Here is a 72,089-nt window from a genome sequence, read left to right on the forward strand (position 1 = left end):
TTGTTGATAGGTGTTTTAGTGTTTAAGTTTGGGGGACGCCTTAGCCTTGTTCACACTCAGATTTCCTTACTTTCGATAATATATTTCTATACTACACATTAAGGGCAATGTGTAATTCAAGTTTGGCGGTATGGAAAAACACTTTGCCTGTTTATTTTTGTTCTTATTGTTTATCTTTGTTCTTATTTGTTTATTTTTATTTGTCATTTTGTGTTAAAAAAATTGAAAAAATAAATTGTGCTATGTTGTTATCAAGTTTGAGTTAAACTGTAACTGTGATTTGCATTTCATTAGCTTGCTTAAAGGGTTGAACACATCATTATGTCATTTGAAGTCTGAGTCCTTTGACTTATTTTTGGGTAAAAGAGATTTCACTTGTTTTGAGATAAATTTTTATGAGCACATTAGCATGTTTTTTGTGAAGATGTTTGAGCTTAAGCTTATTCTCTTTGAGATTTGTGGGATGACCTATTAATGAATAACCATTGGCTTGCAAGAAATAAATAAAAAAGAGAAACAAAAAAAAAATGATCAAGTTGAATTTTCCGCTGAGCAACCGGACATCTTACCTCATTAAGCATTGAGTGTTCACGTCAAAAGGTGTGAAGTTCAGTGTTGATTTATAATATGGCTGATCTGACTTCATAGCCTTTTTGACTTAAGTTACTAAGTCTTTAGGGATATTCTACATCTAATGCCCTAAGCGACCTATCTTGGGAGTCATTGGCCTAACACATGTTATATAGGTCAATTAGAAAGCTTAAGGGAGTTAAACATTGCAGAGCTTATATATATATATATATACATATCTTGCCTTGTTTGTTTCATTTGATAGAGATTCTTACAAATTTTATGGAACTTGTCTTGAGTTTAAACTGAAAGCTTCATGATTGTATGCTAATTACACTTTACACTTTTCAGAACATATGAAGTCTCAATTGTCCAATTATGAGTGATTTGATTTTGGATTTTCTTTCGACTGTGATGATGGCGTTTGTCTTTTTAAGTTTGCTCATGAATAAGAACCATGGTTTATGTGAAACTTCTTTCTTGTTAACAACATAGTGCTACAATGTTTGTGGGTATCATTTCTGTTAAGCCCTCATGGAACTTCACTCTTCCACTAAGGATGCCTAGGGGTTTAAAAGGCTTGTTGCATATGCTAAATGCAATCATCTCTCCCACGAAAGAGGATTTATGTTTCTTGCTTTCAGTTTATTTTTCATTTTGTTTTGCTAAGCGACTAGTAAAATGTAAGTTTTTGGGTGTTTGATAAGTGCCAAATATTCCATATTTGGACCCCTTTATTTACATTAGTTAATCCTTTAGCTGTGTCATTATTTAATATTTTGTATTAGTTTTGTGTTTTTAGTATTTTGTAGGTCATTGAAAAAAAAACTACAGCTTTAAAGGGAAAAATGCAAAGTTTGGAAGAAAGCATACTTTGAGAAGACCTAGATGAGGGTATGGAGGCTCCGGTGACTTAGTTTGTAGTGAGTTTTTTTAGATGTGATACCCATCGTAGGGCGGGTCGATGGCGGGGTCTACCGCGATCTGGTTGTGAAGCGGTGACTGGCCGGGCTGGGTTCTGCAGGGTCGGTGATGACAGTGACTGATTGGAGACGTGGATCTCCGAATGGCAGTGAATCTCTAGTTCTAGTGGTTCTACAATCAGCGTGGATCTCTGTTATGCCAAATACTACCTAAATTAATAGATAATATTTTATACGTTTTACTTGCAAGTGCTCAAGATCAAACGATAGTATAGTGCAACAAGTACGAGATCGATCCCACAAGGATTGTTGATTTTGGTTTAGAATTGATAAAAATATCAAATTGTCACTCAATTGATATTGTGAAAAAGAAATAAAAAGATATAAAGATAAATGAAAAGCTAAAGATAGGGCTTTGATATCCACCACTAATCATACTTAGATAATATAATCAATATGCCAATGATCCAATCATATTATGAATACTTAATGTTTATCAACCTAAGGGTATGGGTGTCTACTCCTTAAGCTATTAATTTCCCTAAGCAACGAATTAGGCATGGGTGTTTACTCTAATTCTTTTATTTCTTAAAGGATTTAGCATTGGTGTCTACTAAGTTGTTCTTTAAGAAAACATAAATCTATGGAAATCGACAAACACATGAGGCCTAGGGCATGGGTGTCTACTCCCGGTTCCCCATGTTGATTAACCCAAAAACCCAGTGTGGATTTCGTTTGTTACTCTTATTAAACCCAGCACTCGATCATCCAAATTGATTTAATTAACTAGTCCATACCACATGCATATAATGGCCAATCACATACATATGAGGAATTCAAGAAATTGAATTAATCAAGTTAAGCAACACAATATGATTATCACAAAGGCACCAATATTGAAATATTAAATAATCATAATTAGGGCTTCAATCTAACCCTTCTAAAGAGTTAGTTATACATAATTAAAATAAAAGAAAGGAAAATGGAAAGAAAGAACCAAAAACAACTCCTTGAAGTAGCTTCCAATTCCTCTCCAAAAAGTTGTCTCCTTGAAATTGTGTATTGAATTGTGAGGCTTAGAGGTCTACTTATAGGGCTTAGGAGAGTCCTAGAAGCCCTAATAATCCTAGGAAATTCAGAGATTTAAGTCCTAGTCCAATTAGGATAAAGAAAACCTAGGTCCAAATCGGAATAGGATTCGTCCAGAATTGCATTCCTATCTTATGGGGTGATTTTGGCATAGCGGCGCTCCAAATTAAGAAAATGCTATTTCACAATGATTTGTAGCATTTTGAGTTAGCTTTCCAATGCTGCTTGAATCACCTCAATCGTATATATATTTGAACTAAAAGTTGTGGTCAAAATATCAAGACGTGTGCAGAATCCAAATTTGAATCCAATTCGATTTTGACTCCAATTTGAGAAATTCCGATTTAATCCTTTCCTTTATTTGATTAAACTTAACCATGATTGGTTAAGCATAACCATATCTTCTAGGTCTTCCCAATTTGCCCTTTAAGCTTGGAACTTTTCTGGAAACGCTTTCTTTTCTTCCAAAAACCTATAAAACATAGAAAATACAAAAAGAAAATAAAATAGCATAAACTAACAATACTAAGGAATTAACACATATAAGTTTAAGGGCTAAAATATGAATATTTTGGCATTTAACACACCTCCAAACTTACATATTGCTACTCCCTTAGCAATACGAAACTAAAAACAAAATAGAAAAATAGAAAACAAAAAGATAAATCCATCTTTCGTGGGATGTACGATTGCATTTAGCATATGCAATAAGCCATTTAAACCCCTAGGAATTCCCTAGAGGATGAGTGAAGTCTCGTGAGGGTTTTCCAAGAATGTTACCCACAAACATTTTGCAAGAGTTCATGTTATCCAAAAATTAAGGTATCACTTAAAACCATTATTCTCATTCTTTAGCAAGTTTAAAAAGATAAACTCCATCTTCACAATGAATTGGAATTTTAAAATTTAATCACTTACAAAAGACATGCTAAGGCATCACAAGTTCGAAATAGTATAAAGTGAACTTGCACATAAATATGAAACTTTCAATTATTTTCAATGTGCAATGCCTCAATATCTCAAAGTTCACTAAAATCCCTATTAAAATGAACAACAATGGCATATTTTCCTTTGTTTTTTTTTTTTTTTGTCAGGTTGTGCAATGTTTGGTTCCCTTAAGCTTTCTAATTGACCCATGTAACGAGTGTTAAGTCAATGACTCCCAAACCAGATAGTTTTAAGGCTTTAGGTGTAAAGACACCCCTAAGGACTTACTAACTCGAGTCAAAAAGGTTACGAAACAAAACTAACCATGACATTAATCAAATCAAAATTCTTCACCTTTTGACGTGAACACTCAATGCTTTGAGGCAAGAGGTCCAGTTACTTAGTGAAAAGCTTATCAATGGTCATATATTTTTTCTTTTTCTTTTTATCACAGATATATATATATATATGCCAAAGTATTCATCTAATAAATCATCCAATTTCACCCAAAACATAGAAACACACACATCAGATTTCATGTCATACCCCACAAATTATGTGCTAATATGCTTGTGTAAGATCAGATCAAACATGTGAATTCTCAACTGTCCTAAGCAAGTAACCAAACTAAAAAGAAAACTCAATTATTAGATGTGTTCAAAATGTTAGGCTCACCATTGAAATCAAATCGCAATTCTTAAGATCAACCAAAATTTTTAGACAAACATGATTATGCATTTTTTATATTTATTTATTTATTTTGTTTTTAACAAACAACAAAAATTAGAACAAAATGAAATTGTGACAAAGTGTGTGTGTAAAGTGTTCCTATACCCCCAAACTTAAATTACACATTGTCCCTAATGTGTCTATAACATGGAAATAATTTACCCAGAATGTGGACGAAACTGTCTGGAATAGCATAGCTCATAGCACACCCCCAAACTTGGACTGAAGCACACTTGTCCCTACAAAACAAATGACTAAAATAACAATGGAAACCAAAAGGAAAATAATAATAAAAATAAAATAAAAACAACCAAACAAGGAAATAAAAAGGATATGTTGTGGGGTGCCTCCCATGAGCGCTAAGTTTAATGTCTTCAGCCAGACTGAGGCACTCTAAACTTGAAGCACCAGTCTTTTCTTCTCTTGCACCAAAGGGAATGAATTCTTCCTACTACAAGGTGCTTCCGAATGTTTACAGATCAGGAAGGACCACTCTGAGTTTTTTCAAACAGTTTCTCATCCGGTGGAGAATCATGAACTGGAATGAAGTAAGAAGAAAACTCAGGGAGCTTTTCTATCTTGATGTCCTCAATTTGCTCATGTGGTAGCTCTAACAGACTTCTCTCCTGGCCTCTTGGTGTTTCAGGAATAAGAGCTAATGTTGAAAAAATCTTAGTGCTCTTCTCTTTTTCCTGGCGTGGCTCCTGTGGAACTTCGGGTTGCTTTTCCTTCCCCTCTTCCACTTGATTTTCAACCACCTCTACACTCCTCAATGTGACAACTTGCTCATGATAGTAGGTGCATTCTTCCTCCATGTAGTACTCATTAGGATTGGCGACCAACTGACCTTGACACTCTTCTTCTTTGAGGATATCTGATATTTGCTTAAGATGAGCCTCCATCCTTTCAAATGATTGCATGCGGGAGTTCTCCCTCCTTTCAAATGATCGATTTCTTTCCTCCATTTGGCTAAGAGAAGCTGATATTATTTCTTCAAACTAGCATGCGCTTTTTCTAACTCAGAATTCTTTGAAGGAAGTATCTCTTCTTGGTATTGTTGAGGTGGAGAGGAATATGAATAGTCAGATATGGAAGATGGTTCCTCTTCATGAGCTATTATCTTGAAAATGGATTGCCTCAGACTAGGACTAAGAAATGAATATGATTGACCATAGAACTGTGGAGATGGCTCCTCTTCTTGCTGGCAATTACTCTCGTCCTCCATATAATGTCCATGAAGAGTGGCAACTGACTGACTTTGGGGCTCTTTCTTTTTGAGAAAATCTGTTCCTTGTGTACTATGGGCCTCCGTCTTTTTAACTGATTTCAAATGAGAGTTCTTCATCTCCTCAACTGTTGAACTGATCATAGCTAATGTATTTTTAGAAAACTCAAGAGGAGGTGGTTCAGCTTGATATTGCTGTTGTGGAGATGATTGAGAGGAGTATGCATGATCATAGAATTGTTGATATGAGTGATGTTGTAGTCCATGAGATTGTGGAGCATGAATTCCGGGAGCTTGAGCTTGCCATGGGAGATTGGACTGTTGGCTCCATGATGGGTTGCAGGAATCAAAATAGCGATCGTTCCCTAGTCTAGAGAACAATGTGCTCATGTGCCCATAAAATTTGTTAGAAGTTTGTCTCATTGTAGGACATTCTCTAACATGGTGATAAGAGTCATGGCAACATGAACATGGTCTACGGGGTGTCGGAATGCCGCCCCACATGTGTGAAAACATGAATAAAATAACAAAAAGAAGTTAAAATTAGAAGGGAAAATAAAAAACAAAATTAAAAATAAAACTTACGAAGATGCAGACTCAACTGACCTTGCATGAAATAAAAGGGAAAGAAAAAAAAATGAGATCTATAATTAGTGCAGTAACTATACTGCTATCTAAATGTGCGATCGATTGAACCGTGAGGTGCACTCAATCGCCCTAGTTGGGCGCTTGAGCGCACCTCCAAAGGCAGAACAGGAACTGCGGAAAGAAACTAGAAAAATAGAAAAATTTAAAATAAAAATAAATTAAAGGAAAAAAAAATTCCAAACAAAATCAAACAATCCCCGGCAACGGTGCCAAAAACTTGTTGTGCCAAATACTACCTAAATTAATAGATAATATTTAATACGTTTTACTCACAAGTGCACAAGATCAAACGATAGTATAGTGCAACAAGTATGAGATCGATCCCACGAGGATTGTTGATTTTGTTTTAGAATTGATAAAAATATCAAATTGTCACTAAATTGATATTGTGAAAAAAGAAATAAAAAGATATAAAGATAAACGAAAAGGTAAAGGTAGGGCTTTCATATCCACCACTAATCATACTTAGATAATACAATCAATATGCCAATGATCCAATCATATTATGAATACTTAATGTTTGCCAACCTAAGGGTATGGGTGTCTACTCCTTAAGCTATTGATTTTCCTAAGCAACAAATTAGTTATGGGTGTCTACTTTAATTCTTTTCTTTCTTAAAGGATTTAGCATGGGTGTCTACTAAGTTGTTCTTTAAGAAAACATAAATCTATGAAAATCGACAAACACATGAGGCTTATGGTATGGGTGTCTACTCCCGGTTCCCCATGTTGATTAACCCAAGAACCCGGTGTGGATTTCTTTTGTTACTCTTATTAAACCTAGAACTCGATCATCCAAATTGATTTAATTAACTAGTTCATACCACATGCATATAATGGCCAATCACATACATATGAGGAATTCAAGAAATTGAATTAATCAAGTTAAGCAACACAATATGATTATCACAAAGGCACCAATATTGAAATATTAAATAATCATAATTAGGGCTTCAATCTAACCCTTCTAAAGAGATAGTTATACATAATTAAAATAAAAGAAAGGAAAAGGGAAAGAAATCATTGTGAATTAGTATTTTCCAATGCCGCTTGAATTACCTCAATCGGATATATATTTGAGCTGAAAGTTATGGTCAAAATACCGAGACATGTGCAGAGTTCAAATTTTAATCCAATTCGATTTTGACTCCAATTTGAGAAATTCCGATTTAATCATTTCCTTTATTTGATTAAACTTAACCATGATTGGTTAAGCTTAACCATATCTTCTAGGTCTTCCCAATTTGCCCTTTAAGCTTGGAACTTTTCCGGAAACGCTTTCTTTTCTTCCAAAAACCTATAAAAGAAATTAAATACAAAAAGAAAATAAAATAGCATAAACTAACATTACTAAGGAATTAACACATATAAGTTTAAGGGCTAAAATATGAATATTTTGGTACTTAACAATCTCCGGTTCCGATGGTTCTGCGGGCTTCCGGCAACAACGGATTTGAACAGCAGCAAACGGATTTGAATTGTGTGTCTTGGGTCTTTGGTAACATCCAGGTATGTGGGTCCGGCAAGGAACAGTGGTGGGGCAGATCGGTGATCTGGTCGTGAAGCAGCAGTGATGCGATCTAGACTCTAGCAGTATTGAGTCAAGTCTGTCGTGGGTCACGACTGTGCGGGTTGTAGGGTGCAGACTGGCAACAACAATGATGTGTGCAGATTGGCGACCCACAGTGATGGGTGGAGATTCCGCACACCGTCATTTTTTTTTATTATTACAAACGAACTAGTCGTTACCACAGATGGCACCAAACTGTTAGAACAGTTTTCTTCACGATGGATGCGCATTCTTTGAGATCTTCAATTTGATGTTGTGTGCACTCCAAATTGCTGCAAAAGAATAAAAAAGCGTCAAAGGGTCCGACGGTGTAGGTGCCGTGGACACTCCGATGCCAAAGTTAGAACCTAAGGGAAATACTGTGCTTCGGCGCACAATGATTTAATATGCCTAATAATTTCTTATCTGAGAGAGAGCGTATTTTGTACCTTGTGTAGGGGCCTATTTATTGGCTTGAAGGTTGAAATTGATTCGAACTGGTTTTCCTTGTTTGAATTGGTTTAAGAGTCCAAAGTTGAGATAATCTTGAACGATTATCTTGTAAAGATAATCTTTTACGTAGAGATAATATTGAGCTTCTTCTTGGAGAGATAATCATGAATAACCATCTTGTAGAGATAAATAGGATTTCTTTATTTCAATATAATCCTAATTGGAATATATTATCTATTGATTAGTTAAATAGCCCTTACTATTTAATTAAAATTTTTATGGCCTATTCTTGACCATTGGGCCCAGAATTTGGTGGGTTATAGTCCCTTGGAAACTGAAAACACTTAAAATCACGCATAGTCTGACTCTAATAGATCACCAAAATGCTGCAATTGATCATTGGGCTGCCTGGGACCCTGGTGATCGATCAGAATTGATCACCCATGCCAAAAACTGGCCAGGGTGTCATTTCAGGTCCATCTTTCCATTCTTTCCCAATCTTAATTCTTGTAAACCATATGGTCAAAATTATGGATATCTTAACCCTAATTTAGGCTGGGGCGTTACATGCATTCCCCACATGATAAAAGAGGATCAAATAAAAGAACCCAATAACAGAAAATAAGAACCACAAGAAATGGCACCATGTCGTTGCTCACTCACCCATCATCAACCTCCATATCCAAGTTCATCTCAGGCCAACCTTACCTCACCATCATGAAAATAATAATCATAAAACTAGGTAATTTGAACAATTCCCCTAAGTTCCATATCACCATAAACCCCTAAACCATATAAGTTATAACACATTCAAAATTATAATAAAAAAAAAAAAAAAAAATTATGCTATGCTTAGTGGGCTTTTGTTCTGTTTTATTATACTAACTCGGGTCCAACCAATTGGACTTGCACAACCTAAACCCATCACCTTGGACGTAAATATGGACTAAACTAGGGCCAAGGTAGGGAATGTTATATTGTGGGGGTGGTTCCACAATGGGTGGATGAATCACATCTAAAGCCTTTATGGGTGGTTCGCCCACCCCAGTTATGTTTTAAAAAATAATATTTTAAGAGATAATTTCAACCAAGCAACTTTAAAAAAATGGAGCATTTTGGACAATTTTATACCAAAAGTCGTGTAACATCGCCTAGCTAGCTAACACCTTCTTCTTTTTTGGTCTAATTTGATGAAAATTGCAAATAAAAATATTAAGTATAACAGGATGATAGTTAAAGGGGTCAAATATAACTCTCTCTTTTTTTTAAATAAAAAAAAAATAAAAATAAAAAAAAAAAAAAGGTATTTCTCATGTGTCCTATTCTTTATCTGTCCACACTGGGATCATTTTTTCTCAACAACATTTCCGAAAAGTTGCGAATCATGCTTCTCCCTTCGTCAACGTATACACATCATCATCTGTTTGAAGTGCAAAATCAGGCTCAGCTCACCTACTCCTCCAGCGAATCCACATCTTGCCTGCACTAATCAAATGGGTTTTTTAGGCATTATAAAAAATTAAGTTAATAGAATACACGAAAAAAAAAAAGATTAAAAAAAACAAAACGATATCTCACCAACCACATGCAGAGAAGTGTGCCCCCACCACCGGATGTCCGCCAACTTTTGGTCACCAACTTTCTTTGCTTCATAAATTTTTGATGTGGCTCTTAGAAAATTACCTCAAAGCTTTACCTAAATCTGGACATTTTACTAACAAAACAAAAATCTCGACCATTTTTGGGCTCGGTGCAAGCCGCAAGGGCTTCTGGGGCGCGTGGGAACACGCGGCAATAGCCAGCTAGGGAATTCCGCGCACACTAAATTTTAACTAAATTTTAGTTTAATGCTCCGCTCATTATTTTAGTTATTTATATTTATTTTTTATTTAAAATATAATTTATTATTATTTTTTTTTTTTCTTATTAATATAGTTAAAGATTTGTTGGGTTAAAGCGCTCAAAATATTTGTTGAGCATGATAGTATATTCAAATCTTTAGATATTTTGTTGAGGGGGAAGTATAGTCTTTTTGAGAAATTTTTTCTATAAAGCTAATCAAAAAATTTGGCTATTTTGTTTATTCGAATGTAAATGCAATAATATGCCTATACTATCTACTGCACCACCAAAAATCCTCATGGGTTTTGATTTAGAGCATGTTATGCATTTTAGCTAATAAAAAATAATTTATTTATTTATTTTATATAGTATTTTTGAATAATAATTTCAACAGATATTTTATTTTTATTTTAAATATTTTTTTATTGTTTCTTAAACCATCAAGAGAGAAGAGATAAAAATGACTGTAAAAAGAAAATTGAGAGATAAATAATTTTTAAAAAAAATACGTAAGTTATACTGTTTGCCTAGGGAGAAAAAAAAAATCAAAAGGTTAGAATGGCTATCAGTATCATTAGAGCTGACTAGCAGTATTTAAAGCTTTGCAAACTTTGGTCTTACATCAAGTTGTGAAGTGAAGTTGATATAATTGCTTGGGAGGTTGCTTCCCTGTTGCATCATAATAAAGGATGGGATGAATTCTAAAGTTGAGGCCTAGACGTGACTATAAAATTGCTTACCTCTTTTAAATGCTATTAATATATTCATATTGCTCACAAGGTCATGATACCAACCAATTCAAGATTGTTTTCTGAGTAAATAAATGAGGTTGTCTGTGAAGGACTAAATATCAAACAACTTTGTGCTTTGATTAGGAGCATTGTAAGATCCATTTCCATTTTCCAAATGTTAAAAATGAAACCCAATTATATGATTTTTTTTTTTTTTTTTTTTTGTTAGAGAAGCTCTTTCTTCTCTCTAGGTAGAGAAAACTTACCTCCTTTGTGAGGCTTTTTACCACCAGTTGTGTGGTTGTTTGGGGAGGAGGGAAGGTTCTTTTTCTCTCCCTCCTCCCCTCTCCTTTTTTTCTCTTCGGTTTTCGTGTTTTTCCCATTACATTTCCACCCTCCAACACAGTGTTTCTTCACCACCTTTTTCCCGTAACGCTACCTTGTGCCGCTCGCCTCCTTCTCCGTTTAGCTCCCCGCCAGTCGCCGTTTGCCGTCCTCCACTCTTCAACCCGAATCTGCCATGGTTCATAGATGAATTTTCTTTAAAACCAAATCTCTACTTTCCTCCAGTCTACCCAAGTCTTCACACGCCAATCCATCCTCCTCACCAACCTCCTAGCTCCCCCACCTTCACCTTCTGCTCCGTCTCCAGCAATTCATGTGCCGGCATGTGTTCCTCATGCCCCGGTCAATAGGTATCTCCTGCTGCTCCTCCGCCTTCTCCACCGCCATCACTACTGTTTGTGGGTTTTTTTGTTGTTTTTTCACTTCTTGTATTTTTTTTTCTTTTCTTTTTTCCATGCCTTTCGTGATGTTTTGTTTGGGTTTTGTGCGTTTTAGTCTCTCTTTGTTCTTAATTATGGTTATTCTTTGTTGTGGAGATTAGTGCTGCTGGAGATAATACTCTCTTCTCTTCAGTTCCAGATTCAATTCTTGACAATGCTTTTCTCGTGTTAACTTTCTTTCAGTAGTTGACGGTGTTCTGTTGGCGGTAATGCATTATTCTTGAGGTTCATTATTCTTCTTGTGCCTATCTTGCTTTAGTAATGTGCAGTCCTCGGAGAGGATTGGGTTATTTGTTTGGCGCATTTTCTACTTTAATTTGTTTTCTTGCACTATTGATTTTCTCTCTAATTTGGGTCAAATGTAGGAGAACCCACCCCGTTTTGATATTTTTATCCCTTTCCCTATTTGATTTATTAAAAAAAAAAAAAATCTGTGCATAGCCAAGAAGCCTGTAATTTCTCGAGAAAATTCTTCTAAATCTGACTTAAGTTTTGTAAAAAACTACGGCATATGTATTGTAATTGTTTCTATAATTTAGATTTAATTTCATTCTCTTTTTTATAAAATAACTTAAACTTAAATCTGAACCATTTTGCAGTAATATTTTTTTACGGCACCAAGCCTTCTTGAAAATGGGGTTTCTGTTATTCTATATATTAATACTTTTTGTATAACACGAAACATGACACTCGTAATCGTTGGTGACCACCATATTTTACATTGAAAAGAACCAACGAATCTCACGAGTCATTGTGAACAACATCAAATTTGGACTTGTGTGATCGACTTTCCCACAAACCGTAAATTGAACACGTATAATTTGGAGGGTAAATGTAAAATAGCTTTCTCAAAAAAAATCTATTTTTTAATAATTTGTTAATTTCAAAAGTTTAAAAAATAATATATTTAATTATTTAATTAATATTTTAATGTTTTATTCACGAATAATGAAAAATAAATAGTAGAATCAAGGTTCGAGATTTAAATTCAAAAGCTCAACTCTGATACTGTATTAAATTAATATTTATCTTAAAATTAATAGGTGTCCTAGCTTGATATAAGTTCTAGGGTTGTACAAGTGGTTATTTTATAACCGGCAGTTAGTGGTTACTAAAATTAATAGCCGGCCATTTTATAACAGCATTTTTATATGGGTTTTTTTTGGCTTTTTTAGGTATTTTGGGCTTTCTTTGTGCCTATTTTTTGGACATGTTTTAAATAGTTTGGAGCCTTCATTGTGCTTATTTTTTGGCCTTCATTGTGCCTATGAACATATATCCTATACAGTACACAATACAATTACACGTACCCAGCCAAATGGCCCAAATCTGATAACCTAGATACAAATGAAAAGAGTCCTAGCACAAACAAATACAAATCTAAAATCCAAATACAAATCTCAAGTCCATGCATTTTTTGTTCCTTTAAGTGAGTAAAATACAAGATGAATATAACAACTATTAAAAAGAAGATTAACAAAAAAGTGAATATAACAATTAACAATTTGTATAAATCAAGAAGATGTAAAATAATTGTAACAATTTATGAGTTTTTCCATTGCTTTCTCAACAACTACAAGTAGGCAGCCCATAAACTAAAAAATAAATAGACAAAAACTCACCCGATCGTGATCCTCAGCCATTCAGCATATGAGACTGTGAGAGAGAGAGAGAGGACGAGAGAGAGGAGATACAGAGAGTCCGAGAGAGAGGGACGGCACCGCGTGAGGCTTGAGTAATGAGAGAGAGTCTAAGATTGAGAGAATATGATAAAACCCTAATCTATATAAATCAGGCAAAGTGAATGAGTGTTTCTTTTCCTCCAAAGTGACGCCGTTTTGGAGGAAAACACCAAAACGGCGTAATTTTGATGTTATATTTTAAATATAAAATAAAAAATATATATTTATATTATTATATATAAGGGTAGGCAGTTAGCGGTTATTAATCACTTTTTCCTACCCCTAAAACTGCTAACTGCCACACCCTAGGCGTTTATCGGTTTTTAATAATCAGCTACCAAAGCGGTTAGCGGAGCGGTTATAACCACCCCGCTTGAACACCCCTAGATATAACTTATTAATTTTGATGGGTTTTATTCCTTAATTGATTATTATATTTCATTTAGAACATCTCCAACAGATGCTCTAAATAACTATTTATAGTTAAATATTGCTATTATGAGCTATTTTTCTTCTCCAACAGACACTTCAACGTAAAAATTGTGCTAAAATTTGATACAGTAAACTTTCAAAGTACGGATTTTTCTCTCATTTCTCTCTCCCTCATTCTCTCTCCGTCAAATTAAGGATTAAAAACAATAGGGTTAACTTCACAAAAGCTAACACCTGCTTGCATGAATTTCTCATATGTGTGTGTCTGATCAACATATACATGTGGTATGGACTAGTAAATTAAATCAATTTGGATGGCCGAGTCCTTGGTTTAATAAAAGTAACAAAAGAATCCACACCGCGGTTCTTGGGTTAATTAACATGGGGAACCGGAAGTATACGCCCATGTCCTAGGCCTCATGTGTTTGTCGATTTCCATAGAGTATATGCTTTCCTAAGGAACAACTTAGTATACACCATGCTAAATCCCTTAGAAAAGAAAAGAGTTAGAGTATACGCAATGCCTAACTCTTTGCTTAGGGAGATCTATAGCTTAAGGAGTATATGTCATGCCCTTAGGTTGACAAACATTAGATATGCATAACATGATCAAAGCATTGTCATATTGTTATATTAGCTAAATATAATTAGTGGTGGATATCAAAGCCCTACCTTTTATTATCATCACTTAAAAAAAAAATCAATCTTTGTTTTAATTAAGGAATTTATTTTTAAGCAAAATTCAGCAATCCTCGTGGGAATGATCATGTACTTACACCATATACTACTATGTTGACCTTGTGTACTTGTAGGTATAACGTACCATTATTTACCTACTAATTTAGGTAGATATTTGGCACAACAGGAGTGGGGTCCAATAAGTCATCAGCTTACTCAAGTAACTTGTCAAGGTCTAGGTTACATCCAAATTGAGCAAAGCACTTTCTCAATGGGTCCTCCAGACTTGGCTCATCAACAGTCTCCTCATCTTTTTCCTCACTCCCAAGTATGATGGTGGTTTGATCATGCTCATGTGCAGACTTGCTGGCATTTTCCTCATCAATCATGTAATGGTTAATGAATGGACAATCATCTATCCGATGAGAATGATGATAACAATATGAGCATGACTTATGAGATGCATGAGTGGGAGGAGGTTGGGTATGGGCACGCCTAGCTGCCATGAGTTGGTTTACTCTCTTCTCTAAGTCATCGACATGAGCAGTTGGAAAATGTTGCACTAATGACTCTTGAAGAGGGTAATTGCAAGGTGAAGGCATTGAAGAATGGTTATTGAACTGCGGATATTCAGGATGGTGCAGTTCATGAGATTGGGGAGCATAATTTCCCGTAGCATAAGCTTGCCATGAGAAATCAGAATGGTTGTTCCAGTCTAGGGTGTAGAAATTGGAAGTTGATTCAGACCCCGGACCGGAGAAATTGGTGTTCATCTACTCATATGAAAAATTGGAAAACTGTCCCCAGGATGGACAATTACCAGAACTATGATACGGGTTTGAGCAGTATGAACATGGTCCATGTGGGTGAAAATTCTGAGGGTAGTTGGTTGGAGTGGGTGTCCTACAACTAGGAGTAGCATTAAAATTACCAAACGAAAAATTCATTCTTATCCTCACTCTTTAAAGCAAAACACACCTCCACGTGAAATGGTAACCAATTTTTTTTTTTTTTTTTTTTTTTTTTTTTAAAAAAGAAACTAAAATAAACAAAAATGAAAACTTCTTGCCATCACAATAATGGAACTACAAAAAAACAAAAGGCTTCAAAAGTCTGAAAGCGGACCAAACATAAGTTTGGCAAAATTTTAGGTGATGGCCATTTTGATCGGTCTGCGGTCTTTCGGCGGTGATGTGTGTCGGCGTAGATCTTGGCGGGTGTCTCTTGCGCCAATAGGCGTCGATGAGCCGCAGCGGGATGCTACGTTAGGCTCGAATAAATGGCCTTTGTGGTGATGCGATCGAAGCGCTTTGGCGGGGACTAGTTCGTATTGAGCGCAATAGAAACATAAAAAACAAGCAACTTTTCTCTCTCTTTTTTTTTTTTTTTTTTTCTTTTGTTAGTAACGCTATAAGCAGAAACAAATAATTTTAAAAAAAAAAAAACAAAAAAAAAAAAAACAAATTGTAAAAAGAAAATTACAAGTAGAAAAATAAAATCAATTTAAACAAAAATCAATTTTCACAAACAAACAACTCCCTGGCAACGGCTCAAAAATTTGATGTACAAATTTAATTGTACACGCAAGTGCACGAGTCATGTGCAATAAAGTGTGTGTGCAAGTGCGAGGTCAAATCCACAGGGAGACGTTTTTGCAAAAGTCAAATTTCTAGTTTAAACCAAGTTTATCTTAACCTAGTTCCAAATTTTGTATTTCTGTCGTGCAAAAAAAAAAAACATAAACATAAACTAAACTAAATGATTTAAAAACAATTAATGGGAAAAGTACAAAAGGTTATCCGAATCCGCCTCGCCAAATCAAACAACATGTTCTTGCATTTTATGCATACAACAAACAACCGAAAAGTTTATACATTGTTCAAAAGTCGTAAACACGCACATTAAATCATTCGATGAATCCATCCATTAAAAGAATCACAACGAATATTCAATTGAAATCAAATCATCCACAGTATCCGTAGATCACAATAGATATTAGTCTCAATCCAATCATTCGATGTACCCCCAAACAAAACACAACAAATATAAAATTTAGCATGAATAAAAGAACATTCAATCAAATGAAATTAATCAAACAATTGAATTAACTTCGAACAACAATTTAATTAAAAATCACATTGTATACATAAAAGGACAAGAACATGAATGTTTATCAATGACGAGGTTTCATCTTTAACCTTAGTTGAAGGTTTTAGCCTCTCATGATAACAAAAATCATAACAAAATGAATTGACATCGTAAAAAAACGTAAAACTTATAATAGAATTGGAGTTTAAAGCTCCAAAAACCCAGAAAACACGAATTTTAACAAAGTACGGCGCCCCCGGCTTGTCTCCGTACGTTTACAATAAAAAAAAAAGTATTTATAAGCTAATTTTAGGGTTTTTGCACTGCCAGGTTGGCCGAGTGCGGTTGATCGCACTCTAGGTGCGATCGATCGCACTTGTGCAACATGTCTCCTGTGGCACAGGGCGCGAGTGTGCTCGAGTGCACTACCAATCAGAATTTGCCTACTTTTGTGAGCATGACTTTATAGATCTTTGAGTTAGCTTTCCAATGGCACCAAGATTACTTCAATCTGAGCTCTACAACTCTAGATATGACCTTTTTAGTGGGACTCGTCGGGTAAGAATCATCACTCGATCAAAATTTGCTGTTAATGCTCACTGAAGTGTCTTAAGCCCAGAATTAATGGATTTTCCCTTAAAGGCGTCATTTTCCCTTAGCGACCTACAAAACACTAAAACACCAAAACTAATCGAAACATCAGAAAATAATAAAATTAAAGGCTTAGCAAATGCAAATTAAGGAGTCCAAATATGCAATATTTGGCACTCATCACCGGTGTACCATGTCATACGATGCAATTAATCTTATCCGTCTTTAATATGCATAGTTTTACAAGTCTCATCATTATCTTGTTAATCAACATACGTTTTCACAAAAAAGAGTTCAAAGCAGTCCAAAATGTATTTCATGAGAGTTGCAAAATATGTATGTTTAATATATATATATATATAATAGTCGTGGGAAAAGTAACAACAAGTATCCATGTGAGTTTGTACTCACCGAGGTCGTAAGGCTCCTCCATAAAATTTCCTAGCGTTCGTCCGACAACCCTAGCGTACGTTCGGTTCGAAAGTCCAAAATTTCCAAAATTCCCCTCTAGCTGTTCCTAGTGACCCAAAACCCAAATTAACCTTCTAAGTAAGCTACCTAAGTTTAGTTAATTATTTGGGTCACTACAACCGCGAAACCTCCAAACTCTTAAGAGTGTAATCATAAAAGTTCAACGAGTTCTGAAACCAAGACAAGTATTTATAGCACTATAGCTTTCTTTCTTCACATCTTAACGGGAGCTAGCTCACGTTCTGATAGGAAGAGCAAAATATTGTAGATCTGACATTTTGAAAACATTTCGTCATAACATGAGTTAGTTCTTGTTAAGACATAAAGAGAAAAATAAACTAGATCTAAATACTTGCCGATGATCATCCAATAGGAAAGGTAGAAACACCTGTCACATTTGCATTCTGTCATGTCATCCAACGGCGAAGGCCAAGCCCAACTCTTGGTATCCCGTCACATTTGCGTTCTGACGTACTATCCAACAAGGAAGGTCGAGAGTAACTCTTGATATCCCGTGACATCCGCATTCTGACGTCCATCTAACGGGGAGGTCCAAGAGCAACTCTGTATGTCCCATTACTTGCCCATTCTGATGCCCATCTAATGGGGAGGTTCGAGAGCAACTCTGTATGTCCTATTACTTGCCAATTCTGACACCCATCCAACGCAAAACACATAGAACACTTCTCAAACATCCAATCTTCACCTCAACACTTGGGAAATGAATGAGAAATACAAACAAATGTTTTGGCCATTGAACAAGGCCAAAATAAATCTAACAATGCCTCCACCTTACCTCCAGATATATTTACATTGGAATGTCATCTCGTACGAGTATCTCTCTCTTTACAACCTAGTCCACTACCTCTGACGGTTCCTCCCCACAATACACCATTTTGTATTCACTCATCCTAGACAACCATTGCTCCTTCTAAGCTCACCACCCGCATACCCTCGCTAATGACACAATCTCCTCTCCTACAAGTTCTCATACCTTTGGACAAACCGAGAATGTAATGGTTGCTAAATTAATCCTTTGGGGCCTAGGATCAATCCTGACTAATGGAGGATCAATCCTAGTTGCTTAGGATCAATCCTCAGGGCGCCCCGGAAACTTACCTGAACCATCCCAACTTGATCCCAACTAACCCTAGGGTTAGGGTTGGGGTATTACACTAGGTCTTATCCTGAAGAATCCAAGTTAGATTCCTACTCGAAGTTGAATTGGAGTAGGAGACATAATCTGGGTCCAATTGGGACTCCTTGAAGAATTTGGTCTAATAGTCCTACACCAAATTGAATTGAAGTAGGAGTCCAGGTCCAAATCAAACTCTAAAAACGCCCAAGCCAGGTTAAAGTAAAAGACCTAATTCAGGTCATACTCCACTTCTCTAACTATAAATAGGCTCATACCCCAAGTATAAACCTCAGACTGAAATTTTGTACTTCAGGCGTACATATTATCCAAGAAATTGACTTAGGCATCAGAGTGAGACCCTATCGGCACACCTGGCAAGCTCCTTTGCTTATTCCCTTGTTTTGCAACGATTGTGGGAGCATCAAGAAACGCAGATTGAAGGTTATAAATGCCTCAAAGAACGTGTAGTTCACTCTGTCCAGAAACTGGTCTGACAATAACTATTTCTTCACTCTTGAAACTATTTTAACAAGAACTATTTCTTCACTCCTAGAACTGTTCTAACAAGAACTATTTCTTCACTAACACATATCGATAGGGATGGCAAAACGGATTGGTAGGCAACCCAAACCCGACCCACTTGACTTGCCACCCGGACACGACCTATTTAGATAACCGGGTCAAACAGCAAAACCCTGGCACAACATAGAAAATTATCGAGTAACCCAATACGACCCGTTTAAAATAACATGTCTTGTTGAGTTGACATAACCCAACACAACCCGTTTAACTTACAGGTTATATCAGGTTAAATATGACCCATTTAGCTACGAGTAGTGTCAGGTTGACATGACCCAACACAACCCATTTGAAGGAAAAATGTTGATAATTGACAATTAATAAAACCATTCAGAATGTGATAAAAACATAATTGGTTTAATTGTCTATTAAATTAGCAAATTAGCATTTAATAAAAGCATTCACAAAGATTAGCAAATTTTCATTTCCATCATAGCAAATAGCAAATTTCAAACTATAAGGTTTACATGATAAGTGCTTTGGGAATTGTTTCTAATATGTTTAATAAATAGCAAATAGCAACTCCATCATCTCTTGGAATTAAACCCATAACACCAAATCACTTACCAAGTAAGGTGGAACCATATTAAGAAAAAGATAGTAAAAGAGAGCTAGCAAAAACAAAGTAACAAAGAAAAAAGAAACAAATGCTATGGGTTTAGGTTTAGGTTTTTTCACTTTTTTTAATAAAAAGAAAAACGGGGCAGACAGTTCTAGCGAGTTAACCCGTCTAACACGAAAATTAACAAGATGACCCCTTTTTTACCAAAACCCGCTCAAGTTAAATATAAATTTTGTAACTTCATATCATATTCATTTATGTCAAATTCGCGAATCGTAAGAAAATTGTGGCTTGTACCGACAAACTCATTTACTCTTTTGCTTCTTTTGCGTATCATCCCATGTGTTTGTTCATGGTGCATAAAAGTGTCCCAACGACATCTGCTTCCTTGGTACTAATAGAAGTAGAAGTACAAAACACGAAACTAGTCGGTGTCATCACCTAATACCAAGACTGGGGCCCTCCCTATTCACCCTCATCTCCCCCCACGCGACCTATAAGAGCGCGTGCAAAAATCAAACAATTTTATAATTATTTTATTTTATTTTATTTGGTAAATGACAGTATTTTATAATTGAACATAGAAAAATGTGCTAGATCTACCACCCCCGGTCCCGAAATCGGCTATAAATACCCCCGGAAGGCTCTCCTTTCAACTCGCGCTTTGCTCTCTCTGCTCCATATCTTGTATTGACTGAGAACTAAAGAACCAGTCTCTCTCACCCAAGCGGTTCTTCCTCCGAAAGGTACGCTTGTACGCTCCGTTCGTTGCTCTCAGTCCTTCATTTCCCATGCAAGCACACGATAACCCCTCCCTCTTCTTCAATCATTCGTAAATACATGTGATGTCTTTGAACTGATCTAGTAGTTGCTGTTCTTGGTCCTTGTCTTTTCTTTACTGCTCTCTGTTAGTCTAAAGTCTGTTTTCCTCGCTGGGATCTATTGGTGAGTGTGCCAATACAAGGACCGTTTGTTTTTTCGTTGGGTTAGCATTTCTGGGATTCGTTTGTTGTTGTCGGTGGCTGGTTGCTGCGTATGTTGGGTCCACGGATCTATTGGTTTCTGGCTTGTACTTGTAGATCTAGTACTGGGTTTTGCCTTTTGCAATAGATCTGAAGTGGAATAGCTTCTGGGTGTTTAAGATTTACTCAACTGAATGTAGACAGTCATTTGCAATTTGAACTTGCTCTGTTCTCCAATTTCAGATCAATGCCCTGCTTTCGATATTCGATTCTATAGCTTTACTTAATTGAATTTCCGAAGATGGCACCGCAAATAAGTTGATTGTTCCTCAAACAACTCCTTTATGAACCTACAAATTGCATTAGTGTCTGATTTTGGTAATCTTAATGCAAAACAATCTTATAGGTGAGACATATGGAATCTGTTATGGAGCATAGAAATTAGAAATGATCTTCCTTAATAGTGCATCGTAGATCTGTATTTTCGACAGCGGCTTAAATTGTAATTTGAAACTGCATGTTTCATAATTTACTGTTATAATGAAAGATTTCATGAATCTGCTATTTGAAACTTTTTGTACTTTGAAACTTTTCGTGTATTATTGTACTTTGGAAGATGTTTCATTAAATAGTATCTGTTAATTAATATTTTTTAGTTTCACTTATCTAACTTGCTGCATGCATAGTGGAAGATTTCAAGAATCTATGATATGAGCAAGCTTCTCATTTGCTACCAGTAGTTTGGGTCATTAGAACTGAATTTTGTTTTTGGTCTGGATCTTGTGATTTAGTATAATGGCGTCACACATTGTTGGATACCCTCGCATGGGCCCCAAGAGAGAGCTAAAGTTTGCTTTGGAATCATTCTGGGATGGGAAAAGCAGCGCCGAGGATTTGCAAAAGGTGTCTGCTGATCTCAGGTCTTCCATCTGGAAGCAAATGTCCGATGCTGGGATCAAGCACATCCCCAGCAACACTTTCTCATACTATGATCAGGTGCTTGACACCACTGCACTGCTCGGTGCTGTTCCAGCGAGATATGGTTGGAATGGTGGTGAGATTGGATTTGACACCTACTTCTCCATGGCCAGAGGAAATGCATCTGTACCTGCTATGGAAATGACCAAGTGGTTTGACACCAACTAGTAAGTGCTGACCTTCCTTTACATGTTGCGTTGATGAAGATATTTCTACTATCGTTATTGGTTTTTGTAGTTTTATACTGATCTATTGTTGTTGTGTTGATTTAGCCATTTCATTGTCCCTGAGTTGGGACCTGATGTGAAGTTCTCTTATGCTTCTCACAAGGCAGTCGATGAATACAAGGAGGCTAAGGCGGTATGACTCTATTTCAATTCTATAGTTCATTTGTTCTATCCGTTAACTAATTGGATATATAATAAAATAGGTGTATCCTAGCACTTCATCAAGATACGAGGACAATAAATGTAGTAACTTTTTCTTTGCCAAATGTAATTAAAGTAGAGGGGATTTATTTTGAAAATATCGAATAACTTCGTATTGAATTTAAGAAATATATAGGAACAAACATAGCATGTACCTGCCGGGTTTGCTTCTTATGATCACAATTACTAGTTTTCCCCCCCTTCACCTTTTCTTTGGTAGGTGGGGGGTTGGGGGCTATTCCTACCATGTGGACCCAATGAACTGTTGTACAACTTTAATCCCATATGATTTTTTTCTGAATGATTTTCTTGGACTTATTTTACTTTAAACAAGTTTATTAATAATATTTTTGAGTATCGAGTTTCTCCCTCTCTTTTGCAGCTTGGAGTAGATACTGTTCCTGTCCTTGTTGGCCCTGTGTCCTACTTGTTGCTGTCTAAACCTGCGAAGGGTGTTGAGAAGAACTTCCCTCTTCTCTCCCTTCTCGGCAAAATCCTTCCTATTTACAAGTAAGATGTTGTTACCTCGCATGTATGTCATTTTGATTATGGATCTAAAATGATTTGACTTCTTAAATTTACTGTTGTATCAATGAACAACTCTTCAGGGAAGTGATATCTGAGCTTAAATCAGCTGGTGCTTCCTGGATTCAGTTTGATGAGCCTACCCTTGTGATGGATCTTGATTCTCACAAATTGAAAGCATTCACCGAGGCCTACTCTGAACTGGAGTCATCTTTGTCTGGCTTGAATGTTCTCATCGAGACCTACTTTGCCGATATTCCTGCTGAGGCATACACGACACTCACTTCTTTGAAGGGTGTCACTGCTTTTGGATTTGATTTGGTCCGTGGAAGTAAGACCCTTGATTTGATCAAGGGTAAATTCCCTAAGGGTAAATACCTCTTTGCTGGAGTCGTTGATGGAAGGAACATTTGGGCCAATGATCTTGCTGCTTCTCTTGGTACATTAAAGGCTCTTGAGGGCATTGTGGGCAAAGGTACACATTTTTTGTGCAATTTGTTGCCCGTGGTGATAGATGCTTTAATTGTATGAAGTTCTATTAATGTTTTTATCTTGTCGGTGCAGATAAACTTGTGGTCTCTACCTCCTGCTCGCTTCTCCACACTGCTGTTGATCTGATTAATGAGACTAAGCTGGACAAGGAAATCAAATCATGGCTTGCTTTTGCAGCACAGAAAGTTGTTGAAGTGAATGCATTGGCTAAGGCATTGGCTGGTCACAAGGATGAGGTAGCCTTCCTTTCTTCATATTACCACTGGAAATACAAGGTCCCATTGAGGATAATGGTGAAGATTGGTTAGTAGAGTTATAAATTTAGAAGGGACAGTTGGCTATGTAATGCAGCATTGTTTGCTTTGAAAATTTAGTTGGGTTTTTGTTTGTACTTCTGAGAGAAATCTCTTAAAACAGCATCCATGAAGGCAACTTGACTTTGAGTTTGTTTATTACTTTTCTTTAGTCGATATAAATGCAATGTACTCACTGTTGGTGGTTCTATTTTCAGGCATTCTTCTCTGCTAATGCTGCAGCTCTGGCATCAAGGAAGTCGTCCCCAAGGGTGACAAATGAGGCTGTTCAGAAAGCTGTGAGTGCATTTTTCATTTTTCACTTTTCTGCATTTTAAGTGGCTGTGCTTCATTGGCTCTGTATTTACTGGTGACTTGATATCTTTGCTTTATCAGGCTGCTGCTTTGAAGGGTTCTGACCACCGGCGTGCCACAAATGTGAGTGCCAGACTGGATGCTCAACAGAAGAAGCTCAACCTTCCAATTCTCCCAACCACCACCATTGGGTCCTTCCCCCAGACCATTGAACTCCGAAGGGTCCGTCGTGAGTACAAGGCCAAGAAGTAAGCAAGCTGACAATTTTCCTTCTTTTACTCGCACCCAGTGAGGTTTCGACAGTTTATCTAATGTATGCCTGATCAATGTTACTCTCTTTAGGATCTCCGAGGATGAATATGTTAAGGCCATCAAGGAGGAAATTAACAAAGTTGTCAAGCTCCAAGAAGAACTTGATATTGATGTTCTGGTTCATGGAGAGCCTGAGGTGGGATTTCCCCGGATATTAGTATCTCAGTTTATTTCTTGCATTTCTTGCAACTGAGCTACCTTATTTATGTGTGGTTTCTAGCTTTCCTTGTGTTGCTAATTGTGGGAAAAAAATTTCATTACAGAGGAACGACATGGTTGAGTACTTTGGGGAACAGTTGTCAGGTTTTGCCTTTACTGTCAATGGGTGGGTGCAATCTTATGGATCTCGTTGTGTGAAGCCACCCATCATCTATGGTGATGTGAGCCGTCCCAATCCAATGACCGTATTCTGGTCCTCTGCAGCTCAGAGCATGACTGCCCGCCCAATGAAAGGAATGCTTACGGGACCTGTCACCATTCTCAACTGGTCCTTTGTCCGTAATGACCAGCCCAGGTATAAAAATCCTTCATCACCCAGATGCCAAAAAAAGAAAAAGGGATGACAAAATCTATTTTTACTGGTTGATCTTTTCTAGACTGCAGCTCTTTAACATGATATATTTTCCTATTCCCAGACATGAGACTTGCTATCAGATAGCTTTGGCCATCAAGGACGAAGTGGAGGATCTTGAGAAAGCTGCTATCAATGTTATCCAAATCGACGAGGCTGCTTTGAGAGAGGGGCTGCCCCTTAGGAAATCTGAGCAATCTTTCTACTTGGATTGGGCTGTTCACTCCTTCAGGATCACCAACTGTGGTGTCAAGGACACTACCCAGGTTTATTCCCTTTTCAGTTTTCACTCCCTATTTCATACCTTAAAGTACAGCTTTTCATTTCCTTCTCTTGGTTCCATTTTTTGCATTATGCTCATCCTCTAACAATCTACAGATCCACACCCACATGTGCTACTCCAACTTTAACGACATCATCCACTCGATTATTGACATGGATGCCGATGTGATCACCATTGAGAACTCCCGTTCCGATGAGAAGCTCCTTTCGGTCTTCCGTGAGGGAGTCAAGTATGGTGCTGGAATTGGGCCTGGTGTCTATGACATCCATTCTCCTAGAATACCATCAACTGAAGAGATTGCTGACCGGATTAACAAGATGCTTGCTGTGCTTGAGACAAACATCTTGTGGGTTAACCCTGATTGTGGACTCAAGACTCGCAAATACGCTGAAGTGAAGCCGGCTCTCAAAAATATGGTTGCTGCTGCCAAGCTTCTCCGCACTCAGCTTGCCAGTGCTAAGTGAAGCCGGCTCTCAAAAATATGGTTGCTGCTGCCAAGCTTCTCCGCACCCAGCTTGCCAGTGCTAAATGAGGAGTCATTTACAAGAGCGCTTTGAGTTTGAATCTCGAAAATCTATCAGTTCTGAATTGAGAAAAAAACAAAGAAAAAAAAAAAAAAAAGGAAGGAAATTCCTGCTTTATTGTTTGAATAACTGTGTGATGAAATATTTAGTAGGCCTAATATGCCCTTGATAGCAATTATTTCTTCTCTTTTCTAATATTTTTGTATTTTTGGGCTCTGCCCCTTAATATCTTTCAAAGGGCATCAAACTGCCTGGTGTGCTTCAATGGATGAAAAAGAAATGTCATTGACAGTCTCTGCGTTTGACGATACTAGTTCATTCGATTTTATGTCACTTTAATCGCCGCTTAAAGTCAGGGCCAACTACTCTTATGAATATTTTTATGCAAAACAGGTAATTAAACTTGCTAATGAGTTTTAATAGATATTATACATTCGATTATTTATTTATTTTTATTTATATCATTTAAATTTTATTTTTTTATCATAATTGTATTTTTCTTAAAGATCCAATTTTTCAAACTTTGGTAAAAAAGATGTGGAGAGATAAATAGTATGAGAAAATTTTGAGAAAAGAGATGTGGAAGAGAAATAGTAAGAAATTTTTTTGAGAAAACAGAGATGTGGAGAGAGAAAAAGTATATTAATAAGATTGATATGTGAACATTGCCCACTACATGTAGCGGAACATGGTTCACAAATGCAAAAAAAAAAAAAAAAGTATTTTATATTTGAGATGCATAATTGATGTAGAGTGGTTTTTTAGTATTTTGTTTATCTATTTTAGATAAAAATAAAAAATTGCTAAGTCATTGTAAGTGCTCTTAGAGTTGATGGTATTAACATTAATTATATGGGTCGGAATGGGGTTTGCATGTGACATTTTGTACTAGCAATTTTTGATACGATATGCGAATTTAACATTAATCGTACAAGAAATTAGCGAGTTAGCGTTCAATTTAATTTGTTTAAATAAATAAATTGGATTATATTTAGCTTATATAGTTTTATACTTGTACTTTAACATGACTCAAACCTAACATGTGAATTCAGTGATAATTTGTTTGTCGCTTGTGGCCGTTGGCCCTAACTGAAGTCAATGTCTGCTTCTCGAGGTTGCTAGGTGTTGCTATGGTGGTCCCAACTTCTTTAGGTATCTTTGAAGAGTCATGCACTGAGGTAACTTGATGTCATAGCTCTTGAAGTTGGACTCTTAACATCTAATTTTATCCGCCATTTACAAAATGAAGAAAAATGTATGTAAACTTTAAGAGCATTCTCAATAAACTCCCTATTTTTTAGCTAAAATTTGACTAAAAAATTTATTTCTTTAGTTTAATTACTAGCTATGCAAAAGTATCAAATAATAAATTTTCTAAATTTTACTCCATTTTATTTAAATATAATTTTTATTCTATCTTCGATTATTTTCTATTTTCGAAATCACCCCACAAACGCATAAAAATTTCTCAATCCAAAATCACTCATCCCAAACAACAGAGAGAAGCCAAAGAATAGTAATCAAAACAACTCAGCAAACCCGACTACACAACTATACCGTCACAAATCCAACAAATCCCCTACATTCTCCAATACACTGAGGTTCGTGGATGGTGTGAAGGAGGGAGAGAGAGAGCTTGTGAGGGAGAGAGGAAGCGTGAGGAGAAATATAAAAACATAAAAATTGAAGTAGAGAAATGATTTTGTCCTTCAAATGTGGAAAGAAATTTGACAATGCGTAAAATAGAGAGGGGATAGAAAGCTTGATGGAACTTTGGTTTTTGTAGAATTTAACTACTTTTTGGCTAAAAGTAGATTTTAGAGAGTTTATCGATGATGCTCTAAGCGCTTATTGTGAATTTATGTATTTATTTATAGAAAAAGTATACATATTCTCTCAACCTAACACTTAATTTATAGTCTCTCTTCAACTAAGATTGTATCAATGTTCTCTTTCAAACTACAAAATAGTTTGCAATGTACCCTCAAATGACAAAAATACCCTTAGTAAAAAAAAAACTATTTTCTTTTTTCTTTTTTTTTTTTTAAAAAAGAGATGCCGAAAGCAAGGGTGTACAACCAGTTGCAATTGTGTTATTTCCTCCTAACCGCAATCGCAACTAGTTTAGGTGGTTACTCATTTTTGTATAACCACAATTGTAGCCACTAGGCCAGTTAGCAGTTAATCATAATCGACGGTTATATGCTTATTGAAGGCCGATTATTAACCAGTAACCATTTTTTGTAGAAATATTTTTTTTAGACATCATGAGTTGTTCATCATATCGGGCCAGTCCCAAAGCGTAAGGGTTTCTAAAATATGTGCAAAGTTAGCATTCTAATCCTCTTCAAGACCAAAATCTAATTCATAAAGTTTCTTCACTTTTGAGCATTTTTATCTCTTACAGGGTTGTTAGTGTTGGGTTGGGTTTCCCTCCTAAGTGGAGGATGGCCCAAACTTGCCCAAATTTGTGTAACCCATGTATGTTTGTATTAAACCCATATGGAGAGACCCATTTGGAATAGGGTTTGCTAAACCTAATATCCTTTAGAATAATAAGAAAAAGACAAAAGATACAAGTAGCCACCAGAGAAAGAGAGGGAAAGAGCTTCAAAAACCAGAATCTTCCGTCCAGCCTTGTTCTACAGCTCCAACTGACAAGCGTTTGTGGTCCAATTGAGCTAAAATTTTGCGGGGATATTTATGACACGTGACTCTTCATTGTAAACGGTGGAGATTGGATTCTGAGCATTCTATATCGGCTTTTGAGCCCGTGCACAGTAACCTCTAATTGGGTGATATCTTTCTTTATTTCTTGTAGAAGTTGATTTATGCCAAGAAATTTTATTTCTTGAAGGATAGCTACTGATTGTATGCCTCTAGTTGAGATCAGAGAAGACTCATGTATTCTTATTATTGTTGACAGTGGAATAGTTTAAGTGGACTACGGTCCCGTGGTTTTTTCCTTCTCACATCGGGAAGATTTTTCCACGTAGAAAATTGTGTGTCTTGTGCTTGTGGTATTTGGATATATATTTTCCACATATATATTGCTTTATTTTATAGTTTCCTGCAGATTCACACAAAGAGAGAGTTTTGTGTATTGTTATTTCTCCCAACAAAGTGGAATCAGAGCTAGGTGCAATCGAGCGCACTTAAGTGGTTATTATTCTGTTAATATCTTGTGTTGAATTATGGAGGCTAATCTAAGTAGAATGGTGTATTTGAATGTTTCAAATTATCATATATGGAAAGGTAAAATGGAAGACCTACTTTATGTGAAGCAATTTTATTTACCTGTGTTTGCTGCTAAGAAGCGATGAAGAATGGACTTTGATGCATAGACAAGTCTGTGGATATCTTAGGAAGTGGGTCGATGATAATGTTTTGAATCATATTGATGGTGAGACACATGCACGCACACTTTGGAAAAAACTTGAGGAGTTGTATGCCCGTAAGACCGGAAATAATAAAATGTTTATGATGAAGCAATTGATGTATTTGAGATACCAAGATGGACCCTTTAACAGATCACTTGAACACTTTCCAAGGAATTATTAATCAGTTGGCCGGGATGGGTATCAAGTTTGATGATGACGTTCAGGGGTTGTGTTTACTTGGTACATTGTCAGACTCTTGGGAGACATTTAGAATGTCATTATTTAACTCAGCTTCAAATGGTGTAATCAATATGGATCTGGCTAAAAGTAGTGTATTGAATGAAGATATGAGAAGAAAATCACAGGGATCCTCTTCATAGTCAAAGGTTTTGGTTACAGAAAGAAGAGGGAGAAGTAAGAGTAGAGGTCTGAAGAATAGAGATAAATACAGAAACAAGTCAAACCGGTTTGCTAATGTTGAGTGTCATCACTATGGCATGAAAGGGCACATCATGAAGCATTGCAGAAAATTGAAGAGAGAGAACAAAGACAAAGGGAAAGAGACAAAGAATGACGATGGCAAGAATGATGATCGAGTTGCCACCACTTCTGGAGACTTCTTCACTGTTTATGATGATGATGTCATTAATTTTGCATGCCATGAGACTAGCTGGATGATTGATAGTGGCGCTTCAACTCATGTTACATCTCAACAAGATTTCTTCACGTCCTATACAGCTGGTGACTTTGGGACGGTGAAGCTGGGCAATGATGGCTTGGCCAAAATCGTTAGTATTGGAGATGTGTGCTTGGAGATGAGTAATGGCATGAAGTTAGTTCTTAGAGATGTGACGCATATTCCTGACATCCGTTTGAACTTGATTTTTGTAGGTAAACTCGATGATGATGGGTATTGCAGCACCTTTCGTAATGGTCAGTGGAAGCTCACTAGAGGTGCTATGGTTGTTTCTCGAGCCCATAAGTTTTCTACTTTGTACATGTTGCAGGCAAAACTCTCCAAAGACATTATTAATGCAATGGATGATGAGTCTTCAGTAGAGTTGTGGCATAAGAGACTTGCCCACATGTGTGAGAAAGGCTTGGCAATACTGGCCAAGAAGAATCTTCTATCTAGGATAAAGAGTGCATCTTTAAAAAAGTGCACACATTGTTTGGTAGGGAAGCAAAACAGAGTCTCCTTCAAGAGCTCCCCTTCCACAAGAAAGCCAGGTATATTTGATCTTGTACATTCAGATGTCCGTGGCCCTATGAAGACTAGAATACTTGGTGGCTGCCTTTACTTTGTGACCTTCATAGATGATCATTGAAGGAAGTTGTGGGTATATACCTTGAAAAGAAAAGATCAAGTATTGGATGTGTTTAAGCAGTTTCAGGCCTCAACTGAGAGACAAACTGGGAAGAAGTTGAGGTGCTTCAAAACAGATAATGGGGGAGAGTATTTGGGTCCTTTTGATGAATATTGCAGGAAATAGGGTATTCGGCATCAAAGGACACCTCCGAAGACTCCTTAGTTGAATGGTTTAGCTAAAAGAATGAATAAAACACTGGTTGAGAGAGTAAGGTGCTTGCTTTCACAAGCACAGTCACCAAACTCCTTTTGGGGGGAGGCTTTAAGTACATCAGTACATGTTCTTAATCTCACACCATGTGTTCCTCTTCAGTCTGATGTACTAGACAAGGTTTGGACTGGTAGAGATGTTTCTTATGATCATTTGCACGTCTTTGGATGTAAGGCATTTGTGCATATTCCCAAAGATAAGAGATCTAAACTGGATGTGAAGACCTGACAATGTATCTTCTTAGGATATGGCCTAGATGAGTTTGGCTACAGATCGTATGATCCAGTTGAGAAGAAACTAGTGAGAAGCTGAGATGTTGTATTTATGGAAGATCAAACCATACATGATATTGAGAAGACAGAAAAGGCAGTGCCTCACTATAATGATGGTTTGATTGACTTGGATCCGGCTCCTTTGACAGATTTGCCAGCACAGGTTGAACACGATATTCAAAATGACCAGCAGGTTAAACATGATTTTCAAAATGACCAGCAGGGTCTAGGTGATACTGATATTCCTTTACAAGATAAGGCTCATGATCAGTTGCTATTACCAGAAATACCACCAGATGTTCCACTCAGAAGGTCTACTAGAGACTGACATCCTTCCACTCGGTATTCTGTAAATGAGTTCGTGTTACTAATTAACAGGGGAGAGCCCGAGTGTTATGCAAAAGCCATGGAAAATGAACATAAGTCAGAGTGGGTTGATGCTATGCAGGATGAGATGCAGTCATTGCATGACAATCACACTTTTGAGTTGGTTAAGTTGCCTAAGGGAAAGAGAGCTTTGACGAACATGTGGATTTACAAGGTGAAGCAACAAGAACACACTTCACAACCACGGTACAAAGCTAGGCTGGTTGTCAAGGGATTCAGACAAAGAAAAGGTATTGACTTTGATGAGATTTTCTCTCCTGTTGTGAAGATGTCATCCATTCGTGTGGTTTTTGGTTTAGCCGCTAGCCTAGACTTAGAGATTGAGTAGATGGATGTGAAAACTGCCTTCTTTCATGGTGATTTAGAGGAGGAGATTTATATGGAACAGCCAAAGGGTTTCAAGGTGAAAGGAAAAGAGGACTATGTGTGTCGGCTTAAGAAAAGTCTTTATGGTTTGAAGCAGGCATCCAGACGGTGGTATAAGAAGTTTGAGTCTGTTATGGAGGAGCAAGGCTACAGGAAGACTACTTCTGACCATTGTGTTTTTGTGCAGAAATTTCCTGATGGTGATTTTATTATTCTATTGCTTTATGTTGATGACATGTTGATTGTTGGCATGAATTCTTCCAGAATTGATAGGTTGAAGAAGCAGTTAAGTTAGTCATTTGCAATGAAGGACTTGGGGCCAACAAAGCAAATTCTTGGGGTTCGTATTCATAGATGCAGAAATGACAAGAAGCTGTTTATATCACAAGAGCAATACATTGAGAAAGTGCTTGAGAGGTTCAACATGAACAAGGCTAAAGTGGTTCGCTCTCCTATTGCTACACACTTTAAGCTGAGCACAAAGCAATGCCCTTTAACAGATGAAGAGAAGGAAGATATGGGAAAGAGTTCCATATGCCTTAGCAGTAGGAAGCTTGATGTATGCAATGGTTTGTACGAGGCCAGACACAACCCATGCAGTTGGTGTTGTTAGCCGGTTTCTTTCAGATCTAGGAAGAGAACATTGGAATGCGGTAAAGTGGATTATGAGATATCTGTGAGGCACTTCCAAGTTGAGTCTTAGCTTTGGGAGTGGCAAACCAATGTTGGTTGACTATACAGATTCTAATATGGCAGGAGATGTGGATACCCATATGTCTACTTCGGGTTATTTGATCACTTTCTTAGGAGGGGATGTTTCTTGGCAGTCGAGGTTACAAAAATGTATTGCACTTCTTACAACTAAAACATAGTTGATTGCAACAACAGAAGCTTGTAAAGAGTTGCTATGGATGAAAAAAAATTTACGGGAGCTTGGTTTCAAGCAACAACAATATGTGTTGTTTTGTGATAATCAGAGTACTATTCACCTTGCTAAGAACTCTTCATTTCATTCGAGATCAAAACACATCGATGTAAGGTACCATTGGATAAGAGATACTCTTAATGACAAGTTGCTAGCACCTGAGAAAATTCACACCGATGATAATGACTCTGATATGTTAACGAAGGCTCTAGCATGGGAGAAGCTTCAAACTTGTCGCTCGATCACCGGGATGGTGAATCCCTCCACCTAGTCGGGAAGGGGGAGATTTGTTGGGTTAAGATGGCCCAAACTTGCCGAAACTTGTGTAGCCCATGTGTGTTTTTATTAAACCCATATGGAGAGGCCCATTTGGAATAGGGTTTGCTAAACCTAATATCCTTTGTTATTGCAAAGAGAGAATAATAAGAAAAAGAAAAAGATACAAGCAGCCACTAGAGAAAGAGAGGGAAAGAGCTTCAAAAACCAAAATCTGAAAATTCCGTCCAGCCTTGTTCTATAGCTCCGATTGACAAGCTTTTGTGGTCCGATTGAGCTAAAATTTTGCAGGGATGTTCATGACATGGACTCTTCATTGTGAATGGTGGAGATTGGATTCTGAGCATTCTATATCAGTTTTTGAGCCCGAGAACAGTTACCTCTGATTGGGTGAGATCTTTCTTTATTTCTTGTAGAAGTTGATTTTTCCAAGAAATTTTATTTCTTGAAGGATAGCTGCTGATTGTATGCCTCTAGTTGAGACTAGAGAAGACTTATGTATTCCTGTTATTCTTGATGGTGGAATTGTTTGAGTGGACTACAGTCCCGTGGTTTTTTCCTTCTCACACCGGGAATTTTTTTCCACGTAGAAAATCGTGTGTCTTGTGCTTGTGGTGTTTGGATATATATTTCCGCATATATATTGCTCTATTTTATAGTTTCTTGCAGATTCACACAAAGAGGGAGTTTTGTGTATTGTTGTTTCTCCCAACAGTTAGGTTGTAGATGGAGCATGCCAACGCCAATTACTCCCTCCCATGCCATCTTAGTGAACTCTGATTGATTAACCTTACAACAAAACCAAAAGATACATAAGAAAATGAAAAAAGTTTCATAGGTAGCACAACATGCTAAAATCTGTACCCAAAAAAAAGCAAGAATTCTAATGTGTCAAAACAAGAAACTAAACTACCAAAATTCAAATAATAGATAATGGGTTGAACTAAGCTACCAAAATTCAAATGATAGATAACAAATCGGATATAACCAAAACCCAACAAGTGTATTACTCTTTTCTACTCAATTTATCCCAATCTCAATAAACCAATACATATATAGCCAATTTTTTTCACTGAAACCAAACAAGAAGCAAAAGCCCCATATGGGCCTTTCATATCTTCAATACAAAAAATCCCACTAAAAGTTTCATTGTTTATTTATGTATTGCATAAAAGTTTAATATATATATTGAAGGGGTGGTTTGGCCACTCTAGATATGGTCGAAAGGGGTGGCCGGAACCACCTCATGGCCTTAGGGATGGTTCAGCTATCCCCTCTTCCACCCTTTTATTAATTTAGTTTTTAGTTTTAAATCTTAAATTTTTGTATTTTTTATTTAGGGAAAACTTCACAAACTCTCCTTAAACTTCAACTTGTTTTGACACTACCAGTCTACCCCCAAAGTTTAAAAACTCTTAATTAAGGGTATTAAACTTTCAATTTGTTTTAGTTACCCTATTCCGTTAGGATTTTTCGTTAAATCTTGTCAAAATTTCCAAAATACCCTTATTGTCTTTTATAAAAAAATAAAAAAATATTATAAAGATGTTGAAAGAATATTGTAAATATATTTTTTTATATAAAAAATAATAGACATCTGAATCTTTACAATTTTTTAATAAACGCCTTTATGTCCCACTTTGAGCTTATGTAAATTAACTAATTCATTTTCTGGCCTTAGTTATGTATTTATTTATTTGGGTTGTTTTATTTTAATAAAACATGGGCCAAGAGATTTATAATCTAAGTGGCTAATTATTTGGAGAGAATTGAGCTTAGAAATTAAATAAAGCTTTGGGCTCATGCATTTATTTTCTATAGGCTTAGGCATGAGCTTTGCGCTCAGAGGATTTAACTAGAAGGGCAAGGGAGGTTTTAAAGGCTCAAGTATAGATAAATGAGCATTGGGCTTATGGGATAAAACCCAAGCCCGAACATATTGACTAAAGGACTTGGTCTAGGGGTAAAACACTAAACCTAAACATATGGGGAGAATAATTCTCCCCATCGATGTGTAACTAGAAGAGCAAGGGAGGAATTTTCCTCCCATGACTGTGATTCTACAAGGACTGATTTGTAATCCTAGTCCCACTTGTATTCATGTGCTCTCATTTCCTACTTCTCAAAGGATCCTCAAATCTATAAATAAAGGTGCTATTGAGATATTTGAGAAGCAAAAATCATTCAACTCCTCACAAAGTAATACACGACTAAGAGAGAAATTTTCACTTTGGGTTTTGCTTCTAGTTTTTCTCTAGCTCTTCAAAAAACTATGTGAGACCACACTCCTAGTCATGTTTAGTTATCAAAGAGTATCTAACGGAGGAATCAATTCTTCAGGACCTTCTAGTTCTCGAAGAACATCAAGAACTTTAAGAACATCAAGATCTTCAAGAATATCTAGTTCTTGAAAATTACGAAGAACAACATGAATAAGAGGCCACCTTTGAATTTTTGTTCGAGATAGAAGAAGGTTTTTATCCATAGTTGTACAGTCCTATGCTCCCATGCCTAGGAGAGGCAGAATTATCATGTATGTAACACAATCTTGTGTTTTTATTTTAATCTTGCCATGTTTTTCTTGAAGTTAAAAGTTCTTAGGATTTCTTATTTTTCCGCTACACAAACAATACTCTTAGGAGTTAAATTTTTACCAACCGATCACAACAGTCTAGCCACCTATAGAATATTTAGAAGTCTTTTGTTTATTATAAGTATGGGTATTTTATAGGGGTGTCAACCTGGTCCTAGTTCCCAGTTATTGGCCAAAACCGGGAACCGAGATACCCCGGTTATTGATTTTGGGAAACCGGAACCAGGTAATCGGTTCCTGGTTAATCGGCCGGTTCCAGTTTGTACCTGGTTATTTGGACCGGTAACCAATTTTTTTAAAAAAAGTTTGTATTTTGGGCTTATTCAACACCCAACTCAAAAGGGCTCATTGGGCTCAACAAGCTGGCTTAGAGTTGGATTTACAAGGAAAGGATATGCCTCTTTTTTATAGAAAAGCAAGCTTGTACGGTTCCATTTTTTTAGCAATGTGGGACTTCTGAAGCTGGCTTACTGGGTGCTTTCTGAAGGCTTCTTCCTTAATTAGAAGCAAAAGAGGAAATACACATGGCACTGTTGTGCAAATTTTAATATACTCGCAAGTGCACGAATCATTTGCAATATAATGTTTTGCAAGTGCTAGGTCGAACTCACAGGGAATTGTGTTTTTGAAGAACAAATTATAACTAAACTAATTTTATCCTAACCTAGTTCCAAAAAAAGTTTGAATTTTGAGTTTTGAAAATTAAAGGATAAACATAAACTAAATAAAATAAAACAAAAGATAAAGGCTAAGGTTTGGGAATCCACACTCACCGAATCATAACAACATACTCCATGTTCATCAATATTTATCTGAAGTTCTCACAATTAAAATCTTAGCTATGTTTTACTATGCTTTAATAGTTAATCAAAACCATCTCATGTATCCATTCATTGCACAAATCACTAAAGGAATCCAATATCAATTAAATCATCAGATGTATCCGTAAATCACAAAAAATATCAAATCTTAATTGAAACACTAAATGTATCCGTAAAACAAATCACAAGGGATATCCAATTATTTAGGCAAATAAAATCAAGCAATCAATTGTGTGAAATTATCTCAAATCGTCAAGTGTATCATTGAATCACAAAAGATATCCAAGAATCACTCTACACATTGAAAAGAAGTAAAACAATTGAAATATTAAACTGAATAAAATCGGATAAATAAAGACTTACATGAAAGTATTGATGTACTTCATCGGTGAGGCTTCATCCTCAACCTTAGTTGGGAATTAGTTCCACATAAAAATAAAACTAAAATCTAAACCTAAACTAAACTAAACAGAAACTAAACTAAAGAATTTTGCTCTCTGGGATTGTCTATCTTTTCTTGAATGCAAAGAAGTCTATTTATAGGCTTAGGGAAGTCCTAGAAGCCCTATTAAACCTAGATAATTCGGAGGTCTGTCTCCCAGTCAAAATAGAAGTCTGAAATTAGAATAGGATTTGTCCAGATTTGTGTCCTTTTATTACGGAGCGATTTTGGCATAGTAACCGTCATAATTAGGAAAATCCTATTTCACAATGAACTGTAGCATTTTGAGTTAGCTTTCCAATACCGCTTGAATCCCTTCAATCTAATATTTGAGAGGAAAGTTATGGTCAAAATATTAAGATGTGTGCAGAATCTAAATTTGAATCCAGTCCGAAATTTTATCCAATTTGAAATTTAATACAATCTGATCTTCATTTTCTTGGATTTGGTTAAACTTAAACACATCATCTAGGTCCTCTCAAAGTATGCTTTCTTCCAAACTTTGCATTTTTTCCTTTATAAGTTGTAGTTTTTCTTCAATGATCTACAAAATACTAAAAACACAAAATATTAAATAACGACACAACTAAATGATTAACTAATGTAAATAAAGAGGTTCAAGTATGCAATATTTGGCACTTATCAAACACTCCCAAACTTACATTTTGCTAGTCCATGTTATGCAAATATTTACCTAAATTAATAGGCAAATAATTGTACGTTTTACCTGCAAGTCCACAAGGTCAACATAGTAGTATATGGTGCAAGTATAGGATCATTCCCATGAGGATTGCTAAATTTTGCTTAAATTAAATTCCTTAAGTAAAACAAAGATTGATTTTGAAGTGATAATAATAAAAGGTAGGGTTTTGATATCCACCACTAATTACATTTAGCTAATATAACAATATGTCAATGCTTTGATCATGTTATGCATATCTAATGTTTGTCAACATAAGGGCATGGGTGTATACTCCTTAAGTTATAAATTTTCCTAAGCAACGAGTTAGGCATGGGTATATACTCTATCTCTTTTCTTTTTTAAAGGATTTAACATGGTGTATACTAAGTTGTTCTTTAAGAAAGCATGATTCTATGGAAATCGACAAACACATGAGGCCTAGGGCATGGGTGTATACTCCCGGTTCCCCATGTTGATTAACTCAAGAACCCAGTGTGGATTTCTTTTGTTACTTTTATTAAACCCAGGACTCGGTCATCCAAATTGATTTAACTAACTAGTCCATACCACTTGAATATGTTGATAAGACACACACATATGAGGAATTTATGAAAGCGAGAATTAATCAAGTTAAATATCACAACATGATCGTCATAAAGGCGCCAATATTGAATATTAACTAAATATAACTAGGGCTTTAATCTAGCCCTACTAAGTAAATTAGTCACACATAAGTTTGATGTTAAACATCTTCATAAAATAAAAATAGAAAGGAAAAGAATAAACCCGAAACTTGAACTTGAAGAGCTCCAATTCTTCTCCTCGGAAATTGTGTGTCTATTCTAAAGGTTTAAGGGTCTATTTATAAGCCTTAGAAATACTCTAGAAACCCTAAAAATCGTAGGGTTTGAGCCCTAGCTCGTACAAAGCTACAAAACCCTAAAAATTACACTTTCCATATCAAGGCTAGAGGCTGACTTGCTCCTCACTTACGGGTGCGCTCGATCACAGCCCTTGTGCGATCGATCGCAAGTCTACGATTGATCCTCTTGTGCTGGGCACTCGATCGCAGGTGCGATCAGTGGCGGAGCCACATATGGGCCAGAGGTGGCGGTGGCCCCGCCAAGAATTGTTTTTTGAAAAAAAAATTAAATAGGTTCATCATCAATTTATTGAGAAAACTGAAAGTTGATTTGTGTTTAGTTTATGGTTTTTGTTTTTTCTCAATTGGGCCCCTCCATTCTCCTTAAAGAGCTCATTTGTTTTTTTCTTAAATAAGGCCCAATTCATGCAGCTGGCCCCTCCATATAAAAAAAAAAAAAAAAAAAAAATTTAGTTTGTCGCTTTTGGGCCTTTGGCGGCTGCATGGTCCCATATTATATATTAAAAAAAATTTTGTTTCCCCTTTTCTCAAGTCTTCACGCATTGAGCCACTGACGCACCTTCCTCTTCTCCCTCTCTCCGGCTCTCCCCCTCACCTCACTGCCCTCAGTGACTCAGTCCGACAATCCCTCTCAATGCTCTCATTTCTCAAGCCTGCAGGTCTCAATCGCTCTCTCTCACAGTCACAAGCAGTAAGGCTTTGGAGATCAGGTGGGTTTTGCATTTTTTGTTCCTTAAAATTTATTTAGGGTTAATTTTTCCTCCTTAAGGCTTAATGGGTTATGGAATCATGTATTTTCAGGGCAGAAAATAGGTGGTCATTGGTCAGATTGACAGATTGGATTGGGTTCATTGGGAGCATGGATTTTTACCAAATTACCAGAAACACTGAGGTATGCCGTAGGTATCCCAAGAATTTCCTTTTTTTTTTTTTTTTTTTTTTTTTTTAATTCTGATTCCTAAAAGTGTTATATTGCTGCTGTCATGCTGTGTTATGATATTGTTTAGCCTCTTTGGCTCTTTAGGCTTTGATCAAATTAAGAGAAAAAATTGAATAATACATGTTACATTCATCATTATAAATAGACATCAATTTGATGTAGAACAATTAAACAATACGGCAAAAATTGTAGTATAACTGAAAGTCTGAAAGCTTGAAACTTTAACTGAGCGAAAATTGTTGTGTTACTGTTTAGCCTCTTTAGGCTTTGATCAAATTAAGAGAATAATACATGTTAGTGGTACAACCCATCATAAATAGTTGCATTTGTTCTATATCGGTAATGTATATTGGTAATTCGATCGTCTATCTTACGGGGTTGTGATTTAACTTGAAAATTTTAGGTTCATGCATCATGTCAAAGTTTAAAACTATTGATTTGTTCTTTAAAAGGAAAGAAGCCGACATTTCGAAAAGTAATACACCGTTTGATCTTAATACTGGAACTTCAAATCCCGATGAGCGTCATCTTAAATCTTCAAGGGTTGAAGATGAAGAACATCCTTGCAGAGAAGCTCTAATTGCGGAGACACAAGAGGTTCATTTTGAATTATCCACACATAATGTTGATGAAGTTGATGTTTCTTCTATAGAACATGATCCAGGATTACGTCCTCCGATGTGGGACTATCCAGTCAATCAACGGGATGAAATAAGGCGGGCTTATTTGAAATATGGTCCATATCAACTTATTCTTCGAAAGGAACAATATCCACTTTCTGGACCAGAAAAGCACCCTCGCCGCTTTCAAGCTTCTTGGTTCACACAATTTTCAACTTGGCTTGAGTATTCTTGTTCTACGGATGCTGCATATTGTCTACCATGTTATCTTTTTTCTATGAAAGCACTTGGACGTCCTGGATGAGATGTATTTACTATAATGGGATTTAGAAGTTGGAAAAGGGTTAATGATGGAAAAAATTGTGCCTTTTTGACTCATATTGGGGAGGATCCTTGTTCACCTCATAATAATGCTGTGAAATATTGTGAGGATTTGCGAAATCAAGCTCAACATATTGATAAAGTATTGAATGCACAAAGTACCGAACAAATTCTAAATAATGGACTTCGTGTGAAAACTTCTATTGATGTTGCTCGGTGGCTTACATTTCAAGGATGTGCTTTAAGAGGTCATGATGAGACTCTTAATTCAAAAAATCGAGGTAATTTTCTTGAGATGATTCAAATTTTGGCATCATATAATGAGAAAGTTGCAAGTGTTGTTTTGGAAAATGCTCCACAATCTACAAAGTATACTTCACATACAATTCAAAAGGAGATTTTGCATGTCATTGCAAGTAAAGCGCGAAATAAAATTCGTGAAGATATTGGAGACTCTAAATTTTGCATTATTGTTGATGAAGCACAAGATGAGTCTAAGAGAGAGCAAATGGCTATTGTTTTGAGATTTGTTGACAAAGATGGTTTTATACAAGAACATTTCTTTGATATAGTTCATGTTAAAGACACATCGGCATTGACTCTAAAGAATGGAATATCTGATGTTCTCTCTCGTTATCTCCTTGATATTCAAAATATCCGTGGACAAGGATATGATGGTACTAGTAACATGCGTGGTGAATGGAAAGGATTACAAGCATTATTTCTTAATGATTGTCCTTGTGCATACTATATTCATTGCTTTGCTCATCGATTACAATTAGCATTAGTTGCTGCATCTAGAGAGGTGGATTCTGTTCATGTGTTCTTCACAAATTTGAATTTTATTATCAATGTGGCCAGTGCTTCATGTAAACATCATGATCTACTACAAGCTGTTCATGCAACACAAATTGCACATATGCAAGCTATTGGTGAGCTTGAAACTGGAAAAAGGGCTAACCAAATTGGCACTTTGAAACGAGCTGGTGATTCTCGTTGGGGTTCTCATTTTAATTCTATTTGTAGCATGATAAGGATGTTTGATGCTACTTGTACAGTGCTTGAAGATGTTCAAAGAGAAGGAGGTACTTACTCTCAACAAGGAGATGCTAAGGCTGCTTATAAAATGCTTACATCCTTCGAGTTCATATTTATTTTACATTTAATGAAGGAACTCATGGACATTACTAATGTTCTTTGTCAAGTTTTGCAGCAAAAATCTCTAGACATTTTGAATGCTATTCATACACTTTCTATTGCGAAAAAACTTATCCAAAAGTTGAGAGATGATGGTTGGGATAATTTGCTTGAGAACATTGTCTCTTTCTGCAAGAAATCTGAAATTGACATTCCAGATTTGAGTGCTCGTTATATTGAAGGTCGACGTCGTAATCAAAAGAATCACATTACAGTGGAGCATCATTATCATTTTGACATATTCAATACTGCTATCGACTTTCAATTGCAAGAGCTTAATAATAGGTTTGGTGAAAAAGCGATGGAACTTTTGGCACTTAGCTCTGCTTTGGATCCAAAAGATGCTTATAAATTGACGATATATGTATCCTTGTGGAGAAGTATTATCCTCTTGATTTTTCTGAGCAGGAGAAAATTAATTTGAGATATCAGTTGAGGTATTTTGAATCTGATGTCCATACCGATCCGACATTACAAAATTTGTCTTCTATTGTAGAATTATGCCAAGGATTGGCAAAGACAGAAAAATCAAAAACATACTATCTTATTGATAGATTGATTCGTCTTATTTTGACTCTTCCAGTGTCTACAGCAACTACCGAACGAGCATTTTCAGCAATGAAAATTGTTAAAACACGACTATGAAACAAAATGGAGGATGATTTTCTTGCAAATAGCTTAGTTCTTTATATTGAAAGAGAAATTGCCGAGAGCTTCGATTTAGATTCAATACTTGATGATTTTGTACTTCTAAAAGACCGTAAAGTGCAATTCTAGACACGTTTTTGTATTTTTGTCTTTTTGATGTAGTGCCGACATGTGATATTTCTAATATATCAATTTGAGCACATATTTATGAATTTTTATAGATATTTTTTTGTGATGCATATATTGTGTGAATTACCAAATTTTCAGTGTGAAAAAAATTTTTAAGACGCAAAAAAAAAAATTTAGGACGCGAAATTTTTTTTTTACGGCCCCTACATTCTGAAACGTCTGGCTCCGCCACTGGGTGCGATCGAGGCTTCTGCTAGTGCGAACAAGCACACGCCTTGCGCTTGTCTTGGTCTTCGCCTGTAGTGCGCTCGATCGCAGCCCCCCTGCGATCGATCGCACTACCAGAGCCTTCATTTCTTTTCCAAAATAGCTCTTTAAGCCCAAAACTTCCAAGATTGCTTCCTTTTCTTCCAACATCCTACAAAAACAAAGAAAATACATAAAATAACTAAAATGACATAAATTAACCAGAACTAAAGGATTAACAAATGTAAGTTGAAGGCTAAAATATGAATGCTTTAGCACTTAACACACCCCCAAACTTAAATATTGCTAGTCCCTTTGAAATACAAAACTAAAAAGTAAATGGAAAAATAGAAAACAAAAAGATAAATCCATCTTTCGTGGGATGTACGATTGCATTTAGCATATGCAACGAGGCTTTTAAACCCCTAGGGATTCCCTAGAGGATGAGTGGAGTCTCGTGAGGGTTTTCCAGAAATGTTACCCACAAACATCATGCACAGTTCATGTTATCCAAAAATTAAGGAAAACTCAAGATCAAGATTTTCATTTATTTGCAAGCTTAAAGCGATAAACTCCATCTTCTCAATGAATTGGAATCGCAAAGTTTAATTACTTACTAAGGACATGCTAAAACATCACAAGTTCGAAACAGTGTAGAGTGGACTAGCACAAAGTTATGAAGCTTCCAAGTATTTCCAACGTGCAGTGTCTCCATATCTCAAAGTTCACTGAAATCCCTCTTAAAATGAACAACAATGGCATTTTTTTTTTGGGTCAGGTTGTGCAATGTTTGGTTCCCTTAAGCTTTATAATTGACACATGTAACGAGTGTTAAGTCAATGACTCCCAAACCAGATGGTTTTAGGGCAATAGGTGTAAAGACACCCCTAGGGCTTACTAGCTCAAATCAAAAAGGCTATGAAACCATACTAACCATGACATTAACCAAATCAAAATTCTTCACCTTTTGACATGAACACTCAATGCTTTGAGGCAAAAGGTCCAGTTACTTTGTGAAAAACTCATCAATGATTTTTTTTTTTCACATATGTATATGCCAAAGTATCCATCTAAGAAGTCACACAGTTTCACCCAAGACATAAAAACACACACATCAGACTTTCATGTCATACCCCACAAATTATGTGCTAATGTGCTTGTGTGATTAGATCAAACATGTGAATTCTTAACTGTCCTAAGCAAGTAAACAAACTTAACAGATTCTATCATCAGATCATGTGTTCAAAATTTTAAGATCCTTAATGAAATCAAACCACAATTCTTTCAAATTAACCAAAATTTTAAGGCAAACATGAACATGCATAAATTTATTTATTTATTAACAACAAACAAACAAAACAAATACATGAAACTGGGACAGAGTGTGTGTAGAGTGTTCCCATACCCCCAAACTTAAATGACACATTGTCCCCAATGTGTCTAAAACATGGAAAGAATTTATCCGGGAGATGGACAAAATGGTCTAGAAAGCATGACTCATAGCACACCCCCAAACTTAAATCGAAGCACACTTATCCCTGCAAAATAAGAAAACACAAAAACAAGTAAAATGAAACAAAACAAAACTAAATATAAAGATGAAGTGAAAAACAACTAAAACAAAATAACAGATAAACTATGGGGTGCCTCCCATGAGCGCTAAGTTAACGTCTTCAGCCAGACTATGATTCCCCTCTCATTAAGGTTCTGAAGAAGATGCTCCTGATGGTGGTGCATAAGGGGTAGACTGGAGTGCCAGATCTTCATCTCTTGGTACTAATTTCACTTCAGGATATGGCTTTACTCTGTGTCCATTAACCTTGAATGTGTGATTACTCTCTGGACTGTGAACCTCCAAAGCTCAATGAGGGAACATTTGAGTAATAATATAGGGTCCAGACCATCTTGACTTGAGCTTACCAGGGAAAAGTTTCAATCTTGAATTATAATTTAACACCTTCTATCCTACTTGAAACTCCTTCCTGACCAGTTGTTTGTCATGATATGCTTTGGTCCTTTCCTTGTGTCATGATATGCTTTGGTCCTTTCCTTGTAGAGCTTGGCATTCATATGCATCATGCCTCAATTCCTCCAGTTCTTTGAGTTGTAGTTTCCTCTTGTTACCAGCTTGTTTCATATCAAAGTTAAACTGCTTGATTGCCCAATATGCTTTGTGTTCCAACTCCAATGGTAGATGACATGCTTTCCTAAAGACCAACCGATATGGAGACATATCGATAGGCGTCTTGTAAGCAGTCCTACAAGCCCATAGTGCATCATTCAAGCGTAGACACCAATCCTTCATGTTGGGTTTTACTGTCCTCCCTAGTATGCTTTTGATATCTCTGTTGCTTATCTCCACTTGACCACTGGTTTGAGGATGGTATGGAGTGCCAACCTTATGTGTGATTCCATACTTCTTTATCAAAGAAGCAAAGGCATAATTGTTGAAGTAGCTATCTCCATCACTAATTATTGCTTGTGGCATCCCAAACCTAGTGAAGATGTTGTCCTGCAAAAACTTCACAACCACTTTGTTATCATTAGTCTTTGAGGAGACAGTCTCGACCCATTTAGACACATAATCCACATCCACAAGGATATACAAATAACCATATTAATTAGGAAATGGAATCATGAAGTCAATACCCCATACATTGAAGAGCTCTACCAACTGAATATTTTGCAATGGCATCTAATGTCTGGATGAGATGTTACCTGTCCTCTGACATCTATCACAAGAGCTGCAAAACAAAAAGGCATCCTTAAACACATTAGGCCAATAGAAACTAGATTGTAATACCTTAAGCACTGTTCTCTTGGCCCCAAAGTGTCCTCCACAAGCATATTGATGACAATGTTGCAGAAAGCTCAAATGTTCTTCTTCTAAGACACATCTTCTAATGATTTGATGATGACAAAATTCGAACAGATAAAGGTCATCCCAATGGTATTGTCTAGATATAAACATCAACCTCTTCCTTTCTTGACTAGACATACCTGGAGGAAAAACCTTATCAGTTATATAATTCACAATATCTACATACCATTGAAGTTGGACCTCAACTGCAAACAACTTCGCGTCTGGAAAATTTTCATTCAATGGAAGCTCATCTCCTTCTTCCTCATGAAGTAGTCTAGATAGGTGATCTGCTACCACATTCTCACTGCCCTTCTTGTGTCTAATCTCAAGGTCAAACTCTTGTAGTAATAATACCATCTGATCAATCTCGGCTTTTCATCCTTCCTAGCAAACAAATATCTCAAAGCAGCATGATCAGTGAATACAATAACCTTAGAACCAACTAGGTATGATCTAAACTTCTCCAAAGCAAATATGATAGCTAACAATTCTTTCTCAGTGGTAGAATAATTTAGCTAAGTATCATTCAATGTTCTAGAAGCATAATATATGGCATGAGGTACCTTATTGATTCTTTGACCCAAGACAACTCCCAAGGCAAAGTGACTAGCATCACACATGAGCTCAAATGGTAGAGTCCAATCAGGTGCCATCATTATTGGTGCAGATGTGAGCAGCATTTTCAGTGTGTTGAAGGTAGTCATGCATTCTTTAGTCCATTCAAACTTGGCCTCCTTCCCTAGCAATGCACAGAGGGGTCTAGAGATCTTGGAGAAATCCTTCACGAACCTTCTAATGAACCCAGCATGTCCAAGAAAACTCCTCACCCCCTTCACTGTCAGAGGAGGGGGAAGTTTGGAGATGATGTCAATCTTAGCCTTATCTACCTCAATGTCCTTGCTTGAAATAGAATGACCCAATACAATGCCTTGTTGAACCATGAAGTGGCATTTTTCCCAATTGAGCACTAGGTTGCATTCTTCACATCTCTTGAGAACACTCTTCAGATGGTTGAGGCATTCATCGAAACTAGACAAAAAAAATACTAAAGTCATCCATAAATACCTCAATGGATTTCTCCACCATATCTGAAAAAATGCTCATCATACATCTTTGGAATGTGGCTGGTGCATTGCATAATCCAAATGGCATTCTTCTGTAGGCGAATGTCCCAAAAGGACATGCAAAGGTGGTTTTCTCCTGGTCCTCTGGTGCTATTGCCATCTGATTATAGCCACTGTACCCATCCAAGAAGCAGTAGTAGCTATGGCCAGCTAACCTTTCTAGCATTTGATCAATGAAGGGTAGGGGGAAATGGTCTTTTCTTGTCACCCTGTTCAGCTTTCTGTAATCGATGCATACCCTCTAACTAGTGGTTATTCTTATAGGTATCATCCCATCATCTTCATTCTTCACCACTGTGATCCCACTCTTTTTTGGAACTACTTGGATTGGACTAACCCATTTACTGTCTAAGATGTGGTAGATAATGCCCACATCCAATAGTTTTAATACCTCTGCCTTGACGACCTCCTTTATGTGTGGGTTGAGTCTTCTCTGTGCATCCCTGGTTGGCCTTGCTTCGCCCTCAAGGAAGATTTGGTGCATGCACTTGGCTGGACTTATTCCCTTGATGTCAGCAATGGTCCATCCCAAAGCAGTTTTATGTTCTCTAAGAACTCTCAACAGCTTTTCTTCTTCCCCATAACTCAGATTTGCAGCAATTATGACCAGTAGTATCTTGTTTTCTCCTAAGTAGGCATATGTCAGGTGTTGTGGCAATTGCTTCAATTCCAATTTTTGTGCCTGGACAATAGAAGGGACAAGATTAGTATTAGTAGGCTCAAGAATCTAAAAGGGAGGAGTGTACTTACTTGAATGTTTTGGAGAGGCCTCAAGGAGGTGCACGGTTTCAATGATGTCATCAGTAACATCTTCAGATTCTGGCTCAATGTCCTGCCTTGTGAAACTATAGGTGAGGGTGGCCTCCAATGGATCTTTATGTTGGTCCTACGAAACTATCTCACTAACACCTTGGATCATACAAACATCAAAACATTCTAAATCATCATGAGGTAATTTCAATGCATCGAATATTTTGAACTCTATTGTCTCACCGTTCACCTTCATACTCACAATACCCTTTTTCACACCTATTGTAGTATCAACAGTTCTCATAAAGGGTCTTCCTAAGATAATAGGTAAAGGTGATGGCATACGGGATTCTTCCACATCCAATACAATGAAATTAATAGGTAAAATAAATTTACCTACCTTTACCAAAACATCCTCAAGTATACCTAGTGTCTCATATACAGTGTAAGGCAGCAAATTAATCCCTGCTCCTAGATCCAGCAGTGCCCTTTCAAAAGAATGGTCTCCTATCCTGCAAGGAATGGTAAAACTACCTGAATCTGTTAGCTTTGGTGGTAATTTTCTTAACAAAACTGCACTTACCTCATCTATTAAGGCCACTGTCTCATGCTCCTGAAACTTCCTTTTATTTGTGCAACAATCTTTTAGAAATTTAGCATATGAGGGAATCTGTTTAATTGCATCTAATAAAGGAATGTTAATTTCTACTTTCCTCAAGGTCTCAAAAATATCAAGAAGTTGGTTTTCTTTCTTTTGCTTAACTAACCTTTGAAGGAAGGGCGGTGCATTCACCTTCCCCATTTTACTTACCTTGGATGTTGAGGCTTCATCTGGAGATGCTTGTGCTGGCTCATCGGCTCCTATGATCTTACCATTTCTGAGGGTGGTGACTGCTTTCAGCTGTTGGTGACCCCCTGGATTGGGTATTGGTCAGGATGGAAATTCACCTTGTTTTCTTTCACTTTGCTCTTTAGCCATTTGTTCCATTTGTACTTCCAGTCTTTGAATAGCTTGTTCGGTCCTTTGAATGGACTGATCATACTTGGCATCGGTTTGTTGTTGCACAATCACAAATTGTCGTACAAGATCCTTCTGGTCATCCTTCTCTGGCTCCTAAGCTGGTTGGACTGCTTGTTGTGGGTTGCCTTGCTGTCCGTGAGGGTTCACAATATTCCGACTGTTACTCCATGAGGAATTGGGGTGGTTACTCCACCCTAAATTATAAGTGTTGGAGTATGGATTGTTCTTGGGAGGATATTTGTGTTGTCCCACATAATTTGCTTGCTCTTGATCTACAGATGAATACAAAGGGCAGTTCTCAGTAGTGTGATCTAAATGAGAACATATGGCACATACCTGAAGTTAGGTGGCTGGTTGAATGAGAGAGATGTTCTGAGTAGTCATGGAGTTTACAAGCATATATTAATGTCTTCTGCATAGCAGCCATTTGACTTTGCACTCCACTATTTTCTTCATACCTGCCTTTGCTCCTTAGACCTTGCCTCCCTCTGGATGGGAATTGTTGGGTGTGTTCACTCAATGTCTCAAAGATCTCTATGGGTTCCTTACTGCTCTTTTCCATCAGAGCACCTCCACAAGCTGTATCAATAATACCTTTGTTGAAATCATCTAACCCTTCATAAAAAATTTGTTCCTGTTCACCTTGAGGTATGTTGTGATTTGGACACTTAAGAAGCAGGGCATTGAAGTGGTCCCATGCTTCAAAGAAAAGGTCTCCATCTCTTTGTTGGAACGATTGCAGCTCCCTTCTAAGTTGCCTTGTCCTTTGAGCTGAGAAAAACTTCTATAGGAACTTACTTGACAACTCTTCCCAACTATGAATGGATTCTGCAGGCAAGGAATTATACCACAACTTAGCATTGTCTTTCAAGGAAAATGGGAATAAGACTAACCTGAGTTTCTCTGGAGTTAGGCCTTGAATGTGTTGAAGCTTGCAAAGATCAAAGAACTTCATGAGGTTCAAGTTTGGATCCTCAGTAGTTGTGCCTCTAAAGTGAGTTAAAACACTGAGTAATTGTGGGGATATATAGTAATCAACTTCCCCCTCCGGTTGATAGGCGATGCATGATGGCTGGTTGAGGTTTCTTGGGATGAAAGATTGTTTCATGGGCCTTCACTCTGGTGGCGGGTTTTCCAACAGATCTTCTATTGTTACCTCAACTTCTTCTTCTTCCTCTGTGTCGGAGTTGTCTCTAGGCCTTTGTCGAATGGTCCCCTTGATTTCTTGCATAAGAAGATTTTGCCCCTGCAGTCACAGCAGCCTTAGTGCTGCTGTTCGGATACTCCCTAGAATTGTGCTCGATCGTAGGTTAGTGCGCACGATCGCACTCAGCCACCGCTCAATCGCAATAACAGAATGCTGGTGCCGCAAAACTAAAAAACAATAGAAAAAAAAAAAAACAAGATTTAAAATTAAAATAAAGATAAAGAAAAATAATTCTAAACTAAATTTTGACGTCGCAATCCCTGGCAACAGTGCCAAAAACTTGTTATGCAAATATCTACATAAATTAATAGGCAAATAATTGTACATTTTACCTGCAAGTGCACAAGGTCAACATAGTAGTATATGGTGCAAATACAAGATCATTCCCACGAGGATTGCTAAATTTTGCTTAAAATAAATTCCTTAATAAAACAAAGATTGATTTTGAAGTGATAATAATAAAAGGTAGGGCTTTAATATCCAACACTAATTATATTTAGCTAATATAACAATATGCCAATGCCTTGATTATGTTATGCATATCTAATGTTTGTCAACCTAAGGGCATGGGTGTATACTTCTTAAGCTATAGATTTCCCTAAGCAACGAGTTAGGCATGAGTGTATACTCTAACTCTTTTCTTTCTTAAAGGATTTAGCATGGTGTATACTAAGTTGTTCTTTAAGAAAGCATTATTCTATAGAAATCGACAAACACATGAGGCCTAGGGCATGGGTGTATACTCCCGGTTCCCCATGTTGATTAACCCAAGAACCCGGTGTGGATTTCTTTTGTTACTTTTATTAAACCCAGGACTCGGTCATTCAAATTGATTTGACTAACTAGTCCATACCACATACATATGTTGATCAGACACACGCATATGAGGAATTCATGAAAGTAGGAATTAATCAAGTTAAATATCACAACATGATTATCACAAAGGCGCCAATATTGAATATTAACTAAACATAACTAGGGCTTCAATCTAGCCCTACTAAGTAAATTAGTTACACGTAAGTTTGATGTTAAACATCTTCATAAAATAAAAATAGAAAGGAAACGAATAAACCCGAAACTTAAACTTGAAGAGCTCCAATTCTTCTCCTTGGAAATTGTGTGTCTATTCTAAAGGTTTAAGGGTCTATTTATAAGCCCTAGGAATACATTAAAAACCCTAAAAATTGTAGGGTTTAAGCCCTAGTTCGCACAAAGCTACAAAACCCTAAAAATTACACTTTCCATATCAAGGCTGGCGGCTGACTTGCTCCTCATGTACGGGTGCGCTCGATCACAGCCCGTGTACGATCGATTGCAAGTCTGCCATTGATCCTCTTGTGCTGGGTGCTCAATCGCAAGTGCGATCGAGGCTTCTGCTGGAGCGCACAAGCGCACGCCTTGGTCTTCGCCTGAAGTGCGCTCGATCGCAACTCCCCTGCAATCGATCGCACTACCAGAGCCTTCAATTCTTTTCCAAAATAGCTCTTTAAGCCCAAAACTTCCAAGATTGCTTCCTTTTCTTCCAACATCCTACAAAAACAAAGATAATACATAAAAGAACTAAAATGGCATAAATTAACCAAAACTAAAGGATTAACAAATGTAAGTTGAGGGCTAAAACATGAATATTTTAGCACTTAACAGTCCCTTAGCAAAACAAAATGAAAAATAAAATGAAAGCAAGAAACATAAATCCTCCTTTGAGTGTTTTTCCATACTCCCAAAGTTGAATTACACATTGCCCTCAATGTGTAGTATAGAAATACATTACCGAAAGTAAGGAAACATCAAGGTGTGAAAAAGGGGCAGGGCATCCTCCAAACTCAAACACCAAAACACCTGTCATCAAAACTAACAGCTATATTTTCATAGAAACAAACATCAAAAGATTCATTGCTGTTAGAAACAAAAACAAATTTAAAAAAAAAAAAACAAAAAAGCAAAAAAACAAAATGTAATGAAAAAGGAAAGAAAGAATTTGTGGAGTGAAGTGCAGAAAATAAAATGGAGGAGAAAACTTTACAGCGCTTCCCCCTATCATGCGGATGTCCAACCAATCCCTTCCACCTCTTCTTCTTTAAAACTTCATATCCCTCTGGAATGATATTTCATCATCTTATATAGAATTGATTGCTTCGAAGGATCTTTTTAGGAAAATGGTTCCTAGATTTATGTGCTTGTGTGCAAAAGTCCTTGAGTATCTTGACATAAGATGGCTCTTTGAGACATTTAGGCGATGAAGCTTTGGATTCTTGATGTGGCTCAAGAGGGACATTGATGTAGGCATGAGCTTCTGTACTCACTTCCATGTCACTGGGCAGATCAGGATTTGTTGGGGGCTCACTATTCTCATGGTGCTCAACTTGCTCAGGGTGCTCAACTTCTTCTTCTTCTTTTTCTTCCTCCTCATTGTTGTCAACAATTTTCTCACTCTCAAGTGTGGTGGTGACTTGAGCATGCTCAACTTGCTCTGCGTGCTCTTCTTTGTTATCCGCAATTTCCTCATCTTTAGAAAGATAATTTCTTATAGCACTTTCCTTTCTTTCAAAGTTGGAGGTGACTTGGACATGCTCATGATAAGAATTTCCAGACTCATCCTCATCAATTATGTAGTGTCCTTGAGCCATCAGCTGACCTTGAAGCTCTTCTTCCTTATTGTTATCCTCCATGCTCTCATTGTCCCAATATTGAGTCATTGGGTCAAGTTGATGTTTAGATGGATGTTCATTCTCACTCTCACCAACCCATTCTTCCATCCCTCCGGTAGCATGAGTATTGGCATCTTTGAGCTCTTGATTGAATTGACGCAATTCATCGTTGAGCTCTTGATTGAATTGACGCAATTCATCTTTGAGCTCTTGATTGAATTGATGCAGTTCTTGTTTCGTTTGTGAGTTGAGCGAGTTGGATTGGTCGACTTTTTCTATTAATGTTTTCATCATGTCTTCCAGTGATGACTGTGGTGCAGGCTATGGCACTTGAGTGGTAGACTGATAATAGGAGGTTGAGCTTGATGATCGAACTACAGATATTCTGAATGGTGCAATTCATCAAATTGGTGAGCATAATTTCCTATAGCCTGAGCTGACAATGAGAAATTAGATTGGTTGCTCTAGTCTGGGTTGTAATAATTGGAATTTGAATCAAACCCTGGATTGGAGAAACTGGTGTTCATTTGCTCATATGGAAAATTAGAAACTTGTCCCCAGGATGGACAATCACTATAATGATGATAAGGATGGGAGCAGTATGAACATGGCTCATGTGGGTAAAAATTTTGAGGATAGTTGGTAAGAGTTGGTGTCCTATAATTAGGAGACGCATTAAAATCATTAAAATGAAAATTCATGCTTCCCCCTCACTTTTTAGCATGCAGATATCCCACATAAAACATTAACCATTTTTAAAAATTTTTTAATTTTTTATAGAAAATAAAATAAGAAAAACGACTAACGCAATAATAAAAATAAAAACTAAAATTGAAAAACTCACAAAAATGACAAAAAATAAATTTTTGGCTTAAATCTACAGAACTGCTGCGATTGCTGCCTTTGCTGTGAGTGCGCTCAAGCGTACTATAGTTGCGCTCGATCGCACTTGCGTTGTGTATGAATGAAGATGCGGTAGTTGACGAGCGCAGGTGCGCTTAACTTGCTGTCTTGGCCACAAGTGCACTCGATCGTAGCAAGGCTGCGCTCAATCGCATTAACAGGGGCGAGTGGAAAGTGGTTGCGGCAGAACTGTAACACAAACAAAACAACAACAAAAAAATTCTTTTTTTCTTTTTTTTTTATTAAACAAAACAAATAAGCTCAAAAATAAACAGACGAAATGTTTTTTCATACCCTCAAACTTGAATCACACATTGTCCTCAATGTAGGTAGAAATACAATACCAAGAGGTATAAGGAACCAGAGTGAGCAAAGAGACGACCCCCAAACTTACTCATGACAACATTCGTCCTGAAAAACACAAAAATAAAACAAAAATGAACATAAACGAAACAACAACAACAAAAAAAATTACTAAAAATACCAAAGAAAAAGGATTGCCTCCCATAAGCGCTGTTGTTCCAAAATTACTCACCTAAATTAAAAGGCAAATAACTGGATGTTTTACCCGCAAGTGCACGAGGTCAACATAGTAGTATAGTGTGCAAATATGGGGTCATTCCCACGAGGACTACTGAATCTTGTTTTAAAATCAATTCCCAAAGTAAGATAAAGCAAGAAATTGAATTTAAATTGATAATGATAAAAAGGTAGGGCTTTGATATCCACCACTAATTATATTTAGCTAATATATCAATATGCCAATGTTTTTGATCATGTTATGAATATCTAATATCTGTCAACCTAAGGGCATTTGTGTCTACTCCTTAAGCTATTGATTTCCCTAAGCAACGAATTAGGCATGGGTGTATACTCTAATTATTTTCTTGCTTAAAGGATTTATCATGGGTGTCTACTAAGTTGTTCTTTAAGAAAGCATAAAACTGTAGAAATCAACAAACACGTGAGGCCTAGGGCATGGGTGTCTACTCCCGGTTCCCCATGTTGATTAACCCAAGAATCCGGTGTGGATATCTTTTGTTACTTATGTTAAACCCAGGACTCGATCATCCAAATTGATTTAACTAGCTTGTCCATACCACATGCACATGTTGATCAAGCACACACATATGAGGAATTCATGAAACTAGGTATTAATCAAGTTAAACATCATAACAAGATCATCACAAAGGCGCCAATATTGAATATTAACAAAACATAACAAAGGCTTCAATCTAGCCCTACTAAATAAATTAGCTACACATAGAGTTGATGTTAAACATCTTCATAAAATAAAATAAAAGAAAGGAAAAGAATAAACTCGAGACTTGAACTTGAAAAACTCCAATTCTTCTCCTTGCAAAAGCCTCTTCTATTCTAGAGACTTAAGGGTCTATTTATAGGCTTTAGAAGTCCTTGACAAACTAGTAAACCTAGGAATTTCGTAGGGCTTCAAAACCTATTGCAATTGGGAGTTGGAAAACCCTAACATGGAAAGAAAGACACTCTAGCCGCCACTTGATATGTCTCCTGCGCACGGGTGCGATCGATCACAACCGGTGTGCGCTCGATCGCAGGTCTGTGATCGAGCCTCTTCTGTTCTGCGCTCAAACGCTGATTGTCTGCTTCATGCTGTGTCTTCTTTGGTACTGGGCTTGATCGCAGGGAACCTCTGATCGATTGCAGTGTCGGGGCTCCCATTTTTCCCATCTTCTCTCTTTGAGCCCAAATCTTTTAGATTTACTTCATTTTCTTCCAAAAGCCTACAAAAGTATGGAAAACACAAAAATGAATTAAAATGACCTAATTAACTAAAACCAAAGGATTAAAACATGCAAGCTAAGGGCTGAAAATATGAATATTTTAGCACTTAACACACCCCCAAACATACATATTGCTAGTCCTTTTGCAATACAAAACTAAAAACAAAAATGGGAAAACAGAAAACAAAAAGATAAATCCATCTTTCGTGGGATGTACGATTGCATTTAGCATATGCAACAAGCCTTTTAAACCTCCAAGAATTCCCTAGAGGACGAGTGAAGTCTCGTGAGAGTTTTTAAGAAATGCTACGCACAAACATTATGCAGAGTTCATGTTATCTCAAAATTAAAGCATCACTTCAAGATCATGATTTTCTTTCATTAGAAAGCTTAAAAAGATGAACTCCACCTTCACAATGAATTGGAATCTCAAAGTGCAATTACTTACAAAGGACATGCTAAAACATCACAATTTTGAAAACAGTGTAAAGTGAATTAGCACAAAATTATGAGGCTTCCAAATCTTTCCAATGTGTAATGTCTCCATATCTCAAAATTCACTGAAATCCCAATTAGAATGACACAATGGCATATTTCTTTTTCTCTTTTTTTTTTTTTTTTTTGTGGTCAGGTTGTGCAATGGTGGTTCCCTTAAGCTTTCTAATTGACTCTTGTAGCGAGTGTTAAGTCAATGACTCCCAAACCAGGTGGTTTTAGGGCATTAGGTGTAGAGACACCCCTAAGGACCTATTAACTCGAGTCAAAAAGGCTACAAAACCAACTAACCATGACATTGATCAAATCAAAATTTTTCACCTTTTAACGTGAACACTCAATGCTTTGAGGCAAGAGGTCTAGTTACTCAGTGAAAAGCCATCAATGATCATTTATTTCATATCTCTTTTTTTTTTTCATCACTATATATGCCATAGTGTCATCTAATAAGTCATCCAATTTCATCCAAGATGCAGAAACACGCATATCAGACCTCATGTCATACCTCATAGATTATGTGCTAATGTGCTTGTGTGATCAGATAAAATATGTGATTTTTCAACTGTCCTTAACAAGTAATCAAACTAACTGATTCACTCATCAGATCATGTGTTTAAAATTTTAAGCTCACTAATGAATTGAAACCAAAATTCTTTTAGATCAACTTAAAATTTTAGGGCAAACATGAACATGCATAATTTTCTTTTTTTTTTTTTTTCTTTTTCACACAAAACAAACAAATAACATGAAATTGGGACAAAGTGTGTGTAAACAACATGTGTGCCCATACCCCCAAACTTAAATGACACATTGTCCCCAATGTGTCTAAATAAAGGAAAGAGTGTACCAAGGAGATGGTCGACATGATCTTGGGAAGCATGGCTCATAGCACACCCCCAAACTTGAAGTGAAGCACACTTGTCCCTGCAAAATAAAAAAACACACAAACAAGTAAAAAGAACCAAAACTAAAAAATTGAACTTAAAACACACTAAACATGATAAAAGGATAAACTATGGGGTGCCTCCCATGAGCACTAAGTTTTACGTCTTCAGCCAGACGGTGGTCCCTGATAAGTGCTAAAATATTTATATTTTCAGCCCTTAACTTGCATGTTTTAATCCTTTGGTTTTGGTTAATTAGGCCATTTTACTGCCTTTTTGTATTTTCTTTGTTTTATAGGCTTTTGGAAGAAAAGAAAGCGTTTCTGGAAAAATTCCAAGCTTAAAGGGGCAAATTGGGAAGACCTAGAGGATATGGTTAAGTTTAACTAATCATGGTTAAAGTTTAATCAAATAAAGGAAAGGATTAATTCGGAATTTCTCAATTTGAAGTCAAATCGGATTGGATGCAAAATTGGATTCTGAATACGTCTCGGTATTTTGACTATAAATTTCATCTCAGATATCCGATTGAGGTGATTCAAGCGGCATTGGAAAGAACTCAAACTACTACAATTCATTGTGAAATAGCATTTTCCCAATTCGAAGCGCCGCAAGGCCAAAATCACGCCACAAGATAGGACCGCAATTCTGGGCGAATCCTATTCCGATTTGGGCTTAGGTTTTCTTTATCCTAATTGGGCTTGGACTTAAATCTCCGAAATTCCTAGGATTACTAGGGCTTCTAGGGCTCTCCTTAGCCATATAAATAGACCTCTAAGCCTCACAATTGGGGGAGGCCGTTTTAAGCTGAATTACGACGTATTGTCGTGGGGAAGCTTTTGCTTTGTTTTCCATTGTAAGTTTTATTCTTTCGATGATGACAATTCAATTTTTGGTTGTTATTGTTATCATGAGAGGCTAAATCTTTCTACTAAGGTTGAAGATGAAGCTTCGTCATTAACAAACTCATGTATTCGCGTATTTTGTTTATACAATTTTGACTTCGAATAAGAATGTTGTAGATTTTCATTCAATTGGTTGATTTATATCTTTTAATTGAATGTGATGAACTGTCATTGTTGAAGTTGGATATTTAATATGTTTCATCCTTCGGATACATCAATTCATTCGATTGAAATCGGATATCCGTTGTGATTCGTTAACCAAACAGATACATAGGATGATTTAATTTCAATTTGGATAATTGTTGTGATTTGTAAAATGGGTGGATTCATTGAATGATTTAAACTTGATATTTGTAAAACATCGAACAACAGTTTGAGCACAATAGTTTGTCGATTGTATGAACAAATACGAGAATATAAAGTTAAGATTTAGCGAAGTGGATTCTGAAACCTTAGTGTTCTTTACCATTTTATTTAATCATTTTCTTTAGTTTATGTTTTGTTTTAGCACGACAAAAATCATGAAATTCAGAACTAGGTTAAAATAGGATTAGTTTAGATAAGAATTAGTTTTCACAACACAATTCCCTGTGGATCGACCTCGCACTTGCACACACGCTATATTGCACACGACTCGTGCGCTTGCGAGTACAATTAAATTTGTACATCAGTCCCTGCTCAGTGCTGCTCAGAAGTAGATGCTCTAGAAGGTGGTGCTATATATTTGACAGACTAAAGTGCCAAATCTTGATCTCTTGGGGCAAAGTTTGTTTCAATGTATGGCTTGACTCTGTGTCCATTGACTTTGAATGACTGGTCGGTCTAAGGGTTGTGAACCTCCAAAGCTCCATGAGGGAATACTTGTGTAACAATGCAAGGCCCAGACCATCTTGACTTAAGCTTTCCAGGGAAGAGTTTCAATCTTGAGTTATAGATCAAAACCTTTTGTCCTACTTGAAACTCCTTCCTGACCAGTTGCTTGTCATGGTATGCTTTGGTTCTGTCTTTGTAGAGCTTGGCATTTTCATATGTATCACGCCTCAGTTCCTCCAGTTCATTTAGTTGTCCTTTTGTCACCAGCTTGCTTCATATCGAAGTTAAACTTCTTGATGGCCCAGTACGCTTTGTGTTCGAATTCCACTGGTAGATGACATGCCTTCCCAAAAATCAAACGATATGGAGACATACCAATAGGTGTCTTGTAAGCAGTCCTTGATAAGCGCTAAAATATTCATATTTTCAGCCCTTAACTTGCATGTTTTAATCCTTTGGTTTTGGTTAATTAGGTCATATTAATTCCTTTTTGTGTTTTTCATACTTTTGTAGGCTTTTAGAAGAAAATGAAGTAAATCTAGATGATTTGGGCTCAAAAGAGAGAAGATGGAAAATTGGGAGCTCTCTGACACTGCGATCGATCACAGGGTACCTGCGATCAAGCGCAATACCCGAGAAGACAAAGCACAATTCGAGCCAGGGGCGATCGAGCGCATGCCAGAAGAGGATCGATCACAGACCTGCGATTGAGCACACACGGGTTGCGATCGATCGCACCCGTGTGCAGGAGACATATCAAGTAGCGGCCAAATTGTCATTCTTTCCATATTAGGGTTTTCCAACTCCCAATTGTAATAGGTTTTGAAACCCTACGAAATCCCAAGGTTTACTACTTTGTCAAGGACTTCTAAAGCCTATAAATAGACCCTTAAACCTCTAGAATAGATAGGCTTTGTAAGGAGAAGAAGAGGAGCTCTTCAAGTTCAAGTCTTGGGTTTATTCTTTTTCTTTCTTTTCTTTTCCTTATAAAGATGTTTAACATCAATTTTATGTGTATCTAATTTAATTAGTAGGGCTAGATTGAAGTCCTAGTTATGTTTAGTTAATATTTCAATATTGGCGCCCTTGTGATGATCTTGTTGTGCTATTTAACTTGATTAATGCCTACTTACATGAATTCTTCACATGTGTGTGCCTGATCAAGATATGCATGTGGTATGGACTAGTTAGTTAAATCAATTTGGATGGCCGAGTCCTGGGTTTAACATAAGTAACAAAAGAATCCACACTGCGATGGAGTATATGTCATGCCCTAGGCCTCGTGTGTTTGTCGATTTCCATAGAACATATGCTTTCCTAAGGAACAACTTAGTATACATCATGCCAAATCCTTTAGAAAATAAAAGAGTTAGAGTATATGCCATGCCTAACTCGCTGCTTAGGAAAATCTATAGCCTTAGGAGTATACACCATGCCCTTAGGTTGACAAACATTAGATATGCATAACATGATCAAAGCATTGGCATATTGTTATATTAGCTACATATAATTAGTGGTGGATATCAAAGCCCTACCGTTTATTATCATCACTTAGACAATCAATCTTTGTTTTACTTAAGGAATTTATTTTTAAACAAAAATTCAGCAATCCTCGTGGGAATGATCCTGTACTTGCACCATATACTACTATGTTAACCTTGTGCACTTGCAGGTAAAACGTACAATTATTTACCTATTAATTTAGGTAGATATTTTGCACAACAGTCCTATAAGCCCATAGTGCATCATTCAAGCGTAGTGACCAATCCTTCCTATTGGGGTTCATTATCTTTTAAAGGATACCTTTGATCTCTCTGTTGCTGATCTTAACTTGGCCACTGGTTTGAGGATGGTATGGAGTGCCAACCTTATGAGTGATGCCATACTTCTTTATCACAAAGGCAAAGGCATAGTTGTTGAAGTGGCTCCCTCCATCACTAATGATTGCCCTAGGTGTCCCAAATCTAGCAAAGATGTTTTCCTGCAAAAACTTCACAACCACTTTATGATTATTAGTCCTTGAGGGGACAGCCTCGACCCATTTAGACACATAATCCACAGCCACAAGAATATATAGATAACCGAATGAGTTAGGAAATGGTCCCATGAAGTCAATACCCCAGACATCGAAGAGCTCTACAACTTGAATATTTTGCAGTGGCATTTGGTTTCTGGATGAGATGTTACCTGTCCTTTGGCATCTGTCACAAGAGCTGCAAAACAAGAAAGCATCTTTAAACACATTCGGCCAATAAAAACCAGATTGTAATACCTTAAGTGTTGTTCTCTTGGCCCCAAAGTGTCCACCACAAGCAAACTAATGACAATGCTGCAGAATGCTCCAATGCTTTTCTTCTGAGACACACCTTCTGATGATTTGATCATGGCAGAATTTGAACAGATAGGGGTCATCCCAATGGTATTGTCTAGATATAGATATCAACCTCTTCCTTTCTTGACTAGACATTCCTGGGGGAAAAACCTTGGCAGTTATATAATTCACAATGTCTGCATACCATGGAAGTTGGACCTCAACTGCAAATAACTGCTCATCTGGAAACTTTTCATTCAATGGGAGCTCATCTCCTTCTTCCTCATGAAGTAGTCTGGATAGGTGATCTGCAATCACATTCTCACTGCATTTCTTATCTCTGATCTCAAGATCAAACTCTTGCAGTAATAATACCCATCTGATCAATCTTGGCTTTGCATCCTTCTTAGCAAACAAATATCTCAAAGCAGCATGATCGGTGAAAACAATGACCTTAGAGCCATGTAGGTATGATCTAAACTTCTCCAAAGCAAATATGACAGCTAATAATTCTTTCTCAGTGGTAGAATAATTTAGCTGAGCATCATTCAATGTCCTAGAAGCATAATATATTGCATGAGGTATCTTATTGATTCTTTGAACCAAGACAGCTCCCAAGGCAAAGTCACTGGCATCACACATGAGCTCAAATGGTAGACTCCAATCAGGTGCCCTCATTATTGGTGCAGATATGAGCAGCTTTTTCAGTGTGTTGAAGGCAATCATGCATTCTTTAGTCTATTCAAACTTGGCCTCCTTCCCCAGCAATGCACAGAGGGGTCTAGAGATCTTGGAGAAATCCTTCATGAACCTTCTATAGAACCTGGCATGTCCAAGAAAACTCCTCACCCCTTTCACTGTCAGAGGCGGAGGAAGTTTGGAGATGATGTCAATCTTAGCCTTATCTACCTCAATGCCCTTGCTTGAAATAGAGTGACCCAATACAATGCCTTGTTGAACCATGAAGTGACATTTTTCCCAATTGAGCACTAGGTTACACTCTTCACATCTCTTGAGAACACTCTTCAGATGGTTGAGGCATTCTTCAAAACTAGACCCAAAGACACTAAAGTCATCCATAAATACCTCAATGGATTTCTCCACCATATCTGAAAAAATGCTCATCATTCATCTTTGGAATGTGGTTGGGGCATTGCATAATCCAAATGGCATTCTTTTGTAGGCGAATGTTCCAAAAGGACATGTGAAGGTGGTCTTCTCCTAATCCTCTAGTGCTATTGCAATCTGCTTATAGCCACTATACCTGTCCAAGAAGCAGTAGTAGCTATGGCAAGCTAACCTTTCTAGCATTTGATCAATGAAGGGTAGGGGGAAATGGTCTTTTCTTGTCACCTTGTTCAGCTTTCTGTAATCAATGCATACCCTCGAACCAGTGGTTACTCTTGTAGGCATCAGCTCATCATCTTCATTCTTCACTACTGTGATCTCATTCTTCTTTGGAACTACATGGACTGGACTCACCCATTTACTGTCTGAGATGGGGTAAATAATGCCTACATCTAATAATTTCAACACCTCTGCCTTGACTCCTTCCTTCATGTGCGGGTTGAGTCTTCTCTGTACATCCTTGGTTGGCTTTGCTTCCTCTTCAAGGAAGATTTGATGCATACATTTGGCAGGACTTATTCCCTTGATGTCAGCAATGGTCCATCCCAAAGTAGTTTTATGTTCTCTGAGAACTCTCAACAGCTTTTCTTCTTCCTCACAACTCAGATTTGCAGCAAGTACGACTGGTAATGTCTTGTTTTCTCCTAAGTAGGCATATGTTAGGTGGTCTAGCAATTGCTTCAATTCCAATTTTGGTGCCTGGACAATAGAAGGAACAAGTGAAATATTAGTAGGCTCAAGAATCTCAAAGGGAGGAGTGTACTTACTCAAATATTTTGGAGAGGCCTCAAGGAGGTACACGGTTTCAATGATGTCTTCAATAACATCTTCAGGTTCTGGCTCAATGTCCTGCCTTGTGAAACTATTGGTGAGGGTGGCCTCCAATGGATCTTTATGTTGGTCCTGCAAAACTGTCTCACTAACACCTTGGATCATACAAACATCTAAACATTCCAAATCTTCTTGAGGTAATTTCAATGCATCGAATATTTTGAACTCTATTGTCTTACCATTTACCTTCATGCTTATAATACCCCTTTTCACACCTATTGTAGTATCAGCAGTTCTCATAAGGGGTCTTCTTAAGATAATAGGTAAAGGTGATGGCATAGGGGATTCTTCCACTCCAACACAATGAAATCAACAGGTACAATAAATGTACCTACCTTTACCAAGACATCTTCAAGTATACCTATTGGTCTTTTAATGCTTCTGTCTGCTAATTGCAAGGTGATAGAGGTTGGTTGAAGCTCCCCCAATCCTAGCTTTTCATATATAGTGTAAGGTAGCAAATTAACCCCTGCTCCTAGATCCAACAGTGCCTTTTCAAAAGAATGGTCTCCTATCCTGCAAAGAATGGTAAAACTGCCTGGGTTTGTTAGCTTTGGTGGTAATTTTCTTAATAAGACTGCACTTACCTCTTTTGTTAAGGCCACTGTCTCATACTCATGAAACTTCCTTTTGTTAGTGCAATAATCCTTTAAAAATTTAGCATATGAAGGAATCTATTTAATTGCATCTAATAAAGGAATGTTGATTTCTACTTTCCTCAAGGTCTCAAAGATATCCATAAGTTGCTTTTCTTTCTGTGGTTTGACTAACCTTTGAGGGAAGGGTGGTGTATTCACCTTCTCCATTTTACTTACCTTGGAAGTTGAGACTTCATCTGGAGATGCTTGAGGTGGCTCTTCAGTTCCAATGACCTTGCCAATTCTGAGAACTGTGACTGCTTTCATCTGTTGGTGATCCTCTAGATTGGGTATTGTTTGGGCTGGAAATTCTTCCTGCATTCTTTCACTTAGCTTCTTTTCCATCTGCCCCATTTGCACTTCCAATCTTTGAATGGCTTGATCAGTCTTTGTATTGAATTGTTTTTGATCAGCCGTGAATTGCTGTTGTGAAGTCATGAATTGCTGTTGAGAAGTCACCAGGGTGTGTATCATATTCTCCAGTTGGTTCAATTTTGACTATTGAGTTGGCTGCCTTGCTTGTTGGGGATCCTTTTGTTGTCCTTGATTGTTACTCCATGGGAATTCAAGGTGGTTTTGCCACCCTGGCTTGTAGGTATTGGAGTATGGATTGTTCTTGTAGGGGTAGTTGTTTTGTCCCACATAGTGCGCTTGCTCCTGATCTGCAAATGAATATAAAGGGCAAGTTTCAGTAGTATAACCTACTTGAGAACATATGGCACATACCTCGAATTGGGTGGTTGGCTGATTGGAAGAGATGTTCTGAGTAGTCATGGCATTTGCAAGCATAAGGAATGCCTTCTGCACGACAGCCAGCTGATCTTGTAATGGTGGATCCGAATGATAGGAATATGAATGATTTCTAGGAGCTTGAGCTTGCCATGAAAGATTGGACTATTGGCTCCATGTTGGGTTACAGGAATCAAAATAGTTATCTTTCCCTGGTCTAGAGAATGATGTATTCTTATGCCCATTAATTTTGTTAGAAATTTGTCTCATTATAAGACATTCTCTAACATGGTGATAAGGGTCATGGCATAATGAACATGGTCCATGGGGTGTTGGAACGCCTCCCCACATGTTAAAAATTAAAAAAATAAAATAACAAAAAGTTAAAATTAAAAAGGGAGAATAAAAACAAGATTGAAAATAAAACTTACGAAGATGCAGACTCAACTGACCCTGCATGAAATAAAAGAAACAAATAATCAGATCTATAATTATCGCAGTACTGTGTTGCTCTCTGGATGTGCGATCGATCGTACCGTGAGGTGTGCTCAATCGCATTGGTGCGCTCGATCACCCTGGTTGGGCCCTCGAGCGCACCTCCAGAGGCAAAATAGGACTATAGAAAAAAACTAAAAAAACAGAAAAATTTAAAACAAAAATAAACTAAGGAAAATGATTCCAAACAAAATCAAACAATCCCTGGCAACAGCGCCAAAAAATTGTTGTTCCACAATTACTCACCTAAATTAATAGGCAAATAACTAGATGTTTTACCCGTAAGTGCACAAGGTCAACATAGTAGTATAATGTGCAAATACGGGGTCATTCCCACGAGGACTGTTGAATCTTTTTTTAAAATCAATTCCCAAAGTAAAATAAAGCAAGAGATTGAATTTAAATTGATAATGATAAAAAGGTAGGGCTTTGATATCCACCACTAATTATATTTAGCTAATATATCAATATGTCAATGTTTTGATCATGTTATGGATATATAATGTTTGTCAACCTGAGGGCATTGGTGTCTACTCCTTAAGCTATTGATTTTCATAAGCAACGAATTAGGCATGGGTGTCTACTAAGTTGTTCTTTAAGAAAACATAAAACTGTGAAAATCGACAAACACATGAGGCCTAGGGCATGGGTGTCTACTCCCGGTTCCCCATGTTGATTAACCCAAGAATCCGGTGTGGATATCTTTTGTTACTTATGTTAAACCCAGGACTCGGTCATCCAAATTGATTTAACTAACTAGTCCACACCACATGCACATGTTGATCAGGCACACACATATGACGAATTCATGAAACTAGGTATTAATCAAGTTAGACATCATAACAAGATCATCACAAAGGCCCCAATATTGAATATTAATGATAAGTGCCAAATATTGTATATTTGGGCCCCTTAACTTTTGTTAGTTAAGCTCTTAGCTGTGTTAATTTTTAATGTTTTTGATTAGTTTTGGTGTTTTAGTGATTTGCAGGTTGTTAAGAGAGAAATGCGGCTTTAAGGTGATATTTGCAACTCATTCCATTAGTTCTGGGGCTTAAGACACTTCATGAAGCATTGGCAGCAAATTGGGATCGAGCGATGATTCGCACTCGATGAGTCCCATTAAAAATGCCATATCTAGATTTCTATAACTCGGATTGAGGTGATCTTAGTGTCATTGGAAAGATAACTCAAAGATATACAAATTCATATTTCACAAGAGTAGGCTAATTCTGGATGGAAGTGCGCTCGAGCGCACGTTTAGTGCGATCAAGCGCACTCGCACCTTACGCAGCAAAAGACATGTTGCACGAGTGCGATCGAGCGCACTCGGCCGACCTGGTAGCACTGAAACCCTAAAATTAGCTTATAAATATCATTATTTTCCATTGTAAAAGGACGGAGGTGCGCCAGGGGCGCCGTTCTTTGTTCTTTTTATGTTTTCTGGGCATTTTGTCACTTTGAACTCGAATTCTTTTGTAAGTATTTGATTTTAATGAAGTTAATTTAGTTTCTTTATGATTTCTTTTGTCATGAGAGGCTAAATCTTCAAATAAGGTTGAAGATGAAGCCTCGTCTTTGATAAACATTCATGTTCTTGTCGTTTTATGTATACAATGTGCTTTTTAATTAAATTGTTGTTCAAAGTCAATTCAATTGTTTGATTAATTTCATTTGATTGAATGTTGTTCTTTTATTCATGCTAAATTTTATATTCGTTGTGTTTCGTCTGGGGGTACATTAAATGATTGGATTGAGACTAATATCCATTGTGATCTACGGATACAGTGGATGATTTGAGCTCAATTAAATATTCGTTGTGATTCTTTTAATGGATGGATTCATCGAATGATTTAATGTGTGTGTTTACGACTTTTGAACAATGTATAAACTTTTTGGTTGTCTATTGTATGCATAAAATGCAAGAACATGTTGTTTGATTTGGCGAGGTGGATTCGGATAACCTTAGTAATTTTCCATTACTTGTTTTCAAATTGTTTAGTTTAGCTTATGTTTTTTGCATGACACAAATATGAAAATTGGAACTAGGTTATGATAAAATTGGGTTAAACTAGAAAATCAAAATTTTGCAAACACGTCTCCCTGTGGATTCGACCTCGCACTTGCACACACTTTACTGCACACGACTCGTACGCTTCCGAGTACAATTAAATTTGTACATCAAATTTTGGCGTCGTTGCTAGGGAGATGTTTGTTTTTGTGAAAATTGATTTTTGTTTAAATTGATTTTATTTTTCTACTAGTTTAGGTAGATTTTTGTTTCATTTTCTTTTTGCAATTTTTGTTTATTTTTATTTTTATCTGTTTCTGTTTTGTTTCATCTAACCATAAATAAAAAATTAAAAAAAAAAAAAAAAAAGAGTTTGGCTTCTGTTTCCATTTTTTTCTGTAGTTCTGCAGAATCTACTCCATGCTAGTGCGCTCGATCGTACCCCACTCGCGCTCAAGCGCACTCGAGCACAAGGCAGCAAACGAAGTGCCCCTGCGCTCGATTCTCCCCAGTTGCGCTCAAGCGCACAGCAAACATACGCTCGAGCGCAATTCGCTTACGCTCAAGCGCAGCAGCAGCACAGTTGCGCAGCAGCAGCACACTTGCCGAATCAGCTCACACTTGCGCTCAAGCGCACCTCCGTAAACTGCACCAAAACGAGCCAACACCTTGAATTTTGCCAAACTTATGTTTGGTCCATTTTGTGAGTTTTTGTTTTTAATTTTTGGTATTTTTGTTTATTTTATTTTCAAAAAAAAAAAAAAAACCTACAAAAACAAAAAAAAATTTGGTTAATGTTTCATGTGGAAATGTGTTTTGTTTAAAAAGTGATGATACGCATGAATTTTCCTTTAGGTAATTTTAATGTCACCCCTAGTTGTAGGACACCCACTCCTACCAACTATCCTCACCATTTGCACCCACATGGACCATGTTTATACTGCTCTAACCCTTATCATAGTTCAGGTAATTGTCCATCATGTGGACAATTTTTCAATGTTTCATATGAGCAGATGAACACCAACTTCTCCAGTCCGAGGTCTGAATCAAATTTCAATTGCTACACCCCAGACTGGAGCAACCATTCTAATTTCTCATGGCAAGCTAATGTTACGGGAAATTATGCTCCCCAATTTGATGAACTGCACCATCCTAAATATCCGCAATTCGACAACCAATCCTCTTCCCCTTCACCCTGCAATTATCCTCTACAAGATTTATCATTGGAAAACACCCTCAAAGCGTTCATACAGTCTAATGGCCAAACCTTGCAAGAGCTTAAAAATGCCACCATGGTCAACTCCCAAACCATAAATGAAGTGAAGAATGCAGCCATGGCCAACATTTAAGCAATTGAAAATTTGGAAGGACAACTTGGTCATTTAGTTGCTGAACTTACCAGAATAAAGGAAGAAGAGCTTCAAAGTCAGTTGATGGCTGAAAGGCACCACATGATTGATGAGGATGATTCCAGCAGTCCTTATCATGAGCATGTCCAAGCCACCACCCCGATTAGGAGAGAGAAAATTGTTGAGGAGACTGTTGATGAGCCAAGTCTAGAGGACCCATTGGGAAAGTACTTTGCTCAATTTGGATGTGACCATACCTTGACAACATATTTAAGCAAGCTGATGCTTTATTGGGCTCAACTCCTAAGATGCGAACTAAGAGTAGGGAAACCACTGAGATATCATTCCCTAACTCACCCTCATTAGCAACTGAGCCTTTCATTGTGGGTAACCATGAGCAAAAAGGAAAAAAGGAGCAAGTTGAGCAAATTGATCTCCTACCAACTCCAAGTATGTCCAATGACAAGGAAGTGAGTACTGAAGCTCATTCCTTCGTCACAATCCCTCTTGAGACACTCCATGAACCCCAAGCTCCACTTATTCAATGTCCCCAAGAGCCATTTTATGCCAAGACTCTCAAGGATCTTTGCAAACAAGCAAGCAAACCTAGGAACCATCGTCCCAAGAAGATCCTTTAGAGCAAGCAAGTTGGCTACATAAGATGGCGAAACATCCTTCCAGAGGGATATCAAATTCTTAAGAAGAAATGGTGGAAGGGATTGGTTGGACATCCAAATGATCGGGGAAAGCACTGTAAAATTTTTTCCCCATTTTAATTTCTGCACATTTTCCTTCTTTCTTATTTTTTATTTTATTTTGTTTCATTTTCTTTTTGTTTCTATCAACAATTAATCTTTTGATATTTGTTTCTATGAAGAAATATTGCTGTTAGATTTTGAAAAGGTGTTTTGGTCTTCATGTTTGGGGGGATGCTTTGGCCTTTGCACACTCGAGTTTCCTCATCCCACGGTATTTTATCTCTTGCCACATTGGGGACAATATGTCATTTAAGTTTGGGGGTGTGAAAAAACACATTGTCCTTTTGTTTGTTTTTATCTCTTTTTTTTTTTTTTTTTTTTGTTAAAAGGAATATATATATATTGTGCTATGTTGTTGATTGGGCATGAGTTACATCATAACTGTGGTTTGCATGTCATTAACGTGTTTAACTTTTTAAACACTGCATATCATTAGAAATCTGAGTCCTTTGACTCATTTGGTGGATTAAAGAGACTTCACATGTCTGAGTTGATTATCACAAGCACACTAGCATAAAGTCTGTGAGGTATGAGATTTGGATTGATTAGGGTGTGCCTCGCGATTTGTAGGATGAAGTGTTGATGAACCTTGGCTTGAGGATAGAAAAAAAAAAAAAAAAAAATATATATATATATATATATATATATGTGTGTGTGTGTGTGTGTGTGTGTGTGTGTGTGTGTGTCATCAGTTTGAGTTTTTCATTGAGTAACCGGACCTCATGCCTCACTAAGCATTGGGTGTTCGCGTAAAAAGATGAGAAATTCAATTTGGTTGATTGTATGTCTAGTTTGGCTTCATAGCCTTTTTGACTTGAGTAATTAAGCCTTAGGGATGTTTTACATCTAGTGCCCTAAAACCATCTGGTTTGGGAGTCACTGGCACAACACTCGTTACATAGGTCAATTAGAAAGCTTAAGGGAGCGGAACATTTCACAGCCTACACAAAAAAATAAAATAAAAATAATATATATATATAATGCATGTCTTGATCTAAGCCTTTAGTGTTTTCATCTGTGTGAATTCCTATGAATTTTGAGGTACACCAAACTTTGAGAAAAATTGAAGCCTCTTAACTTTGTGTTAGTCTCACTTTGCACCTATTGAAGCTTGTGTTATCTCAAATTTCCACCTTTGAGTTGAATGATTTGTGGTTGACTTGATGATTTGATTGTGGTGTTCACTTTGTTAAACCTGCTCATGATGTGAGAACCATGTGTTTAGGTGGAAATTGTGTTTGTCAATGACATAGTGCTAAAAATGTTTGTGGGTATCATTTCTCTGTTAAACCCTCACGAGACTTCACTCGTCCACTAGGGATGCCTAGGAGTTTAAAAGGTTTGTTGCATATGATAAATGCAATCGTCTCTCCCACGACAGTGGACTTATGTTTCTTGTTTTCATTTTGTTTTGTTAAGGGACTAGCAAAATGTAAGTTTGGGTGTATTTGATGCGTGCCAAATATTGTATATTTTCGCCCCTTAACTTATGTTAGTTAAGCTCTTAGCTGTGTTAATTTATGATGTTTTTGGTTAGTTTTGGTGTTTTAGTGATTTGCAGCTTGTTAAGAGAGAAATGCGGCTTTAAGGTGATATTTGCAACTCATTCCATTAATTCTGGGGCGTAAGACACTTCATGGAGTATTGGCAGCAAATTGGGATCGAGCGATAATTCGTACTCGACGAGTCCCACTAAAAAGACCATATCTAGAGTTGTATAGCTCGGATTGAGGCGATCTTGGTGTCATTGAAAAGCTAACTCAAAGATCTACAATTTCATACTTCACAAGAGTAGGCTAAATCTGGATGGAAGTGCGCTCGAGCGCACGTTTAGTGCGATCGAGCGCACTTCCATCCAAAATTAGCCTACGCTTGTGAAATATGAATTTGTAGATCTTTGAGTTAACTTGTGCAATCGAGCGCACTCGCACCCTACGCAGCATAAGACATGTCGCATGAGTGCGATCGAGCACACCTAGAGTGTGATCGAGCGCACTCGGCCAACTTGGCAACGCTGAAACCCTAAAATTAGCTTTAAAATATCATTATTTTCCATTGTAAAAAGACGGAGTCGCGCCAGGGGCGCCGTTCTTTGTCGTTTTTGTGTTTTCTGGGCATTTTGTCACTTTGAACTCGAATTCTTTTGTAAGTATTTGATTTTAATGAAGTTAATTTAATTTCTTTATGATTTCTTTTGTCATGAGAGGTTAAATCTTCAACTAAGGTTGTAGATGAAGCCTCGTCATTGATAAACATTCATGTTCTTATCGTTTTATGTATACAATGTGATTTTTAATTAAATTATTGTTCAAAATCATTTCAATTGTTTGATTAATTTCATTTGATTGAATGTTGTTCTTTTATTCATGCTAATTTTTATATTCGTTGTGTTTCTTCTGGGGGTACATCAAATGATTGGATTGAGACTAATATCCATTGTGATCTACGGATACAGTGGATGATTTGAGCTCAATTAAATATTCGTTGTGATTATTTTAACGGATGGATTTATCGAATGATTTAATGTACGTGTTTACGACTTTTGAACAATGTATAAACTTTTTGGTTGTCTATTGTACGCATAAAATACAAGAACATGTTGTTTGATTTGGCGAGGCAGATTCGGATAACCCTAGTAATTTTCCATTACTTGTTTTCAAATTGTTTAGTTTAGTTTATGTTTTTTACATGACACAAATACGAAAATTGGAACTAGGTTAAGATAAAATTGGGTTAAACTAGAAAATCAAATTTTTGCAAACACGTCTCCCTGTGGATTCGACCTCGGACTTGCACACACTTTACTGCACACGACTCGTGCGCTTGCGAGTACATTTAAATTTGTACATCAATTAACAAAACTCAACTAGGGCTTCAATCTAGCCCTACTAAATAAATTAGCAACGCATAGAGTTGATGTTAAACATCTTCATAAAATAAAAAAAAAGAAACGAAAAGAATAAACCCGAGACTTGAACTTGAAGAACTCCAATTCTTCTCCTTGCAAAAGCCTCTTCTATTCTAGAGACTTAAGGGTCTATTTATAGGCTTTAGAAGTCCTTGACAAACTAGTAAACCTAGGAATTTCATAGGGTTTCTAAACCTATTGCAATTGGGAATTGGAAAACCCTAATATGGAAAGAAAGACACTCTGGCCGCCACTTGATATGTCTCCTGCGCACGGGTGCGATCGATCGCAACCCGTGTGCGCTTGATCGCAGGTCTGCGATCGAGCCTCTTTTGTTCTGCGCTCGAACGCTGATTGCCTGCTTCGCACTGTGTCTTCTCTGGTACTGCGCTCAATCGCAGGGAACTTGTGATCGATCGCAGTGTTAGGGGCTCCCATTTTTCCGATCTTCTCTCTTTAAGTCCAAATCTTCCAGATTTACTTCATTGTCTTCCAAAAGCCTACAAAAGTGTGGACAACACAAAAATGAATTAAAATGACCTAATTAACTAAAACCAAAGGATTAAAACATGCAAGTTAATGGCTAAAAATATGAATATTTTAGCACTTAACAAGCGCTAAGTTTACAGTCTTCAGCTGGACTTTTCACCGCTGATGATTCAGTAGACGACATAGGATCTTCCGAAGGCAATTCCTCACTCTCCGAAATTTCCAGTTCCAAGAACGGCTTCAACTGCTGACCATTGACCTTGAGAGTACTTCCATTCTTTGGATCCTCGATTTTGATGGCTTTATGAGTAGAAACTGCACGCACTATGAATGGTCCAGTCCATCGGGATTTGAGCTTTCCTGGAAACAGATGCAGACTTGAGTTGTAAAGGAGGACTTTCTGACCAACTTCAAACAATCTTCTCAAATTGTTTTGGACATGGGTCTTCTTCATCTAATCTTTGTATAGCTTGGCACAGTTGTAGGCATCATTCCTCAATTCTTCTAATTCATTTAGCTGTAGCTTCCTTTGCTCACCAGCCTTGGTGAGGTTGAAATTTAGCTGCTTTATAGCCCAATAAGCTTGGTGCTCCAGTTCCACAGGGAGGTGACAAGCCTTGCCATACACGAGTCAGTAGGGAGACATGCCAATTGGAGTCTTGAATGCAGTCCGGTATGCCCACTGAGCGTCATTGAGTCGAAGAGACCAGTCCTTCCTTGTCGGGTTCACCGTCTTTTCTAATATCCTCTTGATTTCTCTGTTGGATATCTCAACTTGCCCACTTGTCTGAGGATGGTAGGGAGTTGCAACTTTATGAGTAATACCATACTTCTTCATGAGTTGCTCAAATATCGGTTGCAGAAATGCTTCCCCCCATCATTGATGATGGCACGTGGTGTCCCAAAATGTGCGAACACATTTTCCTTCAAAAATTGCAACACGACTCTATGACCATTAGTCTTGTAGGCAATGGCCTCCACCC

The 72,089-nt window shown here is 37.1% G+C and overlaps 1 protein-coding gene and 1 pseudogene across 2 annotated transcripts; both read left to right on the plus strand.

The window, feature by feature from the left end:
• The first annotated feature begins 20,329 nt into the window (after positions 1 to 20,329).
• Positions 20,330 to 25,669, plus strand: LOC132191370 (5-methyltetrahydropteroyltriglutamate--homocysteine methyltransferase). Of its 2 annotated transcripts, none has more exons than XM_059606339.1 (12): positions 20,330 to 20,438; positions 21,446 to 21,799; positions 21,905 to 21,992; positions 22,443 to 22,570; positions 22,669 to 23,060; positions 23,150 to 23,313; positions 23,589 to 23,669; positions 23,767 to 23,933; positions 24,028 to 24,133; positions 24,261 to 24,511; positions 24,633 to 24,834; positions 24,947 to 25,669. In XM_059606339.1, exons 2-12 carry the CDS (start codon positions 21,450 to 21,452, stop codon positions 25,313 to 25,315), a joined length of 2,298 nt encoding a protein of 765 aa, XP_059462322.1. In that variant the 5' UTR covers positions 20,330 to 20,438; positions 21,446 to 21,449; the 3' UTR covers positions 25,316 to 25,669. The 2 variants fall into 2 exon arrangements, with proteins under 2 accessions (XP_059462322.1, XP_059462321.1); XM_059606338.1 differs by lacking the exon at positions 20,330 to 20,438 and adding an exon at positions 20,868 to 21,060.
• Positions 25,670 to 39,336: 13,667 nt separating this feature from the next.
• On the plus strand, positions 39,337 to 41,837 carry LOC132162346 (uncharacterized; annotated as a pseudogene).
• Positions 41,838 to 72,089: the final 30,252 nt, after the last annotated feature.

Source organism: Corylus avellana, chromosome ca9 (assembly GCF_901000735.1).
Source record: "Corylus avellana chromosome ca9, CavTom2PMs-1.0".
NCBI lineage: Eukaryota > Viridiplantae > Streptophyta > Magnoliopsida > Fagales > Betulaceae > Corylus > Corylus avellana.

Coding starts and splice junctions, on each gene's coding strand:
- LOC132191370 (XM_059606338.1), top strand. CDS start 20,999: ATGAACCTACAAATTGCATTAGTGTCTGATTTTGGTAATCTTAATGCA. Junction 24,512..24,632: donor GTCCGTAATGACCAGCCCAG/GTATAAAAATCC, acceptor TCCTATTCCCAG/ACATGAGACTTGCTATCAGA. Junction 24,835..24,946: donor GTGTCAAGGACACTACCCAG/GTTTATTCCCTT, acceptor AACAATCTACAG/ATCCACACCCACATGTGCTA.